The 72089-nt window shown below is 36.0% G+C and overlaps 1 protein-coding gene and 1 pseudogene across 1 annotated transcript; both read left to right on the top strand.

Annotated features, from left to right (window-relative positions):
• The first annotated feature begins 44662 nt into the window (after positions 1-44662).
• Positions 44663-48818, top strand: LOC133516629 (uncharacterized). The gene is made up of 2 exons (XM_061849644.1): positions 44663-47560; positions 48633-48818. The coding sequence occupies exons 1-2, from the start codon at positions 44663-44665 to the stop codon at positions 48816-48818; spliced, it is 3084 nt and encodes a 1027-aa protein (XP_061705628.1).
• Positions 48819-55909: 7091 nt separating this feature from the next.
• Positions 55910-71720, top strand: LOC133516059 (odorant receptor 94b-like; annotated as a pseudogene).
• The last annotated feature ends 369 nt before the right edge of the window (positions 71721-72089 follow it).

Here is a 72089-nt window from a genome sequence, read left to right as displayed (position 1 = left end):
CGAGTCTGTTAGGCATACTGTAAAAAATGAACTTTTATTAAGATTTTCTAATCGCAGTATATAGCACTTCTCGGAACTCCGTAGCTGATTACGATCGCAACGAATGCCTGACAATCGAGCACAGGTCCGTCCTCTAAGCGCGCTCCGCGCGGACTGAGAGCGGGGCGTCGCTGCTGCGTGATTTATACGTGTTTTAAAAAAATATAAATTTACGGCAATGTAGGTCCCATAGTTACGATTTTTTTTTTATAGGTTAACATAAAGTTACAGTTTGCTATAATATTATTTTTAAAGCAAAATATGCGTACAATTTGCGGAAATAAAATATAATAAAACCCTGTTTTCGCCAAAAAAATGAAGAAAACTCGGAAGGTATTTTATCAGTTTTTTCAAATGAATCTTCGATTGTTAATCATTCCAGCCCCTCGTACGAGATATGTTGAATCAAATTGTAGTCATTCATGTACCAAATGATTCTTGTTTATAGCAAAATTGAGAACCGAAACGCCACATCTCACTGCAAAATTTGGAAAAGACTCCCAAAAAACCTCATTAAAAAAGAGGTTTAAAAGAGAAAATGAAAATTTGAACTGTTGGAGCCCCTAGTTTAGGAAACGATTATTTCAGTACGTTATCAGTTTTTGAATAAATACTAATAGTTACGTCGTAATCTTGAATGAAAAAGGAAGCATTTTACAAAATACGCTCGTCTGTAGGAATAAGGACTCTTAATATGGATTTCCACAAAGTAACGCCTGATTCTATTAACTGTGTGTCGTAAATACCTAAATACCTCGTTTGCAGAATTTCACTTACCTACCCCCTTTGTTGCACAATATACTATTGAATCACAGAATGTAAATCAAAAATTCTAGCAATCATATCTCTTGACAGAAGCTTGTACCACACAGATAACTAAGGACCAACATTCGCAATACTGACAGGACATATACAGCGACGAGATAAATGTTCGGCACTTACGAGGGACCACATCACTTTTTCCAATGACGGGTTGTTGCCTAATATGTGAGCAGCAGCATAATATAATACAGGAAATTGAATATAGGACTACTTTACTGAATAGAAATGCTTCTTTCTTAACGGTTTTATCAACTAGAAGTTTGATTACATATGTCTTCATTTACTCCTTAATAAGATATTATGTGCCTAGTATTGGTTTCAAGCCAAAGCAAATATTTACAACATTTCTATCAAGCTTTACTCTATTTTTGCGTCTCATTAACCAGTCAAAAGTTCATGATTGTATACTGCTGACAAATAATATTTGAAAAATTGCACTCTAAATAATTTTCCCGGTCGAAATGCCCGCTCAGCTAGTATTTGCTCTGTTTATTTTTCTCCCAGTATGAGAGCCCTTTAGTTGAACACACAGCGTATTCTGCGTTCAAGTGAGCCCGAGCCGTCTCGTTGCGCAACTTCTCTAACCTAAGCAAAACTAATATAAAACACTACGTGATGGCAATATTATCTGCTTTTTATTCATTCGTGCTCTATTAACATATAATGGGATTTTTTTTATTGGTAACACCGCTAAGCTTTACCGCTGTAAAGCGTGCGACATTCAAAACGGAAATTGTGTGTTTGAAGCCAAACTTATACTTGTTTGGAACATATTACGAAAATCGGTATTTACTAGTCTCTGGTGAAGGAATATATCGTGAGGAATGCAATCTCATCCTATAAAACTCCTATCCTATAAAACTTGTTTTTCTGGGGGTGAAAGATACAATTGCAGTCGCATAAAAAATAGTGACTTAACTAGTTCTTAGGATTCCCTTAATGAGCCGTGGTAAATGCAAGAATAATGCTAGCAATATCTTATACCTTTAAACGAGCAATTCTTGTATATATATATTATATGTATATATATTTCTGTGATCTCGGAAACGACTCTAACGATTTCGCTGAAATTTGGTATATGGGGGTTTTTGGGGGTATACAATCTATCTAGATTAGTGTTATGTTTGGGAAAATGCGTGTTTTCGAGTTTTCATGCGTTTTTCTTTCTTCGCAGAATATGGTCGCTAATTTCGTGTTGTCAGCCACTGTCCGTCTGGTCCAGCCGGTTAAGACGCGGACTGCTAAACGAGTGTTTCGTGTTCGAATCTGGCCCGGTGACAAACTTTTTTTTTATATGTTCAAGTTTATATATAATTTTTTAATTTTTATTGTTTTAGACAAGTTTAATTTAGTAAAAAAATGTAGTTAAGATTATCACCTATACACCACCATATTACAATAAATAGTTATAACCGAGCAAAGCTCGGTCGCCCAGGTACTGAGCATTTATACTTGATGTGTTTCATAAACTATTTCCAATTTACTATAAAAATATATAAGAATAGCAAAATTCATAGGTGCACGATGTTTTTTTCCGTCATAAAAAACATCATAAAGCATAGCCGTCTCCGCCCAGAAAAAGCGGAAAGTGCCTGGATCCCTGTAATTAGAAGCGGCGAAGATTTATGTAACGAAATTTTCCAAATTCTTCGTATTTTTTGGCAGAGACACGTGCTTCTTTGATCTCGACTTATTAAAAAATATTTTCTTTTACGTGCGTTTTGGAAAAATTTAAGGGTGCTAGGTATATAGATTAAAATAGGTAGAACTTGCGCGTTGAAAAAGGGAAGGTAATAATGGTGTGAGGTTGTGTTTATTTGGGTCCGCTTTATTTCTGCCATTCTCTGGGGGCTGCTCGCTTCATGTATCACTGCAGACGTCAGCCCCGGGTTAATTGTCTACGTGCGTTTTCAGCTGGATTCGTCACGTCCTCTCGTTCACATCGCTTCCACGCTTTACTTCCGATACCCGATCGACATACATAAAATCTATAATTTTTATTGCGAATAATGCTTTTCTAGAAAAATATAAAAATAATAAGCGTTATCCAATGATTGTTAGAATTAAAAGCTGACAACTAACTTTTTTAGAGTTCTCTAAGATGAAAATCGAAACCCTATTATCTTCTAAGCTTACGTTGTCCGTCCGTTGCCGCAATAACAACAATAAATAATAGAAATAAAATAACCGTACAAGTGCGAGTCGGACTCACCCACCGAGGGTTCCCTACTTTTTAGTATTTGTTGTTATAGCGGGAACTGAAATACATCATTTGTGAAAATTTTAACTGTCTAGCTATCACGGTTCATGAGATACAGCCTGATGACAGGCGGACGGACGGACGGACGGACAGCGGAGTCTTAGTAATAGGGTCCCGTTTTACCCTTTGGGTACGGAACCCTAAAAAGGGATCAACCAGTTCCTAACAAAACTATAATTATTTATCCATGAATGCAATTACGACGACCTGTATGGTCTAGCTAGTGGGTAATAACGCAGCCTATGAAGCCGATGGTTCCGGGTTCAAATTCAAATCCTTGTAAGGGCATTTATTTGTGTGATGAGCATAGATATTTGTTCCTAGTTCATGGGTGTTTCACATAGGTATTTAAGTATTAATTTGTCTAAGTACCTACAACACAAGCTTGTGAATTTTTCTAAAAATTTCCTATGATATTTGTTTATCTATTTAATTAACAGCACTGTAACTACTTGTACTATTATTATCGTCAGTGTACGAATATTAGTTTAGTACCTATTAACATCACATTTTATAGCTCAATCCAAGGACAATGCCACTTAAATATTATTAGTTAATAAATCTTAGTGGGAAATTGTCTCAGGATGTTGGTTGCACTTATAATGTAAATACCAATATCCGCGTTGTTGTAGTATCTGGCTATGTCAGGCGAGCCACATCCCTAGTGCGCAGATTACGGGCCAGCTCCAACAGCATCCTGACCATGCTGGCGAACAGGGTTGATGGCCTATATTTAAATAACTGCTGTATGACTCATGTGCGCAGGAATAAGTGAGTACCTAGGCGGATTTCCTGAATCCGCTTATTTATTTATAAGAAGCACAAGTATAGTACTTATATAGTTTGCTATAATTCAATACATATGTATACAATATATACTAACATTAGTGTTAAGATAAAAATTGACACTAACACTAATTGATCCAAGTTGGTCGTGAATAAATAGTTTATTATTTATTATTATGTCTGTTTTTATCCCAATAAAGAAAATAAATAATGAATTACATCATCTGTACATACATTGGCGCGAGAGAGACGCACGATAACTATTTACATGACATCATTTGGATATCAGTATACGTTCGCGTTGGCCTGCTAGTACAAAAATGTTATGCGACATTGCTTCCCGTCTCATTTATATAGGTATTAATAGTTTTTTATCTATAATGACGGCTATGGACTAGGCGATAAAGTAGACCTATTACGGTATTCGAAGTATTGATCCAAGCCAATTATTACACATCGTACTGAACAAAGTGCCTGTAAGGGTATACACGGTGCTACATGAGGAAACCGAAAGATTTTGACAGTGTATTTACTGGTCACCTTTAGAGACTAAAATGGCATATACACTTTTCTGGATTTCGCCTAGTTTCAGAGTTAATGCCAATGTAAAAAAAAACATCTTATCGTAACTTAGTGCAAAACGCCTTTTTGATCGCGATGATGCCATTATGGGGCGTATTCTAAATATCCTTATTGATAAAAGTTAAAAAGTGACAAGTAACCTTTGCAAGAACTAGCTTTTACAAAAAAAAATTGTAAAAAAATATTTTCAGTGCCAGTTTTACTGTCACAATTTGAAAAAAAAAATATTTTGGCGAAATTTACTGAAACTCATATAAAAAAATTTCCTTCTTTTGGGCTCAGAAGTACGTAGTTAAAATCTTTTGGGTTCCTGATGTAGCACCGTGTATAGTGATAATCCCAAGCATGAATTTGAAATGACATTACCGAAATGGCATCACTGATAACGGAATTGGTCAAATGTAGGTATATAATATATAATAAATAAATAATAATAATTGATACAAACTTGATAGGATATTACGGCGCTTTTCTGTTACTTTAAATGTATTATTTTAATATAGAATAAATAAAAATAATAAAAAATAATATCACGAGCATAATATATATTTAGAGACAATCTTACACAGATCGACCTAGTCCCAAACTAAGCAAAGTTAGTATTATGGGTACTAGGCAACGATATACATATGTATATAGAATATTATTACTCTCCGTACCATACCGTTTATGAAATGATTATTACTCTTTCTAACGCAGCGGCTTACGTGAGCGAATAACTCGTGAATGCGACGCGGCTCAGTGGCCCAACGGCATTCGCGTTCACAACGAGATCGCCCATGTAGGACACTTCCATAGGTATCAAAGGATTAAATTCACCCGCGCCGCTTCGCGTTCGCGAGTTATTCGCTCACGTAAGCCGCTGCGTAAATTTACCTTGTATTACAAATAATAATTAAACTATATGCGATACAGTATTATATTCGGTCATTACCGTGGAGATATTATAAAAATTAAATGAAAATTATCAGGCCCATAATGCTTTAGCATCAGCCTTAAACTGACAAGGGTAAGTACAGGAATGACTCGTGAATAAATATATTACTATATCATATTTAAATGCAGATGATATTTCCGACTACTCATGTCTACGTCTGCGGAAAACCAATCTCACTGGATCCATTAACCAAATAGAAAGAGGGGCGACGGGTCAACCGTGAGGCCCTGTAAGCTACATTTTTACGAGTATCTTAACAATTTTGCCGTTTTAAGTGTGTTATTTGATATTACTATTTTTATTACCCGAAATCAATTCGAGTTTGTTAGAAAACTTGAGATTCCTCTGAGCATAAGTTTTTAAAAATGAATTATAATTTCCAAGCTTGGCTACGACATGGTTATCACATAATGATTTGTAATAAAATAATATTTTATACAATCGTGATACAATAGAGAGCTTTTCAGTCGAGTACAGTGTTAAGGCAACGAAGCTTGCTGAGTTGCCCAAGTAAGGTACGAGATTGAAAAGCTTGATTATATCACTATTGTATACAATACTTTTTCTACGAGTCATCTAAAATAATACTTTTATACTATAAAAACTAAATAATTAATGGCAAGTATCTCAGTAGACAAAACGCGCGAACCCCACTCCGCGCCCCGCGCCCGTTTAGTCTTTTCTATGGGAGCGTGACGGCACGTGATTGATCCATTTTTTTATAGTTGACTACAGCGTATCGAAATAAATGTTTTAGTTGAGTGGTGAGCCCATACATGCAAAGTTCGAAATTATAGTTTGGTATACGAAATATTAATTCAACCTTTACTTTTCGACGAGTAGAAAAAAATATAAAGAATACCGACTGAATGATTTTAATAAATCATTAGGTTTCTTCAAATCAATCAATCAATCCCCTGGCTTTTTCCCTATTCGGGGTCAGCCCTCCTAATACATTTGCGCCAGTCATGGCGATTCTGAGTCAGTTCTGACGTTAAGCCCATCGTCAGCATATCATTGTTAATAGTCCTTGTCCAGGTTGTCGGTGGGCGGCCTCTTCCCGACTTCACTTCATCTATGGCCAGGACCTTTCTGGTCATATGATCCAAGTCTCTGCGCATGACGTGGCCATACCAGCGTACACGGCTTTCCTGCATTTGACATAACAATGTCAGCTACTTTAAAAGTCCTTCGAATGTACGAGTTCCGAATTTTGTCTAACCTCGTAACTCCTCCTGCCCATCGTAGCTTTTTCATTTTCTGGTTTTCACTTTTTCTGACTCCCCAGCACTCGGACTCATATAGCATGGCCGGTCTAACCGCTTGCTTGTATACGGCGCCTTTAGTTCGAATAGGAATTTTTGGGTCACACAGGACCCCAGAGAGTGACCTCCACTTGAGCCAGCCTGTCTTGATCCTGTTGTCTAGGTCTTTTACTAGTTTTTTTTTTCTTAACATGCATAAACATTTCCGCCTCCTTGCTTCCCAGACTGACTTGTAAAACACTCAAACTATTACAATAGGTTTTTAGTGAAACGCGTTTTCCCTAGTTAAAACTAGTTTTCCGTATCGCCTCAGTGAAAACTAGTAATCCGCAAGACCTTAGTGAAAACTAGATTTAACTTGAATTTTTCAGTCAGAACTAGTTTTCACTGTCCCTTGGTGAAAACTAGTTTTCATCGTATTTAACTGGAGTGGAAATATAGGTGCGACGACGTTAGAAGCGAGAAGGAACGTGAAATAAAAAAAGAAATACATTTATTTGCAAGAATGCAGGTCATAAAAGTTACAAAAAAGGGTAAATAGAATGTTCCAATTGCATTCTGACACATAAAGGCTTCTTTTCTAGGTGCAGTTAAATATTAAACATTTATTAAATCTAGATGTGCGTAAATTACATTAAATTTAAACAAATTAAAAAAAAAACAGCATGCAATGTTATCACAATAAAAATAATAAACAAGTAAGGTAAAGGTAGGAATTTAATAAATATCAAATATCGGTCGGAATAGGTCAATGACTAGTAATAGTTTCAAAATGTTCATTAATTTCGGGCGCTTTTCCATACAAACGTAGCCCCCATTTGATTTATATTAACCATAGCTATGCACCGACATTTGACTTTTTTAGATTTTTTGATTATTGTAAAAATTAGGGGCGAATAACAGATTTCATATAAATTTTCTAATGCTGCTAACTCCTATAATAATTGAAAATTCAAAAAAATATTAACCGTAGGGGAATATCGGTGATTGATATACCTACAACAAATTGTGTTAAAAATATTTTCAATAATGTTAATATCCAGGGAGGGAAATGAGGACTACGTTGAGGACTAACAATGATATAAATAATATTCAAATCGCATGAGTAGAGCCGGAACCGCCAAAGACTTTCGGACCAGCCCTCGTATTGCATGGTTTTTGGAGTACTACGGGAATTTCAAATTTTGTGGCAGTGAAAGTGTTAACCAATTTAGTTGACAATTATTTAATACGTTGGCTAGGTTTCTCTTTACTACTGTAGGCTTTTAATTTCATTTTAGTGAAAATGGAGTTCCGTAAACGTATTACGCCTGAAATGTAGTATAATCATGAACCACACCTTACCTTTTTACGACAGCTTTAGCAGTTATTGTTTAGCTGGATTACAACGAACATTACGGGAAGAGATTGTATGCATACATGCACCGTGGGAACAATGCCCTAAGTGCCTATGTAAGCCATAAATATCAAGTACTTACTTCTGAATAAAAGCCTGTTCAGTTTCGCTAGTCGTTTAAAAAACGGATCGTATTACGATGTCACTTACAACGTTTCGCACAGGAAAATAGTATAGGTACGTTCTGTCCGCACAAGTTATTTATGTCCCGCGCGCAATAAACAGCTCAACATAGACAAATAAAATGTAGCTGTAGGTAACCTATCTCTTATTTATGTTGAACGAAAAAGTAAAACAATTTTAGATTCCATTCAGAACACCTGAATATCACCAACATTATTCTTGGGTAACATACCTAATAATACGTGCATGGTTCCTAATTAATAAAAATATGAAGTAGATATCCTCTAATGTCTTAAATATTTAATAAGTGTATAATTCAATCAGTCGAACAAATAAAAGCCTAGTGCAAGAGCCGCAGGTGAAGTTTAACCTTTTCGCCGCCATTGACTTGATATTAAAGTCAGTATAAGTATATCGGGCCTCATACGCCACGACTTCATATCAAGTGATGCAATTTTTGACGTGGCGTTGATGACACTGTATTACTTCATTGATATGCCGGCGAAAAAGTTAATTACTTAATGCGAATATTTACCTAATTGGTAGGCGCAAATCAGGGCGTTGCGCCTTCTCTAGGACAAGTAACCACTTCACACAAAATCGTTTTCCTATTACGATACTAAAAATATCAAATCTTAAATCTCTTTACTTAACATTTTGGACATGTATTTAGTTACATTGGACTGTATTTGATTTAACAGGCACACAGATAAATTTCGATTTACATAAGACCTAACGGCCCGATTAGAAGAATGAGATACGATAACGATAACTTCTGGTTTAGATAAGTTCTCATTTAGATATCGTTTGTATGTCATATAATTGACAGAAGCAGCTTAATTCGGGAAACCAATGTCACTTTGACGTTAGAAATATCGTAGATAGATCTATTGGGAACACAGCGGAATCAAAATAAACGTCAATTTTGACATGTCGCCGAGTTATTGATCTTTTAAAGATCTTTACAAGATCGTAAACGTGCCTTAACCATTCTTCAAATCGGGCCGTAAGTCATTAAACCTACAACATTACGGTCATGTTTTGAAAAGTGATTTTTTGTTTAAAAACTTGATATTTAAAAATAGTCAAAGGTGAAATATTGAAATATAATTGCATGCAGCCCGACCCCGGCGGCCGAGCGGCAACGTGTTATTATGGAAATGGTTTTCAAGCCTGGGCCCTCATTCCCATCGCTTAGAGAGTGCAATCCGTTCGACACCAACCGTTTGATAGGAAAACTAGTATAACAGTTTCCTCGCGATCCTCAACAACTATGCGTAAATTGGAGATTATAATTATGCTGGTTTGCCTCATTAAAATGTAGTCTGTGATCGACTCGCGACGGGAATAACAACAGTGAATCGCGGGTCAGCGTTCTTTGTTTCAATGCAAGTGCTGTTCAATTTTGTGTACGAACTACTTAAATGCCATTCTGCATCCATTGCTTGCGAAAGCTCACTTTTGTGGCATTTTCCTTTTAATGAAATACCGACTTGATTTTTTTATTGTTCCTTATAAATAATGATTGTAGGCTTTGATAAATACTTTTCCTAAATACTTACATAAGTATTAGGTGCACTGCACTGTCCTAATGTGTCTTTTCTATTCATAAATATCAAAGCGTATAGTTAGAAATATTCAATTTCTGGTAGGAAAACGAAGAAAGAGGCCAATAAAATTCTGTTGGAAGCAACAGCTATCGCTCAGTGAACCGGCTATCTGCATTTTATGCTTTCTACGCCATCAACGCTTGTGTACTGTGTTTCTTTACTTTGTACGTTCGTTCAGCTCATACGATCGGTGCCGTGCATTGTTTATTTAGCAGATCTGAAGTGCAATGGCAGTGCTGAATAATGTATAGTAACAAAAAAACAACCTAGTGATATCGGGAGAAAAATACAATATCCCTTAGGTAGACATGGGTAAAGGAGATCATCGATTGTTGGCCCACTTGGTACTATCTCGTTTAAAAGTTCATACTAATTTACTAATCAATACGCATTTTAATACACAAAATAGTCATAATATTGGGGGTAATTGAAACAGGAATTTAGAAATACGTAATAAAAAGACATTTTATTCTTCTTTTCCGTAATTTTATGGGTAAGTATATGTTTGAACACATTATCGTACAGATCCAAAAACAAAAGCGTCGCGATTGTCAACGTCTTTATAGCATTGACAAAAGGTTTAACTTCACCTGAACCGTGAGGTTTCTTTCACTAAGGAGTTATATTCTCTTTGGACTAAACTATATGATGGGTAGCCATTAGTCATAGCTGACATAAGTGCGTTTCGATACTATTATATTATACTATTATATTCAAAATATCAGTAGTGTCATTAATTATTTATTTATACATACCTACTTTTAAATAAAAAATCAACTATAAAAATGCCTAAAATATGTAATTAAGAAATATACTTATTTGTCTTTATATTTATGTTCAAAGTTGGGAGATTTAAACGAATTTAGAATACGAAAATATCATGCTACGTTTATTAAACGAAACGAAACATTTTTTTTCAATCTGTCGAATATTTGCATGCAACACCAACGTAAAAAAATCCTTATTTCGATGAAATAAGTGTTAAATGGTCAGTTATTAATCCGTTCAATCTCCTTCGAAGTTACAATGTTCAAAGTTCAAATATACTTTATTCATGTAGGCCTAGCAACAAGCACTTATGAATAGTAAGACATGCAGCATTACGCTTTGGAAGAAACCTTTTTTGTAGGTTGATTCCCGAGAGTTTGGTTTGACAACTGCCAAAATAATAAGAAAAGAGGAAGGAAGAATCGTGAGATCATATTTGATGACATCTTTCAAAGCGGAATAAAATTAATTTTGCTCATCGGTGCCTTTGTTATTGTTGATAACGATTGTCGCGTTATAAATTGGGAAAACCGCTCTTTGTCGCGGGTAAGTCTGTTCGATCTTTGTTTAATTGTTTTTATTTATTTCAAATGTATACTTTAGTGTGGCCTTTCTCTTCGTCCGCAGTTTTTCCTTTCGGGGAAGCATATTTTTACTATTGCGTTTAAGGACGCGGACTAAGGCGCCTACCACGAAACCCGGCTTAGTTCGTCCGGGATAGCTACCTACAGCACCGACATCAGCCTGAACGTTGGGGGTGCCTATTGTGCTGACGCGGTGCATCATAGACCTAAGCCTATTTTTTTCTACGCAGCTGTCTCTCTCAAGGGAAGTGTCCAATTATTATTTTTTTTGATTAATACAACCAGATGAACTATTTTTAGCAAACACTCATTCAACGGCTTTCTCTGTGTATTTTATACATTAAATTCTGTAATATTTTTATGGTATGTAGACTTTACTCCTGGCCGTTCCTTACTGGTACCAATAGGGAACAAGAAAGATTTAGCCAGTTTTTTTTTTCATTTCATAAGTTTTATTTCTGTGGCACGTTTCTTCTTAAAGTTAACTGGATGTATTTCTGATTTCGGTGGCAGATACTTTTTATTTATTACTTGTGTTTGATTTCCATGGCACGTGTTAGATGGATAACATTTATAGGATTTGTATAATTTAGTGTGAATTAAATGTTTATCTGTAAATTCCTGCGGTGATCCCAATTTCTTAATGTTTTTTTTTTATGTCTAAATTTAAAATAAACGTTTATTTCTCGTAGCGAGTAAACCATTCTTTCTCTTATTTCTTGCTACAGACAGTATTACATATAATTATCTTAAGCTAATTATCAGAGCAATTTATGGATGTAAATATTATTCCATAATACTATTAAATTATAATACAGATCAAATGTAATAAGTAAGAATTTCACAAACTATCATCAAACATAAAAAAAAACTATTGTATAAAAAGTACTAGGCTAGAATGTTTCTAGGATAAATTCTAAACGGCAAACAAATAAAAAAAACTGGGTAAGTGCGAGTCGGACTCGCGCACGAAGGGTTCCGAACCATTATTTATAAAAACGACAAAAAATTATGTTTGTTGTATTGGATCCCCCTTAAATATTTATTTTATTCTGTTTTTAGTATTTGTTGTTATAGCGGCAACAGAAATACATCATCTGTAAAAATTTCAACTGTCTAGCTATTACGGTTCATGAGATACAGCCTGGTGACCGACGGACGGACAGCGAAGTCTCAGTAATAGGGTCCCGTTTGACCCTTTGGGTACGGAACCCTATTCGTTATTCGTTATTCGTATTCGCGGGCTTGTTTTCCGCAAATCGACGTCGCAATTCGCGCCTATTTTGCGTGATGGTGGGTTGACGACACTACTCCTGCCAACCCAACTCTACCAAAAAGCCTAGCAGACCCTTGATGTTGCCGACGACTTCTGGGAGAGACCCCGGAAAACCGAGGTATTGTGCCCGGTATTCTGCCACCCCTGGGCATTCAAGAATGACGTGGGCGGCTGTCTCCTCTTCCTCCATGCACGCTCTGCAGAGGGGGCTATCTGTAACACGTAGGGTTAGTAGGTGTTTGTTTAGTGGGGCGTGGCCGGTTATGGCCCCAGTCAAAAGCCGGAGCTGTGGCCTCTTCAGCTGTCTCAGCCTCCTCGACAAACCGGGGTCGATTGTCGGGAGGGCCTCCTTCGCCTGCCTGCACGTGCCTAGGTTAGTCCAGTACTGCTGGTGTTTTACCTTGGTGTTGCGTCTCAGCATGTTCCGCAGCCAGGCATAAGGCAGAGGTATGATTGGCTCCGGTCCTGCCACCCTCAGTTCCGAGCCACCTCTCGCCAACATGTCGGCTGCATCGTTCCCTCGCGATTTGCTGTGTCCCTTGATCCACTGCAGAGTTACGCTGGTGGTGGTGCTTACCTCTTACAGAGCCTTGTGGCATTCGTAGATTAGCCCTGAGGTCAAAGTATAACTTTGCAGAGCTTGCAGTACTGACCGACTATCAGAGAGTATGGGGATGGGGTAGTCCACTACTTTCCTTGAGACGATTGCGTGTGCTGCCATTATGATGCCCATACATTCTGCCTGGAAGACTGTGTTGTGGGCGCTTAGTGGTGTTGATATATGTATGTTTAGGTCATCTGAGAATACTCCCGCGCCAGTGCCTGACCTTGTCTTTGATCCATCCGTGAAGATTCTCAGCTCTCTCGGGTTAAGTCCTTCACGAGAACTACGGAACCCTAAAAACAACAATGGAAGTACATACATTCGAAGACATACAATGAACTTCCGAACAAGATCAAAATATAACTTATTATTCTATGAGGATACAATTTCAGTTTCATTTACTTGTCAATTTTAGTCTATTTTCTTTTGAAATGCCATAATACTGTGAGTAGTCTTTGTCAATAGTTTTCGTCTTTGTGTATAAAAGATTTCCTTGTCATGTTCCAGTTTTCTTTGCAGGATTTCTCAAAATTCCAGTTTTTCTCCTGATTCTATTTTCATCATCATAATCTAGCGATTAAAAACGATTAATTTTCTATGTATATTACATATACACAGAAAATCGACCATCTCCTTTGTATACTTCTCGATTTAGGCGTATTGTTAATTGATACTGGAAGCTTTAAGGGTACGCAAAAGAAGACTTAGACAGAACGACATTACACCTTATATAATTACAAAAGTAGAGCTTATATAATAAAATAAAAATATAAATAACTAAAAAATACACAGGATATTATTATTTCGCTTTCAAGAGGTCTACTTTAATCACAATAGATTCATTACAATAAAACGTATGCAATCCGCACCGTTGAAACCCAAATACCTTCGTAACCTGAACGAGAAGCAATCTAACGAGAATACAACGGAATGTACATACAACGGTCTGCCAGCGTGGTCCCTATGTAATTTAAAGAACAAACAAGGCTCCACCGGGTTTACTTCGGCTGCAGCAACAAACTTGATTTGCTACGCTTTAACTCGCACAATTGTCCTCCAGCATCAAGATCGAAGCCCTACCTTAACTCGTATTTAGTCTTCCTGATTGAAAGTCTTATCGGACGCGTGTCTTGATCGATTTAAACTAGTAGGTATTCTCCGAAAGTAAGCCTTTGGTGTTTTGAAAGCGATTTCCGTACCCATCGCCCGACCGACCCGTGGCTATATGGAATTCCGAGGCTCAAAAAAGCAATAGCTCCACAGATGAAGTTCGCCTCAAGCGGAGCGTTATCAATCCCAGTTAATCCTGTCTTCTGGATTATTGAATAAATTTTCCTTTCTGACGTAATTTTGCCATTTACTTTAAGGATACCGATTCAATGTATTGGAAAAAATCGGTGCGTAACGGTGTTTAAAAGTGTATTGACTCGATTCATTTTGACGTTTTAACTTGGTTTTAACTGACGAGTAAATATGCGAAGCGTCGGTTTGAGTCGTTATGTCAACAAGCTATGTTAAAGGATTTAAGGGCCGTTTAATACAATGGTTAATCTTATTGTTGTGTGCCTAGAGAAGCCTATTATAAGGGGAGGGTTGGGTCGGCTAATGCGGTGCGATGTTATTGTTATGATCGCATAAAGCGGGGCGGTGTCTGTAGGACGCAGGTGTCGCTAACTACCACCGCTAGTGAAAACTGCCGGCGATTTCTCCACTCGATATGTTCACGTTTCTCCTGCTGTACACTGTTAATTGCTAGTCACTCCAGATTACACTGTTACGGATCTCGACTATCTCGAGCACAACATTTATTGTGTCTACGCGTATTTATGTTTTAATGCATCCACAGTTGGTTTCACGCTAGATGGAGCGAAAATGTAAGCAAATAAGTGTTCATATATAATAATCTATATTATTATGTTTAGGGTGATATGAAAGTAACGGTCCTTTAAAAAATACAACACTAAGTAATTTATGATTCCTATCAAACCTGAATAAGATTTAGCATAAATGTACTTGCAAAAAGTAATAACAAATGTAATTAGCTTATTTTATGATGACGTTGCCTTATGAACTTTTTATATTCAACATAATTATTTTTTTCACAAAAACTTGCAAACACACGCACACAAACACACAATGTGGGTTTGTGTGTCAAAAAAGGAGGTTCTAAGTTCGTCGAAATCTTTCAGAGACATGTCAAACGCTTCGCTTGACAGACAGATGAAGTGTGTGAAAGGGAAGCCATCACGTTTAAGAACAAGCCATGAGTGCGAAAGAGGCAGACTACATATGAGAAAACGTAACCATTTTTGAGTCCGAAGTCGGCCGAGTCAGCCAAGATCATATTGCCGTATTTTTTGACGTGAAAAATATAAGAGAATCAAAAAGAAAAATATATATTAAGTAGGTAATTTAGTGAAGATGGTGTCATGTTGTGTGCCGGGTTGTAGTGTTTCAGGGCCAAAAAACCCAGGAAAATTACTCATTTCACAGGTAATTATGATATTCCTAGCGAAATTTTCGTAACGATATTTTATTAAATTAACAGCATAAAAAGTGTAAAAAGCCAATTTATACCGTTTATTATAAGTTTTTCTTCAATTGTGTGTTAATATTTCATCATATTAGTCAATAATTTAGAATATTTTGTGTAAAAACCTAAACTGTTACTTTACGCTTACAAAATGTTCATATGACTGTATCGATAACTCGTCGATATATTAGTAGGTATGGAATTAGTTGTTGACAAGACATCATTAAGATATTAACCTTATATAATGCCTTTGATTGTAATAATACCTTTTTTTAAGGTGCACATGTTTAGCGATAAATTTAAACTTCACTTTCCAACACAGTACTTACATTTTAACCACTTTTCCACGGCTTTGCCGCAAATACAAGGAAACACAAGACAGCGTATACTTGTACACGGCGTATACACACCCAACCCAACTTGTCAGTAGGAAAAGGCGCGAAATTCAAATTTTCTTTGGAAAGTCAACTCTTTACGCCTACTGTTAACACTAAGCATGTGTTTGTGTTAACGACATTGCGCATGTTACACCACTCACACCCGCATACGACAGAAACCTGCTTTATCAAAGCGAGTCACCTGCTTTACCGACAGCGCCGCGTTCCTTTATGCTTGTTCGGACTAACTACGTTAGTAATTTAGTTAAGTAGCGAGTATTTTAGTTACTAAACGTCCCAGAACACCAAACCAGGTGCGAAAAATAAAAAATCGCAATAAGTGGCGATACGATTTTAAGTCGACACGAGTTGCGAATTACCTATTCGCAAATGTATCGTACTTACGTTACGTTATCGTATTACGTTTTACAATACATATGGTCCTTTAAATTTTCGACATAGTTACGTAATGTGCTAATTATCGCACTATCACTATCAGTATTGTTATTTACTATGCGTTTGCTGTAAAAGAAAATTAAAGGTACTATAGGCGCTTATAGGCTCTAATAGTAATAATAATACTCACACCTATAACATTTTTTATAAAAACAAACATTTGAAAAAGTAATCGATAAAGCAGTTGAATATCGATAGATTATTAATATGTTGTAACATGACATCACTATTTTTGTTCGCACATAGACATATTACGCACACACTTGCATTTCATTTTTGGTCACACTTTTAAAGTTTGACAGTCGTTCTATACTATCCTATTTCTACGAAATCTTTTTTTTTTTTTTAATATCGATTACTCGGAGACTATAAGACGGACTTCGATAATAATTATTTTTTATTTAAAATGCCTTCTAGTCCAGGTGGTCTCACTGTCATCAAGGATAACGTGATCCTGGAAAAAATTGAAGCTGCTTTTCAAATGTGTGAGCATTTTTTTAGTGATTTCTCTAAGCTGCATTTGCTATCGAAAAGTATCATTATGCGAAGTAGACCTGCTCATGAAGACCATCAAATGACGGTATTTTAAACTGTTTAGTGTTCGAAATAAGCGGCTAACTCACAACACTAGTACAGTAGTAGGAGAGTACTAAAGTATAAGGCTGAAGCTGACATATAAAGTAAACTTAAGAAGACATCCTGTATAGGTATAGGTACTCCAGATATATTGAAAAACAGAGTTCTTTACTTCATTGTTTGACATTAATATATCGGGGGTATTGCTTGAAGATCCAATAGTTGTCACTCTTAGGTATACATGAGTGATTACTGTCTCATTTCCCGACTATTAATATCTATTATCTGAAATTAATCAATCGAACATTATTAATAATATTCATTATGTATATTGTTACTGTAAATAAAAATTGAACATACACTTAATAAATATGTGATTAATAATTAGAGAATCAATTTTATTTTCTCGTAATTCTTTATAGTAAATCACGGTACAGAAATATAAGAACAAAAGAATATGAAATGACTAAATTGATTGCAATTGCAGTGCGATTTTACGTATTCTTTTTTAACAGAGGTCGCTCGAACCGTGGCATCTCCTTTGAGAATTCCGTTGAACGGTTCAACGATTTCGAGTGCAGTGAATCTGCGAAGTGAAAGCAAAGATAAAGAGGACCGCTATCCTTAGAATCTGTGCTCATTTATACCATTTTATCATAATTCATTTTCAAGTCTGACTTGTTACATTTGACACACTGTCGTAATTTGAACCAAAACAAATACGAGTAACGCTCCGTCAACTATACCAATAATGTGAATTAAATATTGCTGTTAATCACTTACTCGTATTTTGCTGAAATTATAACCGCTCGAAAAAAGACTTTTCTTTTCGTAAAATAAAATATTGTTTTGTAGGCATTGTAACTATTACATACACATAAATTCAACATACTTACATATATATAACTAGGTATCGTAGTTTTTATCACATGGTAAGGCTAATAGCGAGCTATGGAGTCGACATTAGCAATAAATTCAATTCATATTTATACTCATACAAATTCATCTATATAAAAAGTGATTTTAATTTTATAACCAAGAACTAGAACTTTGACGAGTTATATACTATACTTTAATTTTGTCTTTGAATACATACATATTACAAATAAGAATAAATCAAATTGTTGTATTGATTATATTACGAAATTTCATTAAAAAAAACAATATGTATATTAAAAGAGAAAAAAAAAACATATGTGTATTAGGAAAGAAAAATGGTCATTATTTTTATTAGTAATATTTATGTCCTGAAAGACAAAATTAAAGGATTGTTTTCGAACATCCTTTTCCTTGTAAAATTAAAATCAGTAATTGAATAAGTGAATGAGTATGAATATGAGTTAAATTTTATTCCTAATGTCGACTCCATAGCTCGCTATTAGTCTTACCATGCGATAAAAACTCCGATGCCTACATATAACTTAAATATTATTGGTACATACATATTCTTTTTTCCGTTGGATTGAACTTTTTTGTTTTTGTGGGTAAGAAACACCCTTACATTTAGGTATGTGTAATTCCTTAATCAATATTAGTACCAGTTTCTTGAAAAACTGTGATTTTGATTATATATAATACTATCTACTGTTGACAATTATAACTTTACTCCAACTTAGTTCCTGTTTTGTTTTATCCCAGTTAAAGAACAACAGTGCTAAGTTTTGACATTTATATTCTGCGTCTGCTTACTGAATTCAGTTAAGCCACGCTCGGCGAGGTGCCGCTTTCCAGTTACCCGCAAGCTGCTACACAGATTTGTCTCCGTATAACTATAAACGCAATGTTGACGCCAATGTGTTTGTGGTTACGCTCAAAGATAAACGTCTCGTCTTTTTCTGACATCCACACACGTATCCACATTTCACGTTGATACGCGTAAGCGTATCAACGTGAAATGCAGAAGCTCTAAAAATCCCATAATAATACAATTACTTGTAATAGTTCTTTCATTTTGTTTTACAGTGTAACATCATTATCGAGTTTCATTAAAGACCAGTGGTAAAACAAAGAAAGATCTCCTTATTTAGAAACATAACAAGCCGTTGTTTGCAAGGGAAACGGATAAGTATATTGTATTTCACTGGCTTCAAGACCAGGAAAATCCTTTAATGCAAATCGTAATTTTAATTAAATACTGTTGTTAATTCGTTAAGAGCGGTTTTTCTTTACCGTTTATACTCATTCTCATACTCGTTTATTAGTAAAATACAAGAATTTTAAATGTCAGCAATTAAAATAGGTTGTACATGAACAGTGTTACCTCAGGTGAAATTAAATATACAATAAACAATTATTTAGTTGGTCTACATTACATTAAAATAAAAGGATACAAATACAAATAAAAATGTCCAGTTAAAATTATCAAGTAATTTGGATAAAATTAAAATCATACAATCAATATTATTAAAGCTCCATTATTTAAAATTGTTACATTTAAAAGTTAAGAAAGCTTGGGCAGTTCACCATATTTTTTATTTATTGTGAAAGGTTGAGTCACACTCAATCTGCCTTAAGTCATTGGGTAGTTTATTGTAGACTTCTGGTCCTACAAGATACAAGAAATTTATTGATATAAGTCAATGATTTACAGGTCAATTTTAGGTAGGTAAATATTCAACTAATACTAGTAGGTACAGTGTACAGTCAAGTGTAAAAATATGGGTGTACACATCTTACTCAAAAATATGTCCCATAGCATCTTATTCCAGTGTAATAAGAGCGTAGTACCATATTTATGAGACGATTATTTCGATACATATTTTTGCACTTGACTGTACAGCATTTTTTGGATAAATGTCGCTTATTATAAAATAAAAACATGTTTAAAGCTGAACAAATAAATAATCAGTAGTCAATAGGGTCGCATATATCTTTCAAGTCATAATTTTATTTATAAGGTAAAAAATTAAAAATGTGTTTATATATATATTACTTAGGGTTAGTGCACGATTCAACAAATTCGTCGATGCTGTAGCATGTTAAGTCAGTTAACATTGCTTTAAGATTTTGGTCAAACTTTTTATTAGTTAGTTAATAGATCCTCCTCTTAATAGGTCCTCTAATAGATATTATTTTAGACGATTTAGCTAGTCGAAAAAACAACAGGTTGTTAATAAAATTAAAAAAAAAGCCAGGTGCGTGTCGGATTGATGATTGATGTTGTATTTGGATCACCAACTTTTAACCGCTTATATAAATCGGTCCAGTAGTTTGCAGCAAATGGCTGTGACAAACACACGAGAGATCCGCTAAAGATTCGGTTTTTTCTTTGAGGTACGGAACCCAAATATAAAAAAGTATATCCAACAACAGTCTGCAACTTACGCTAGATTAAAACGTGTCGCAGCGATCATTCGCCCGAGCTGTCTGCCTTTAAATTTGATTAGAAGTCGTAACTAAGCAGCAATAAATTTGGCGTCGCAGACAGCTTACAGTAATTTCTTTAAACCCACTTTTCCATTCGTCGTAGGTACTTACACCTGCCTCAAAGCTTCGGCGAACTCTTAACTTTAAGCGGTGTAAGTATTTAGGGAGGGATTTTAAATAAGAATAGGTTTTTTAAGCAAGTTTGTTCGTTACTCGAAGAGCGAGCAGGTGGTGCTAACAGGCGGTGCAGCGGAAATTGCCGTCGGTTTCTGGGCCGTGGTGAGACTTGGCTCGATCGACCTGCTGCTACTTGAGCCAGGCCTTGTTAATTGTTAGCCGACACAGAAACAATTAAGGACACCTGTGTGCTGCACTGAATCTATAAGTCGTTTTTATAATCACTACCTACCATATCCGTGACTAAATATCTAAAGTCAGTCAAATATAATACTTAACCGATTTTAATGTTATATAAACACGTATTTTATTTGTTTTTGCGAGTTTTCAGGAAAAAGTGAACTCAATTAGCGTGAGTTGTTAAGAAAAAGTTAATCACTGTCAGTTCTGTGACGATAATTAAGCATTAAATTTCAATAAAACTTGGTTTTGGTATTCATTTCATAAACTATAAGCGATATTACAATGTACAAAAGGCAAAAAGTTGATTCCCATAAAGTGTTCTTTTTATATGGGAGAGGAGGCAAACGAGCAGACGGATCACCTGATGGTAAGCGATTACCGCCGCCCATGGACACCTGCAACACCAGAGGGGTTGTAAGTGCGTTGCCGGCCTTTAAGATGGGAGTACGCTCTTTTCTTGAAGGTTTGAAGGTCGTATCGGTCCGGAAATACCACAGGCGACAGTTCATTCCACAGTTTAGCTGTGCGAGGCAGAAAGTTCTTGGAGAAACGCACAATTAAGGACTGCCAACCATCTAAGTGGTGAGAATGGAAATGTTGTCACGTAGGGCGATGGCGAAAAGAAGCGGCAGGGATTAATCCGAACAATTCTTCGGAGCACTCCCCGTTGTATATGCGATAGAAAATGCAGAGCGAGGCCACATCTCTACGCAGCACCAAGGAGTCAAGCCGATCCGATATTCGCTGGCAGTCGACAATTCGAGTCGCTCTTCGTTGGATGCAGTCCAGAGGGAGAAGCTGGTACTGGGGTGCCCCTGCCCAGTGTCCCCTGGCCGGTGTGAAATACTGTCTCGATCTGTTGAGCTTCATGCTTAATTGTCATCACAAAACTGACAGAAACCAATTTATATGGTTCCGTACCTCAATTATTATAATTATATTGCACACTATAGCAAGTAAAGAAACAACAAATATAATAAAACTTAAGCATGCGAGACATTGCTCAGTTAACATATTGTAAAGGGGTTTAAGTCAAACCTATGCTTGTCAAAAATAACAAAGGAGCTTTTTGGTAGAGGCGCACCCAAACTTAGAATGTTAATGATCTTAAGACGAGAAAGTGGTACGTTTGACGTTGCATTAGCGAACAAAGCACGTTGAAACTAAACCTAGGCCCGCCTTTATCTTCTGCGATTGTTACAAAATACAAAGCTTAACGAACTAAAAGCTTTCGCTGGGTGTTTACGCGGTCGGTCTTTAGGATTGTGGGTTCAAACTTGTAACTATCTATTCAACATTTACAAATAACATAGATAATTTTCTTGGTCCATGTTAATGCTCTCTTTGGGTGGGCACATACACTTTGTTTTTAAATTTATTAAATTTAACTGTATTAAGAGCAAACATTATTAAATATTTTTTCATAAATATGTTATTCATGGTTGGCAATTGTATACGGAAGATAGTTTCTGCTATATGTCTACCTCTAGCAGCAAGCATTTTTTTCTCAAATGTTTGTGTTGTTTAAAACACGTCGTTTACTCGTGATTGGCACCCAACCTCCCCAAATTTTTCAGCTCCTGACTTATTTCTGTAGGGCTATTTAAAATTACGTGTCTATGCTAACAAGCTGATGAAATTTAAACAGTTAAAACCGACCAACCGACACAAATTTACTAAGATAACGCCGAAAATGTACAAAAATATGTTGTTATTGGTGGACATTTGCCAGACATTTTGTTCCGCTTGTATTTGCCAACCCTGAATAATATATTTTTAAAATAATTCTTAATAATCTTTGAACTTAATATAGTTAAAATTAAAATATATATATATATATATATATATATACCCCTTATTTGCCCACCCAGTACTTACATAGATGCCTACTGACATTGCACAATTTAAACCGTTGAATAACCTTGATAACTGGAATTTTTATTCATAGCTCTACTAGAAAATGGTTCTTAGAAATTTAACCCCGAAGGGGATGAAAATGGGGATGAAAGATTTAACGAATTTATAATCACATTTAGTCATGAACATGGTTAATTTAGATACCTATATTATTTACTTAGTTCTATTAAGTAGAAACATTAACCTAGGTTCACCATATTGTTATAAACGTTGTTACGCTCTCATTTTAAAACGGCTATCTACATGACTCTGAAACTTTGTACTTACAATAGGATAAGGTATATAGGGCTGTAATTAGTTTATGTAGCCCTTAAAATTAAAATTTTCATACAAAACTTGTTTTTGCTCTATTTCGTTTGTTTTATAAGGTGGAGCAATATAAACTAATTTCAGCCCTAGATATACCTCATGTCATTGTATGTGCAAAGGTTCATTACAATCCAACACGTAGTTTTAACATGAAAACGAAACTCGGTTTGTATGGGAAGGTGAAATTCGGCCGAGCTCGCTGGGGACTCTTAAAAATAACCCTGCACAGTGTTAGGATTGAGATAAACCGTGTTTTAAATTACCACATTGAGTTAACATTCGTAATGCGTGCGTAGTTTAAACAACAACGTTATTACAGCCATTAAAAGCGGTTCCGCAAACCATGTATGCGTGTACACAGTAATACTCAAGATAACGCAAACCCGAGACTGCGCTCACAGCACGCTCGATGACTCGGATTCAATTAGCATGGCGCATGTAACACGCCACCGTAGAGCCGTGGAGCAGGCATAACATTGCGCTGCGGTAGTCCGCGCCCGCGCTAGGTACTTAGCAGTCCTTGGTGGAAGCGAGGAGCTGGTGAGCTCATGTGTTCTTGTAAACAACACTAGACTTTATATTTTCATTAATTAATCACCAGGAAGAGGTTGTTTGATCCACGATTTTTAAAGTTAAGTAATTATTATAATAGATTGCTCGTTTTTTCCCAGAACGTGCAAGTTGTGGAATGAGCTACCTTCTGAGGTGTTTCCCTTGCGCTATGACATGGGGTTCTTCAAGAAGCAGGTTTTTAGGGTTCTCAAAGGTTGGCAACGCATAAGTGGCTCCTCCGATGTTGCTTATGTCCATGGGCGGCGATGACTGCTTCCCATCAGGCGGCTCGTCTGCTCGTTTGCAGCCTATTACATAAAAAAAAAAAAAAAAAAGTTAACTTTATGATACGTTAAAATCGTATCTTAACACGGGACTCAATCGCGTATAATTTTTTTTTTAATTTACCTCTGACGTTTCGAGGACGGCGTTGTCCCTGTGGTTAGAAAGAAGACTGGCGAGCTTTTCGAAGTACGCACACTTGGTCTTGTTTATCAACTTGAACGTTTTGCGCCCTAGTGCGCAAAACGCGCAAATGTTACTCGGTCGACAACACTAACGATACGATATATCGATTTTTGTTTCCGCTTACTAATGTCGCTTTCATGTGACGGTATGTATGAATAGTATTGTGAATTAATATTGGTTTTGTAGGCGGTCTTGTTAAGGTTACAGAATTTAATAACTAATTAAATGTAATGTGTGATGTAAATTGACTTGTAACTTGCGTTATGAATAAATAAATTAAAAATTGAAATTGAAAATTGAATTGTGTAGGAATATAATAATGTATTGCATAATGAAGAAAAGCCCACACACGCGTCGAAAGTCAACACAATCGGCCTAAACTGTAAGTTTGCTTTTTTTTATTTTCGGACAATATTTTTTTATATCAACTTCTAGTTATAATAATAAAAGGTGTTTTTATAGTGGTACCTCAGAACTCGTTTATTTTAAATCAATTGAGAAATTCCTAAGATTTGAGGGATCTTCTCAAACCTCATAACTATTATTTTTACTTTAAATTTAATAAATCAATCATTATCATTGAAAAAGATACCACCTTACGGGTATTCATTTTTATGTTAATAATGAAACTACCATTAAAAACTAGAACCGAACATCTTAGCGATGCATTTTCACATAGCAATTTCTTTGAATTACTAGAGTTAAAGAGATAAAGACAGTTTATTATTTAAGTAGGCCTATTATAATGCGCTTATGAACGTCAAAGAAAGCTACACCGGCTCTAACCCTACACCTCTGACCCGAGATTCCGATTTGCTTTTTAAGATTTTCCATTCACAATTAGAAGCCCCTATTCTTTTACATAAAATCTGTTTTAAAGTTCCGCGAAGACGTGAGCGCTGCTGTCGTAAAAGAAACTTATTTTTTATTCCATTCAGCAGGACTGATTACGGTGGGAATGTATTTATCAAACGCGTAAACTTTTTAATGAGAATCAAAAACTTAATGACTTAGACATTTTTAACTGTTCACTAACACAACTTAAGAATGCATTTAATTATTGATTATAACTGGAATTTGTTATTTGCTTAAATTTAATGTACTACGACGTATATGTAACGAATTTTCTACAGACGTATCAAATCACTGATTTACATATTTCAAGTATTTGTTATTATAAAATACAGATTTAAGTCTTTTTGTGTTTTGTAATAGCCACGGACCTGTTTATATTTTATTTCTACATATGAAACTATAGGTCTATTTTTTGTCTATAAGTTTTGATCAAACATTGTGTATGACTGTTTGTTTCTAAATAAATAGAAAAAAAAAGATAGTTTATTATTTAAGTAGGCATATTATAATGCGCTTATGAACGTCAAATAAAGCTACACCGGCTCTAACCCTACACCTCTGACCCGAGATAATTAATAGAAAGAAGAAGATTTTGTTTTATGTATAACTAATCAGACCACAAAATGGTCTACTGAACTCAATAACATTGAAAAAATAAATATATAGGCTAATATTTAAGTATACATACTTACAGGGTGATTCATGAGACGTGAGCAGGACTAAGCATACACAATCAGTACATATTAAAGGATCCTTCACTATAATATGTGAGTTAAAAAAAATCACGCTTTTTTTCTCTTATTTAACTTTTTGGTAAGGAAAAAATTTAGTATCTATAATCACGGACACCCTACAACACGAAATTAAAAAAGATTAAACCTCTTAATTACCATTACGATGGCACTATGATATGATTATGAAGAAAATGAAACGTCACACATGAGTAACTAGACTCCGATGACATGAAATTTGTCACTTGTTATGGATAAAACAAAAAGGGGAGCCATACGTGACGTAGATAAATTAAAACTTTTTTTGAAGGGGAAAAATAAGTTAACGTTAATTTATTATATCCCGCTCAAAAAAAGTTTTAATCCCGTTCAAAATTCACTTTACTACTGGTACAAAACAGTTTGGTCGGCAACGCGTATGTAATGCCTCTGGTGTTGCAGGCGTACATAGGCTACAGTGACTGCTTACCATCAGGCGGGCCGTATGCTTGTTTGCCACCGTCGTGGTATAAAAAAAACAGTTGTTTATAACTTATTGAATGCGCAACATTGATCCTGCTCACGTCTCCTGAATATGATGTTTTATGTATTTATCTACTACCTATATATTTGATGATAGTATTCATTTGACAAGTTACTTATATTTTTGTACTAGGTTTAATTAGTAGGTAATGATCTTTTTTCTGATGGACGTTTAGGTAAACGCGCGTAAAGCACTGGTTTTAAAGCTCTTATTTGTAAATTTCGTAAAGTTTGGACTGCTAAATAATAGTTAATAAAAGGTGTACAATTTCATCGACTAAATCTATCAATAATGTATATTTGGCATTTGACTAAAATCCTCTTAAGATTGTATTATACCAAATAAATAAAACTTTTGGGATATGATTTCAATAGTGAACTTATTAGGCATAAGAATAGCTCTTATACTTCCGATTTTATTGATATCTAATAAACCCCGATTTCGTCACTCACTGATGATCATCAAAATTCTTAGGGTACTTTTAGAAGTTCTCGAAAGCTGAAATTTGTTATGTGAGCTAGTATTAGAACACAAACAACAAAATGGAACTTCTCTAAGGCTTCTCATGGGAGCCAGGGTGAAAAATTTATTCACTGATCGTTACTTTTCTGTTACTTATACAATATTCTTTTAGTAACGAAATGGCTAAGCCATATATTTTGACTAAGGTGAAGAGTTTGAAACTTGGCTCTAGATGAGATCTGATAACTTTTTGACAGTGCGAGCCATATGATCGTCTTAGCACCATTTTACATGTAAACGTTTTTAGTGGGATACGTGTTACACAAACAGTGGTAAGCACCTAAGAAAACGTTTCAACTCCCTGAAGAGTAAAATATCTCGATGCACGCCATAAGGTCTCGTAGCAGTATTCCGCAACATAGCAATACGACGTTTGAAAGACGGCTAGTAATTCCATTATCCCCCACAACACGAGATAATTGAATTCATGTTTCGGCCGGTACATACGGAACCTCAAAAATACGTGAGTAACTAGTAACTACCAAGTTCTTGACTTAGTAAGTTAGACGTGATTGACGTGATTGTGTCGTGAAATAAATAATACTCTACAGAGCTTCCCTATTTCCGACTAAAAAGTCCATTATCGACTTGCTGATATTTATATATTTATACTGTTTCGATAAGGTGATTTATTTTTCACGCGCTTAAAATGATTTATTTATAACAATCACGTTTGTGACCTTGGTGGTGGCGGTTTTAGTGGCTTATCAGACCCAATTTCAATTGTTTTAATAGGATATGACAGTTAAGTATGATACTCCGGATCTGAACTCGAAAAAACATACTATCAACTCCAATTCAATGCAGATTACGGCTTCAATATTCAATTCGAGATCTACGCTGCTGTTTTCATTTCCGGAGCGGACGAGCTAGATGACTAGATTTATCATATTTTTAAATTCAGAATATGAATAGAGAGGCAGCTATTAAATGAGCAGTCGCTTAAACTTGAAAGCGGTCTTTTTTCCCGATTTTGAAGACTTGGTTAATTTTATTTATTTCCTTTGATTTCACTAAAATTATACATTATAATAGTAGATTGTGCATTGTGCAACGAGGGGTAAGTGAGATATTGTAAACGAGGGAATTATAGGCCTGAGTTTGCAATATTCTCACCCCCGGAGAACACACAATGTTTTTCATCACACACACATATCGAGGTCTCGGCCCCCAATACCACTTTGTGGCATTTGGAGTCGAGACACTAGGGCCGTGGGGTCCAAGCGCCAAGGTACTATTCAATGAATTAAGTAAAAGGCTCATCGATGCTACGGGTGACCAGAGAGCTGGCAGCTTTCTCTTGCAACGCATAAGTATTGCCATTCAGCGAGGGAATGCTGCCAGCATCTTTAGCACAATGCCGCGGGGGCCTTATTTAGATATATTTTAATTTAGATTAGTTTTTAATTTTAATATAAGTAGCTATTTTATACGATTGTATGTACCATTAATTTTATGCCGAGTTAGGTTGGCCCGACTCCAACATCCTAATGAGAAAAAATTACTGTTTAAGTCTCTGACAGTTCCTAATATGATTGATTATAAGTACATAAAAAAAAGTATACGAAAAAGAATAGACTAATTAGAATCTCGCAATTTCGGGGTTGGTCCCATAGTAAACGTTGTTCAGTATGACCGACAATTTGAACAAAACTGTACACAGTGTGTAAATCTAATACGGGCAATAAATTAAAATAGACACGGAATTTATCCGTGTAATCATTAACCAAGAAGTTTTTAAGTTACACTTAATTGTAACCGATTATTAATTATTGAAAATTTACCGAGCAGCGATGTACTGGAAACTGTGGAAACGTTACGAGACATAACATGACACGACATTACGAAATACCAGCTTTTTATAGTTACTGCCAACATGCGTTGACAGTTATTTAAAACATGACGAATTTTTTTGCCATTTGGCTACGGAACCCTAAAAAGCTCGTATCTCGTAACTTGTGTGTGTTGCTTTACATTGCGGACCGAATTGTTTTGTATGGCTAATATTTTCATTGTATTTCTAAGTAAAATGTATCTAAATATACTACTTGCGTCCTATACTAACCACCGTTTAAATATTCGCCCGTATTGGATTTACACACTATATCAAAATTAATTTTGACCATTTTGTCAGTTATCATGTTTTGGAAATATACCGACGATTTGTTTGTTTCCGGGGCTAATCGCTCCCGTTTTTCAAAATTCCTATTATTTTTGATGCAGGGCCTTATGATGACAGTTACTGCACAATTGTGTGGACTGCAGTCAACTCCGCTTGTCACTATTGTTCCTTGGGTCAAAAATAGTCGAAATAAACGGATCTAGCAACTTGGCCAAGAGATTAACCCTTGACTACCCCCCACAAGGAAGGGGGAAAAGACGACTCTGACGGTTCAGTCTGCGCCATTTCTGAATTCGCGGCATTTCTGAATTTAATAATAATAATTTATTTGTACACGCGTATTCCGACAACTCTCCACGTTGCTTGCATTACCGTTCGATTAATGCACGAGGAAGTATGTACACGCCTAAAATGTAATGTAAATAACTAAACTGTTTGGAAAATTGCCATCACACATAAGGAAAATTCAGATTAAATGAGAAACATCCCCACGCCGGAGTCTTACGGTAATTCGCAATAACATAGCGCTAATGACCCCGCATTCATAAGGGAGGATTCGTATCTAACTGCGACATTAAGACCTCCTTATTTGGCTATTTCACTTCGTTACAGCACCTTTGTGGTGAACGTGGGAATATCCTATTAATATTGATTACCCACTTTTCTTATGAGGTAACAGATAATATTACGTAGAACTACTTTTCTAATTAAGGTATAATACGGGTTTTGGTTGATGATTTAGTGGATTTCTAGGACATACTGAACCGAACCTACACTGTTTTTGATTATTATTTTATGGTAACTTTTTATATTATGTTATTATTTTATTTATTTATTTTATTTAAAAAATTTGTATCACTTTTAACATCAGAAATATAATATTTACACCATTTCATCCACACTTTTTACGTCACCTTCACCACCAGTGTAACTGTATGTAACTGTAACGGATCTGGGTTTCGTCAGAATATCTAGTACGGTCGCCAAATCTGAAAAGCCCTCTAGAAACACGATTTAATTGACTCGGCTCGGCCTTACCTACAACCGGTATCAATGTGTTCGGACAGTTCTCCTGATCACCGTACATGCGGTAGTAAAGCGGAAAAATGGTGGAGGGGATAGTAATGACGTCACAAAGATGGCGGCCGGACCTATTCTTTTTGGCGGTGTATCTCGAAAACCACTTAACCGATTTTAATCATCGAGGTGTCAAATAATAGCTTATATTATGGAGATTATTTCCTTTTCTACAAACATTTACGTGAAACCTATAGGAAAAAAAATAATCACAAAAAACAGTTTTTTTATAAAAAATTTTTTTTTTATTTTGTAAAAATCTCCGTAAATATTAGCATTTCGCAAATTTTGTTTAATATAAAACATATTGCTTCATTATCAAGGAATATAATGAGCCTTAAAACATACAGATCGAGTAATAAACAATGAAGCTACACTCATTTATTTGCGCATCGGTAACGATAACTGGCTTTTACCGGTCGAAACTGTGGTGACTGTTACGATACGTATTGAATGGAATATATAGAGTATCGGTTTTAATTACTGAAATTATAATTAAAATTATAAAAACCAGACACAATATTGTTACCTTACTTCGACGTTTAGTCTCTTTTTTCGTCTTAATCATAGGTAGGTACATATTTCTTTTTACTTAAAAATTTTATACAGGTTGAACTTTTAACCACCAGTCATACTCTGCGCAGCGACTTTATAGGTCATACTGAACAACTTTTACTATTAGTAGTCCCCAAGCCGCTCCGAGGCCAGATTTAATTGACTCAGCTCGGCCTTACCCACAACCGGTATCAATGTGTTCGGGCGTTTCTCCTGATCACCGTACATGCGGTAGTAAAGCGGAAAAATGGTGGGAGGGGATAGTAATGACGTCACAAAGATGGCGTCCGGACCTATTCTTTTTGGCGGTGTATCTCGAAAACCACTTAACCGATTGTATTCATCGAGGTGTCAACTAATAGCTTATATTATGGAGATTATTTCCTTTTTACAAACATTTACGTAAAACCTATAGGAAAATAATAATCACAAAAAACATTTTTTTTTATACATTTGGTTGGTAGGTTTGTCTTATGTTTTAAAGCAGTAAAATCTTTCAAGTCGAAACACAGTATAAATATACATTTTGTTGTCTAATCTAAAAGTATGATGTTCATTGTTTAAGACTGATTAGTGATTACTGAATTAAATAACATGCTATTTGTTATTTTTGTTTTATTTTTTAAATCAGGTATTAATTTATTCACTATGTAAAATCAGGCATCAGGCAAAATGTATATCATAGTTGGTCTGTAAGTACTTACTACTTGTGTCGAATATAGGTATAAGATAAAATTTTAACCACCAGCCATACTCTGCGCAGTGACTTTACAGGTCATACTGAACAACTTTTATTATGGGACCAATGCCGAATCACGCAAGAAAATTTGGATCTGGAATGACACCCACTGGCTGTGCCCTACCACACAAAGCGAGATGACATTCACAATGCCCATACCTCTCTTTTGGACGTAGTTTAAGGACGTACCCGGGTCCATGACGCATGCTCGCCACACCGCTGCTTAAAATAAGCTGACGCACCGTAAATTGAACTGCGTAAAAATCGCAAAAAATATTACACGGAGATCTTATGGCAGACACCGTACCGGTGACGTAAAAGACGCAACTGTTTTGCGAACAAAAAAGATTCGCGTGAAGCACGTCACTGCGATTCCGTACCGTCACCGTTTTTTAAACAGCGGTGTGGGGAGCATGCGTCAAAAACGGTACGCATACGACGCGTCACTGCGATTCCGTATCGTGACCGTTTTTTAAGCTGCGGTCTGGTCGCACCTTGTATTGTATTGTATTGTATTCGGGCGATTTTTCCGCAACTCGACGACTTGCGCCTATTTTGCGTGATATGTTGGGGGTGGGCTAGTCCTGCCAGCCCAGCTCCTCGAGGAATCCTATCAAACCTTTGATGTTGAGTAGGACCTCGGGGAGGTCTCTCGGAGATCCGAGATGTTTAGCCCTGTATGAAGTCACTGCGCTGCATTCCAGCACCACGTGAGAGGACAGCCTCTTCTTCTGTCTCCATGCAACCTCGGCACAGGGGACTGTCTGTGACACCTGTTGTGAAAAGATGTTTGTTAAATAGTCCATGACCTGTTATGACACTGGTTACCATACTCAGTCGGACCTTCCCTAGTTGCAGGAGCGCCCTTGTGAGTTTTCCGTTGATGCCAGGCATGGCTTCTTTTGCCTGTCTGCATCCAGTCTGGTTCAGCCAGTGTTCTGTGTGTAGTTTCCCTGTACGTGCCAGCAGCATTGAGCGTACCTTGCTAAATGGTATTGGAAGAATCGGTTCCGGACCAATCGCCCCCGCATTCGATCCTTGCCTGGCAAGCTCGTCCGCAGCATCGTTACCTCGGGATCCACTGTGTCCCTTGATCCATTGTAGGGTGATCTTGTTATTATGACATACCTCCATTAGTCGTTCGTGGCATTCGTGTATAAGTTTGGATGTAACTATATGGCTATTTAGAGCCATTAAGACTGCTCTACTGTCGGAGAGTATGCGGATGGAGGATCCTACTACCTTCCTTGCAGTGATGGCAGCCGCCGCGTTTATGATGCCCATGCACTCAGCTTGGAATACCGAGTTATGGGCTCCTAGCGGAGTGGTGATCGACATGTTCAGGTCTTCTGAGAAGGTTCCAGAGCCCGATCCGCTGTCTGTTTTGGACCCATCAGTGAAGATTCTCAGCTCCCGGGGATTGAGTCCTTCATGATTGTCGTCCTCATATAACTGTATTTTGTACCTTTTATCGAAGATAGCTTGTTTGTGAATCCGGTCCGTGCCTGACCTAAGCACTGGAAATTCGTCATACACCTTTTCCAGGCATTTTGTGTGAAGAGCTCCTGTGATGTTAGACCATATCTTGAGGGTTCGCAACCTTACCGCTGAGAGACTGGCCTCTTGCTGTATGTGTAGGTGCAGCGGTGGAAGGTTTAGCATGACCTCCATGGCTGCAGTCGGGGTAGACCTCGTGCAGCCAGTGGTGGCCGCGCATGCGAGCCTTTGAAGTCTTTGTAGTTTGTCTCGTACGTTGCCTAGGTTTGTTCTTGGCCACCAATCCAGAGCACTATAACAGAGTAAGGGGCGGATTATCATCTTATAGAGCCAGAGGGTAATTTTCGGGTTGAGTCCCCACCTCTTACCAATCATCCTTCTGCACTGCCAGAAGACAACTCCCGCCTTGTCTATCCGTTTGTTGATGTGGTTGTTCCAATTGAGTTTATTGTCGAGAGTTAGTCCTAAGTACTTAACTTCATCGGACAGCTGTAGCTCAGTTTGGAAAAGTGTTGGTCTGGTAAAGTTGGTCGCACCTTTATATGGGACAGTCAAAATTTTTTTCGCGATTTTGGAATTGGTCCCATAGTAAAAGTTGTTAAGTATGACCTATAAAGTCGCTGCGCAGAGTATGACTGGTGGTTAAAAGTTCACCCTGTATAAAATTTTTAAGTAAAAAGAAATATGTACCTACCTATGATTAAGACGAAAAAAGAGACTAAACGTCGAAGTAAGGTAACATTATTGTGTCTGGTTTTTATAATTTTAATTATAATTTCAGTAATTAAAACCGATACTCTATAAATTCCATTCAATACGTATCGTAACAGTCACCACAGTTTCGACCGGTAAAAGCCAGTTATCGTTACCCATGCGCAAATAAATGAGTGTAGCTTCATTGTTTATTACTCGATCTGTATGTTTTAAGGCTCATTATATTCCTTGATAATGAAGCAATATGTTTTATATTAAACAAAATTTGCGAAATGCTAATATTTACGGAGATTTTTACAAAATAAAAAAAAAAATTTTTTATAAAAAAACTGTTTTTTGTGATTATTTTTTTTCCTATAGGTTTCACGTAAATGTTTGTAGAAAAGGAAATAATCTCCATAATATAAGCTATTATTTGACACCTCGATGATTAAAATCGGTTAAGTGGTTTTCGAGATACACCGCCAAAAAGAATAGGTCCGGCCGCCATCTTTGTGACGTCATTGCTATCCCCTCCACCATTTTTCCGCTTTACTACCGCATGTACGGTGATCAGGAGAACTGTCCGAACACATTGATACCGGTTGTGGGTAAGGCCGAGCTGAGTCAATTAAATCTGGCCTCGGAGCGGCTTGGCGACCGTACTAATCAGTGCTTTGTTTGAAAGAGTGAAGGGTATGGTTGAGTCGGCAGCCTTTTGTTTTTGCTGCAATGCACACAGTGTACTCGTACCTACTGTAAGTAATACCATTATTTGTGTTGGTATTATGTCTCAGATATTTCGTTTTTTTTGTCTGTGTATTTGCAGATCAAATAAACGTTCTATCTATATTATACTTAATAATATGAATATTTATTATTCGTCTGTAACTAGGTCCGCGCTTAAATAACTTTCAAAGCGAGTACTTACGCAGGCCTCAGAGTTTTTATAGCAAGGTAAGACTAAAGTGAGCTATGGAATCGATATTAACATTAAAATTAAATTCATCCTCATTCAGTAGGTAATTTCGTCTTAGAAAGCTTTTTCTCCAATATGCTCGGAAATATTCACCTTATTGTAGCTAAAATAGTACAAGAAGTTCTTCTTTATGTACAACTTCAAATAAAATAAAAAAACATTATTTTCGTACTTTAGCGGACGGGAAGTTCATTACTGTATTGTTTTTTACTTTTTAAAAACATGTATCCACTACGACAAACGTAAATAGCTCTACACAACCTGGTTAATTATCATTTCAAGCTACAGGATAGAGTGAGATAGTAAGCTATATGACCTTACATGTCTCGTTCTCACAAGACCGCCTTGTATGATCATACGAATACTGCGTAATAAAATCAAAGACTATATCTTTTATATTTTTAAGGGCCTCATGCGTGCACATACAGCTTATATTGCACAATTATAGTCTGTCAAACAACTTTGTCAGTAGAAAAAGGTGCAAAATCCAAATTATCTATACCCCTCCGCGCGACGATTCGCGAGACGATAGCCCTTCGCACCTATTTTTTTTTTATTTGCCGCTTTTTCTTACCGACGGAAAAGGCTTGACAGACTATAATTATATTGAATGAACGAATATTAAATGGTACTAAATAGCACAATAAGTTGTGCCATATGTTTTTGACTTTTTTGACGTAAAAATCGGTTCTATTTGAGTGACAGTTGATGCTTAAAATTTAAGCAACTATTTAATAATGATAATTTTACCTTATGTCCTCGCATGTTAGGAGAAAAGCACTATACTTATGCCTCGACAGGAAAAACTGCGTGAGGCTTTATTGAGGAATTTTTGACCCTCTTCCTCCTCTTCGTGAAATAGGTCAGAAATATTAAGGTGTTAAATCGTAGGTATTCGTATTCAACCCACGATAAAACAGTAAAAAAATAAGTGAGTATTTAGGTACGCAGTAAATGGAGTAGTTTTACAGAATTAAAATAGCTTGTTATAAAATGAATGTATAAATCGAAACACAAACACATTCGTATACCTTATAGTTATTTACAGTACATACTTATGGTGCTACTTTCCCGCACTGCGGGAATGAGCACTTTCTGTACCTAGGTAGAGGTACGTCTACCCTTCATAGTAAAAAAAATCTTTGTCGATTACGCTGTCCAACTGATGTTAAACTTCAACGCGAATATCTTATTAAGACACTTTACATAAGACAACGTAGCGGTACCTATATCACTTGACTCTGAAATCCACCGCTTTTAATCCACCGTTCAGAAGGAACCACGTTAAAAACGCATCTGGAAAACGTACTAACCGTGAAGAAATATATGATTACAAGTTGGAGATCTGTGTAAAATAGCGTGTGTAAAGTGTAGTATATCTGTGTGTAAAGTGGGTTTACTGTACTTTGCAAGTATGTGACAATAATGTAATAGGTAGGCATGCATAGTTATTTGTATTACTGAAAACCTCTTACGAATGTGTTAATAAAGCATATTTTTTATTAAAATGTCAGAGCATATTTCCAAATTTAATAAATAATACAATGTTAGAAATATGAATCTTATGCCTTTTATTAAAATCAAGACATTAGTGATAATACCACAAACAAGAAATATTTAATGTACTTGAGGTATTTTCATCCTTCGTATATTTCGTGTTATGTAGATAACAAATATGTTTATCAACCGAAGGTAGTATAGTAATACTGGCTAGGCCAAAGCAGTTGTCAATTTTAGTTCCATTGGTATACAACGAGAGCGCTAGTAGTATAAACGAACTATTGAAGGGGACATGTTTTGTTTGGAGTTATCGTTAAGTATTATATTCTATATGAAGCGTATGAACAAGGTTTTCAAATAACATGCCAATTTGAACGTACATTGATGATATCTGAATGCCATCTAAATGATGGCATTCAGATATCGTGCATTTCGCTTGTACTTGTCCGTACATGTATTGGCGCGGGCGAGACGTACGCTAGCTAAATGCCATCATTCAAATATCATTGTGTGTTCGAATTGGCCTGTGAATTGTTGCCAGTTCTACTAATATTAGTCAAAAACTTATAAAACAAAAATATTACTAACGACTAGTATGTAACAAATATATACCTACGTATCAAATTGGTAATCAATAAATGTTTTAACTAACGCAAAATTCGAAATACAATTATAAAATTTAGAAAGTTTACTAGGTGACATGGACAAGGGTCCTTAAATCCATCACGCACACCGATCTTATTTAGATAAGTAGTTGGCAGCGCCGGAAGGGCACCCTGCTTAGTTCGCTTGACTGATTGCTACTAATGAATGTCACGCTTAAATCCCCAATCCTAAAATCTTTTTAGGGTCCTTTAGTGCTAATTGATGTAACCTTGAATGCTGCTTCGATTTCGCGTTTTAAATGGGTTAATGGCAACTGTTAATCAAATCGACGGACGAGGCTTAATTTGTACCGGTTAAAGAGAAATTAAAAATGAAGGACTGATCTTTTTCGGAACGAATTCTAAATGTTACCGTAACAATTGGAATTAAATCGCTTTGGGATTTAACTAATTGGGTTTGTAAATGTGTCTCTTATCGCAGTCCATTGCCACGTCGTGCATTTTACTTACCATTTTAGGCGGGTCTAAAGGCGATGTAAAACCTTCATTTTTAATTACGTGGTATTCTGACAGCTGTCATAATTTGACGTTTCAGGGATAGTGAAATTTTTTTACTGTACATATTATTATCAATTATTTGTATATAAAGTTAATATTCCTTGCATGACCTCTCATTTGACTGAAAATTTTCAAAATGATCAGTTCCCTTGAAAGTAATTTCAAACACATTCGCACGTTCAAACTGTAGAAAGCCGAATGACATGAGTCATGACGTAAACAATTATGCAATTTGTTTGAAATGGAGGGTAGATACATAGATGTAAGGAGAACACACTCACGGCTCGGTCACGACATCGTGCGGCGGCAGCAGCGGCGAGCGGCGGCCAATGGTTGGAGTGGAACACAGCGACCCGACCTGTGTTCCCACCTATGGACGCCGCTTGCCGCTGCCTCCGTCGCACGAACGGCGGATTACGTCAAAACGCTTCATAAAACTCAATAAGTTTAAGCACGTGATATAGACACTTATTATAATTATATCGCAGTAGCCAGATATGCTAAAAAGAGGGTTCGTATGGAGGATAGCTGGATCTGCCACGAAATAAACCAATTCACTTGAACATAATTTTTTGTTTAAAACGAGACGAGATAGTACAAAGAATAAAAAATTTAATTTTAGTCCAAAGGTTTACGATATATGAAAGTCATTAGAATGATACCAGTAACAATTTTTTTTTATCCCAGAAAAATACCTGATATTTTCTCTTGTCGAAATAGTGCACTTTAAAATTAAACTACGTATCATTGATTTCACGAATAAAGTATTATGATGATTGAATTTAAAAATAATCATGTCCCAATGTATTTCCGATGTTTTATTTTGGCTTGTAATTGTCACCATAAATTTAAGGAGTATTTTTTGCCTGACATCACCAGGAGACGTCAGAATTCCACGCAATTAAAAACTGAGGTTTAAATATTAAATTTTCTTCGCTCGAAAAGAAAGGACGTGTGTATTTTTCTGTCAAGACCATGTCAAGAATGGCTCTCTCAGGAACGCGTGTGCGGGGCGTGTTAAAATCAAGTAAGTACTCAAGTCTGCAATCTCTAAGAGCTGTAAATTATTTCCATATACCACTGACGCCTACCAAAGGGCCAATTTGAACTTTAAAATACGTCAAATATTACGTTTAGATACGATATGGATCGGATGTCAGTGTCAATAGTGACGTTTCTTCAAACAAAAACGTCACTTTTGGCACTGACATATCCGATCCATATCGTATCTAGACCTAATATTTGACGTAATTTAAAATTCGAATCGGGTCGTTAGTCTACTAAAAATGACTAATAAATGAATAATACAAGTAAGGAGGATTTCGTAATTATATCATTATTACCTTTTTGCGCATAATCTGTTTAGTTTATCTTTTGTATGAATGCATTGGGACCCTCAAATGCCTGTCCATTTAAATTATGCTTTCTAAATAGTAGAATATGAAGATACGGCACAACATTAGGAAGTGCATTGTAGTGGTTTGCAGAGAAAACCCCTAATATACAGCGTGATTCATGAGACGTGAGACTTTGTCCATTTTTTGTACGGAATTATTTTAGTGTTTTATGTATATTTTAAAATATACATCATTGAATTTTAAAATATGAGTAACTACTTTACAATTGTATTAGCAAATTTCTTGAAAAATATAATAACAAATATGTTTATACGATATGAAAAAGGCCAAGTCGCCAAGATGACCGTTTGGTGCTCGCTGCAAAACCGTCATCTTGGCGGTCTACCATATTCAAATCCACCAAGTCATTTGAGGATAACCGCCTCGCGGCATTAGACGAAAAATGCCAACTACTCAAGGAAAGACCTAAGCCGTCCTACGAGTACGTGTATACGTACAACACGGCCGGTCAACTCTACTACTGTGAATGTGAAAGGGTGTTTAAGAGCAAGTTTGGCCTGGCCAGCCACATAAGAGCTCATAATAGGAAAAACCCTTGATTGCTGAGGTCGCCGTCATCGAAATCGATGTGGAGGACTATACTTATATATTATATATAAATGATTTACCCACCTATAGTCCAAAAAGTACATTGTGATAATTGACAATTGAGTTTCAAATTTCAAATTGCAAGGCTAGTTCTCACTGGGAAAAGGAATGGAAAGCTTAAGGGTTCATTCATTGAACACAGTAGTAACGGTCGCGGCGTGGCCACTAGAAAGCACTTCTTTGTGCATTTGACAGCAATACCCGAGCGCGATGTACGTAAGCAGTAAACCCGGTATTATGAAAGTTCAGTGCCTGTTTCTGATAGTGTTGTACAGTATTTATACTAGATGCTTGTTGTATTTAGTTTATGTTTATTAAAAAGTTTATTTAACAGTTATATAACGTAAATAGTTTAATGAAAAAGTACAGGCTACACTGATAGCCATAAAACACTACAATGGAATCCCAAGGGTTAAGAAAAATGTACCTATAATCTATTTTACTTTGGTTCATGTAACTATAAATTTATGTAAATCTTTATATAGGGAAATACAGAATATTTACTAACTTTAATCTAACAAATAAGGAAAAAATTACAATTAAGGCCTCCGTGAAACTGCTTTATAAATTTCTTTTTTTTTAGGTTTAGTAGTTTTAGTACCCTCACCATGAGTTTTACGCGGCCTTTAACTCTAGTGACTGCGTCTGCATCTCGCTTGCACCAATGCAGGAAGATGCATTGTGAATTAATTTACACAGTCGCTAGCAAAATATTTCAGTGTCAAACTCATGGTGATTAATTCTATTTAGTACCTGGGCGACCGAGCTTTGCTCGGTTATAACTATTTATTGTAATATGGTGGTGTATAGGTAATAATCTTAACTACATTTTTTTACTAAATATAAACCTGTCTAAAACAATAAAAATTAAAAAATTATATATAAACTTGAACATATAAAAAAAAAACAAAAGTTAGTCACCGGGCGAGATTCGAATCCGTAACACTCGTTTAGCAGTCCGCGTCTTAACCCGCTGGACCAGACGAACAGTGGCCGGCAACACGAAATTAGCGACCATATTCTGCGTCGTAAGAAAAACGCATGAAAACTCGAAAACACGCGTTTTCCCAAACATAAGACTAATCTAGATAGATTGTATACCCCCAAAAACCCCCATATACCAAATTTCAGCGAAATCGTTAGAGGCGTTTCCGAGATCACAGAAATATATATACAAGAATTGCTCGTTTAAAGGTATAAGATATTAAGCGTCCAAGCACATTCATAATTAGTACGAGTATGTACTTCATTGTTGTAAAAAAGCTGCGACAGCAGTAATGCCGATTCCTCGGTTTAATTCGTTTATTTTGATGATACTTACGTTGTTACAAAAAATGGATTTTTTAAAACGTTGTCAAATATTGTTCTCTCTTAAGGCTGATTTAGACGGCACGTGAACTCGCATGCGATTTTAGTTACATTGCGGACTATTGAGCTTACAACCAATTTGGCCGACTGATCAAATACCGCAATGTAATGAAACTCGCATGCGAGTAGTCGCATAGTTCAGACTGTGCAAGTGTTAATTTATGACGTTTACTTAACACTTGCACAGTCTGAACTATCAAAATTGCTGCCAACTTAGCTTGGTCTGACTCTATGCATTTTTGTGATACATTTTACAGAAAAATTAGGTATCCCACTGTTAGGTTCGGGCTTTAACATAGTAATTTAAATTCATGTCTAGATGTGTTATCTAAAAAAACAATAATTAAAGAATATATTAGACTGTTATTACTAAATCTGTTATAAAAATAAAGAGTTTGCAAAATAAAAAGTTAAACATCCTGTTCGTATCAATGTTAACATCCTAGATGCTGTTTGGTTAAAAATGTTAATTGTTTTTTTTTTGGCTGGTTCAGTATAAATAAATAAATAAACAGTTTAATGCCTGGTAATAGATTTTTTCGATCAAATTTATTTATATAATCGATCTGGGTGTCCAGACACGACAATTTTTTATTCAACTGTATGGTGTGGAAAATTAAATTCAAGATAATTGAGCCATACGAACTCAGAACCTGGAGCATTCCCTAGTAGGGTTTGTATGGCGATAACCGGGAATTCCCGGTTCCGGTCCTGTATTTGTATAGAAAACCAGTACCGGGAGCACTCCCTCTGTGGACGAGATTGACAATGAAATCCCAATTACATTCTGAATAAATTGCCAATTTAATTGTCTTGTCTGGATTGGCCTTTCATGGACAAGATAAAAGTTATAAGATACGGGCGTACCGGTCCGCGAACTTGGTCCGGTCAGCATATCTCTTTCTCGCTGTCATTTATAGCTGCGTCCTTAACAGACGTACGTATCTTCCACTCGATTGAACAGGTCTTGTACCGGACCAAGGTCGCGGTTAGGTACACCCGTGTTTTTTTTGAGCGAGTATAATTATAATTTTAGGCATGTAATAGAAATAATGCTGTTATATTGAAGCATTATGAGATGCAACATGATTTTTAAATAAATATTAGCTAAGTACCTATTTATAACAGAAGCATAGAAAACTGCAATCTAAACGCGAATAGGTAATACAGCATATGGAACGGTTACATCACGGAACAATGGTATTTCGGACATCTGGGAGGCGTGCGCGGGGCCGAAGCCAACACTTAGAGTCCTATTGAGAGTATTGAGACTTCGATGCCATATGGGATACACCCAGAGACAGCTCCCGCTAGGGTGTAAATCTGAAATGTACTAGGCTATTGGGTGAAAACTACAGACTAAATACTGAGCTATGAGATACCTATACCGGATACCTGCCTAATAAATTGGTATACTATTTTATTTTAGGCAAGCGGTGACTCGCCGCCTCAAGATGGGCCCCCCACAAAAAGTGAGTTGAGACTGAGTTATTTTCAGTCCCTTATCCAGAGAACTTCGTTTCATAATATAAAACAATACAAGGACCGTCTTCAGGGCTTAAACTTTTTACCTTCATGCCAAAATTTACCTAGATCGACTCAGATGTTTAGCCGTGAAAAGGTAACAAAGAGACAGACAGAATTAATTCCAGTTTCCAATTTCCAATTACGACAGTTGTAATACTTGTAATGTAATTTGTCACTAGCCAGTACAAAATCAGTCGCCGAGGCCGAAACAGGCTAGGACGGGATGATGATGATGAATGTGATTTATAGACATAAAGCTGATTATTTTTCACCGGTATTTTTACTATTTGTCTTGGCACCGACTTCAAACATATCAGTTGGTAACGCATATACTTAAAAAGGATAATATTTTATTTTATACTTTTTGAAGTCGGTTTACAAGTTTTTACCATTTTTAGTTTTAAGGTTATGAGTGACGCGTGACGCATGAATGAAAATCACAATCATGTTTTACACTTACTTCGTTAATTTTCATAAATAATCAGGATTTTCCTCGGGAATTCATTCCTGCTACTACTCTAAATCGATCCTCCGCCCCGCCACTGATCACTGAAACCCTTGACCCTGAACCACCGAACATTCAACCAACATTCCCCGACCCCTCAACCCCTGACCATTTAACTCCTAATCCTAACCCCCAATTCCTCAACTTCTAACTCCCGGCCACTCATCTCCTACCCCCCGATTTCTCAATTCCCAACCCCTCAGTCCCCGACCCATCAACTCACCGCCCCCTTAACCCCCTAACCTCTCAAACCCTGACTCAAGCCCCAACCCCACAACCCCCAACCTTAGACCCTCGTCTACCTTTACTACCACCGTCTACCTCACAAATCTCTCACATCTACCCCTCACATCAACACTACCTACATCAGAAATCATAATATACCCAATTATAAGAGGGAAGTTCCACATATTGCCCGTGGTCTTAATAATCAGTAATTACTAATTAGTCTTACCACGAGTTTGACACTGACATATTCGCTAGTGTAACTTACTTTCTATACATGTCGCTCATACTGGCATCCTATTAGTGCGAGCGAGATGTATCGGAAAGTAAGTTACGACCACGTCAGCTCGTAGTAAGGCTACAGTTGCACTACATCAAATTGGTAGTTTTCGAGAGGAAATGCTTGAGTTGCTTAAGAATACAGTCGAATCACCATACCTGTGCCAGTTCCCTCTATTTCTCGTGGATTCCATCAGCAGATCAGAACCAAAAATATTATGGGACCACCTTGAAGGTAACTCACTTCAAACAAAAAAGAATTCTCAAATCGGACCACGGGTGTCGGAGTAATCGGTGAACGTACATACAAAAAAATCTTCATCATTGTCATAAAAAAAAAAATCATAATCATCAGATCCATTTCATCAAATTGATGGTTTTTGAGAGGAAATGCTCGATTTGCTTAAGAAAACATCAAACTTACCATACATGTGCCTTTAAAAAATGAGGAGTTCCCTCAATTCCTCAAATCATCAAATCAGAATCAAATTAAAATGGGACCAACTTGGAAGTAACTCCTTTCAAACAAAACAAGAATTACTGAAATCGGACCACGGGTGTCGGAGTAGTCGGTGAACGTACATAAAAAAAAAATAGCCACAACCGAATACAGAACCTCCTCCTTCTATGAAATTGAAGTCGTTTAAAAATGTGGGAAGCAAGAAAAAATCGTATGAAGAATTTAATGATCCGATAAAAACAATCTCTGAAAATGATTTGTCATATGAATTATTTACAGAAACCTGTATTCCATACATTAAAAGATATATAGTGACTGTTTCTAATTTGCTACGAACGAGAAGGTAAGTACGTACAACTTCTTTATTGTTGTTAGTATTTGGAAGCGCGCATTTCCCAAAATTAGATTAAATCTTAAACTTACTGTCTATCGCTCAAACGGGAGACGAGTATTTTAAGGTAACATTCAGAAATGAACATTGTTTGCGCCGCATAAATATAACCTTTTTTATTATCTATTCTGACCTCCTTGTCGGGTTTTCAAATAAACGGCAAGGCGGAAAAAGAAGTATATGTACATGACACATTTCAATGTCTGAAGAGAAAAAATCCACAAATTACGATATTGCATGCACTACAAATAAATATATAAAGGAAAGTGAGATCCATATAATTCAAGCACATCAATATACAAGTGCCGCCGCTCGGTGGACGCTCAACAAGGAGTAACTCAGAACCAGTATAATTATTTTCGGTAAGTTATTCCGCATCTCCATTTTTTGGTCCTTCGAACCGGATTCCAAATGTACCTTTAAAATTCTATAATTCATCCTTGTTGCTCACTGAATCGCGGTTTCTTAATTCTTTATCAAGATGTTCCCGTAGGTAATTAATTTATCCAAAGGTACAGTCAGTATACTAAGTTATTGTTATTGTCTGTTATTTTTACGCGTAGTGTGTGGAAATGTGTGGAATTATTCATCGCGCTACCTTATTCATAAATAGATGTGTTACAAATAATATTTCGTAATTTGTAACTGTCATATTGTGTTTTAATTTTCACGGGACATTTTTGCATGCAATGTTCGTTATATAATTTTTATGTATTTTAAGTTACAAAATACATTAAAATAAACGGAAAACTACGGGTAAATTATTCCTGAAGGCCTCAGTTTTTCTTTAACTGTAATTAACCTATTGCGAAAGTTACACTTGTATTAAGGTATCATACAAGCGGAACGTTCGTATTTACTTCATTTTCCTTCGACTTGTATTAATATATTATTCAAGTTGAATATAATTTACAATTACTAGTGTATTTTAGGCAATTATTCATATTTTTCGTGCTGTCATAGTAACAACTAGGTAACCATGGCAACGAGACTTAAGCTCGCCGAAGCAAAGCGTGCTCAAGGTTTCATACGTTTACAAAACATTTACGATATGATTCCAAAGCTAAGCAGTGACAAGAAGGCTCTATCGCAGTTCATCGCGCAAGCTCGATTGGTCGATCAACTGAGGAAAGAATTTATAGAGTTGATGGATGACGTCAATCTTCTGAACTTGGAGTTGGACCCGGAGTATAACGTGAACTACAGCGCAATGAACGCGTTTGAAGATCTCTACTGCGTAATCAAATGTCAAATTACAAAAATTGATGCACCTGCTCCGAGCCTCTCGACATCCAGGGATTCGAGCCATACCTGTAAGGACGACTCCATTAAAATCCCACGGATTGATCTTCCTTCTTTCGATGGAGATATCCAAAATTTCCCATACTTCTATGAAACATTTAAGCGTATCATACATGAGAATAAAAAACTTACAGATTCTGAGCGTGTTCATTACTTATTTAGTCATCTGACAGGAAAAGCAAAGTCGATCTGTGTGGGAGTTATACCTGCCGCAGAAAATTACAACACAGTTTGGGAAGCATTGATCGCAAAATATGATGATAAACGCGCATTGGCAACGTCATATTTAAACCAGCTGTTTTCGATGAAACCTGTCAACGTCAACGGTCCTTCGGCATCTATTTTAGAAAAAACAATTGATACGTTTGCTGCTACTATTTCAGCAATAAAACAACTCAAGCTCGAAAACTTAAGTGACTTTATTTTCATTCATCTGGGTCTTAAGTTATTAGATTCAGATACCACAAAGAATTTTGAGATGTCTATTCGGAATTCTTCTAAAATGCCTACATATGACGAATTCATTTGTTTCGTTAGTGAACAAGTGAAGATTTTATATCGGACATTGCAACGAACGCCAACTAAGGCTGAAAGCGGCTCCGCTGCCAGCACTAGCAGCGTGCGAGCTCCTCTCCCTCGCACACCCCAAGCGTATGTTAGCACGCAAGGGCATGACAACGGAAATCCATGTGCTATGTGTAAGAGTAATGATCACTCGCAACTTTATAATTGTAATTCCTTCATGAAACTCCCACCTAACGAAAAATTTAATTTCGTTAAGGAAACTCACGCGTGCACTAATTGTCTGAACACGCATCATACTGCATCGAAATGTTCCTCAAAGAAAACTTGTCGTAAATGTCAAGGCAAACATCATACAACGTTACACTTTGAAAACTCAAAACCTGTAATGAAGAGAAACGAGTCCAAGTCCTCACCTAAGGATGATAGTGAAGCTAGCACAAGTTCATCTGTGACGGACAACGGTGCCTCCGTATGTACTCATTCGGCATTGAGACAGACTAAATCACCCTTGACGGAAATTCTCGCCACTGCTAAGGTGCTAGCTAGTGGGCGTAACGGCAAGGACAAGGTTTTGAGATGTCTGCTGGATCCAGGATCACAGAAACATTACGTTACATTGAAGTGCTGCAAGAATTTAGGTCTTCCTGTACACAGCAGCCCCGTGACTTCAATAAATGGATTAGGGGGAACAACGATAACACAACCCATTCGAGGAACTGTCAACTTAACATTTAGGTCAAGATATGATCCTAAATGTCAATATACTATCGAAGCGCTTGTATTAGATGAGATCACGCCTGATTTACCGACCTGTCATATTGATCAATCTTCATCTGATCTGTTTGATAATTTACATCTAGCAGATGATTCCTGGGCGATCCCAGAAGAAATTGACGTACTTCTTGGTGTTAAGTTATTCACCAAATTGTTAATGTCGGATAAAATTGAGAACAAACCTGGTTTGCCTGACGCTTTAGAAACTACACTGGGGTACATCATATTAGGTGATGCTCCCGCAGTAAATGCTTCCTACTCAGCAGCTGGGTATTTTACTTCGGTTGAAGTGGGAAATTTGATGCAAAAATTTTGGGAAATTGAAGATTTAGATGGAGTCATTCATAGTCCTGCCGACAAACAAGCTGAAGACATATTCAAAAATACAGTGAATCGTTTGGAAGACGGGCGGTACGAAGTTGCACTTCCATTTAAATTGGAACCAAACAATTTAGGCAATTCTTACAAGACTGCTGAACGCAGATTTTTAGCACTTGAAAGAAAATTCCTCAAACAACCTGAGTTAAAGCCAGCTTATGATGAAGTTATCCGTGAACATATTGATAAAAAATACTTATCTGAGGTTCCGAATGATAAGTCAAATGATGCTTATCACATACCCCATCACGCAATTGTCAAAAGTGACAGAACAACCACAAAGGTGAGAATTGTGCTGGACGCTAGTGCACAGACCACAAGCGGCTTATCATTAAATGACATACTTCACGCAGGACCAAGTCTACAGGCTGACTTGTTCTGCATTCTCCTAAACTTGCGATTATTTGCTATTACCATCACGTCTGATGTACGTCAAATGTATCTGTGTATTGACGTACGGGGGGAGGATCGTCCTTATCAGCGTATCCTTTATAGGTTTAGTCCTGAAGAAACTATAAGGGTGTTTCAATATAACAGGGTAGCTTTCGGTCTACGTAGCAGTCCTTTTCTGGCACTGCGAACTGTCAAACAGTTGGTAGCTGATGAAGGTGATAAATACCCACTCGCAAAAGAAATCGCATCTCGTGATATTTATATGGATGATGTAGCCAGTTCAGTTATTGATGAAGACCAGGCTGTACAAGCGACTAAACAACTGCTGGATTTGTTCTTGAAAGGCGGATTCCAATTAGCAAAATGGTCGTCTAATTCTGCAGCTGTTCTGAAAGAAATACCAAAGGAACTACATCTGTCCCAAAGTGTCACCTTCGACGATGATACAACGTTGAAGATTTTAGGTCTTCGTTGGTATCCTGGTGAAGATGTATTCAAGTTCCAGGTTAGTCCCGATGATCGACCGTGTAGTAAAAGAAACATTCTTTCATCAGTAGCTCGATTATTCGATGTTCTGGGCCTAGTTGCCCCTGTAATCGTGTTCGCTAAGCTTCTAATAAAGGAGTTATGGCTTTTGAAAATCGATTGGGATGAATTGCCGCCTGATCAAATTGTACGCCAATGGCAACAGTTCCAAAGTGAACTACCGCTACTATCTAACATTAGCATTTCCAGACATATAGGTGTTATTGAAAACTGTTCATTAACTATAGTTGGTTTTTCGGATGCTAGTGAAAGGGCTTATGGTGGAGTAGTTTATGCCTACGCCACCTTTCCTAATAATGACCGGGGTGTCATTAATTTAATTTGCGCTAAATCTAAGATAGCGCCCGTGAAGGTTGTTAGCCTAGCAAGACTGGAATTATGCGCAGCATTGCTATTGTCACAACTAATGAAAAGGGTGGTTGATACCTACTCAACCAGATACCCAATTGACTCTATGTTGGCCTTTTCCGATTCAACAGTGACACTCTGTTGGATTCATTCGTCGCCCCATCGATGGCAAACCTTTGTGGCCAATCGAGTTACTAAGATCCAAGAGAACTTGTCAGGCGATCATTTTTATCATATCAAGGGAACAGAGAATCCAAGTGACTGCCTGTCTAGAGGCTTAACTCCAGCACAACTGGTGAACCATCCTCTATGGCTATCAGGCCCTCCATGGATGAAACTCCCAAAAAACGAATGGCCGATTCAGGCGTTTATTCCAGACGAAGTTAACGTTCCTGAAGAAAAAACGGTTTCTTTAATGACTTGTGACAATTCGAACGACAGCATAATTTATGATTTGTCTAAACGGTTCTCGTCATGGATGAGATATGTTCGCACAGTTGCCTATATCTTAAAATTCATAAAACGATTACCTAAAGGTCTTATTAGTGCTGATGACTTAACAACAGCCGAACTGGAAATTGTACGAGCTCTACAAAGAGTGTATTTCAGTCAACATATTTTAGACATGACCTTGAAAAAAGGGCTTACAAAGGCTTTAGCAAGCCTAAAGCCATTTATTGAAGATGGAATTCTTCGCGTCGGAGGACGTCTCAGTAATTCTAATGAAGATTACGATTATAAACATCCTTTGTTATTGCCACGTCGTGATCACATCATTAATCTACTGGTCGATTACTACCATCGACACCATTTACATGCAGGACCTGAAACTCTTATATCTATTCTGCGACATCGATTCTGGATTATAGCAGCTCGATGTATTATTCGTCATCGGATTCATTTATGCAATTACTGCTTCCGGACCAAGCCAAAGGCTAACTGCCCAATGATGGCAGATTTACCAGCATGTAGGGTAAATCAAGTTGAGAAAGCCTTTATACATACTGGTTGCGATTACGCTGGTCCTTTGTATTGTACACCTGTTCGACGAAGGGGTGTGAAGAGTCAAAAGGTTTATTTGTGCTTATTCACATGTCTCACAACGCGAGCAATTCATTTAGAACTTGCAACTGACTTAAGTACAGCAAGTTTTATGTCAGCATTTAAGCGGTTTTTATCCAGACGCGGTCCTGTTAAATACATATACAGCGATAACGGAACAAACTTCCAGGGAGCCAATACATATTTGCAAGAAATTCATAATTTCCTTGCGAATGAGTATATAGAGGCTTGGGAAAATGAACTATCAGCCAATAAGATAATTTGGCGATTTATTCCCCCCAGTGCTCCACATTTTGGAGGATGTTGGGAAAGTAATGTTAAATGCGTCAAATTACACTTGTATCGTACTATAGGTAAACAAATTTTGTCATTTCAGGAATTAATGACAGTTCTATGTGAAATTGAGGCTTTATTAAATTCTAGGCCACTATCCGTGTTAAGCTCTGATCCCGCTGAGCCTTCCGCATTGACACCAGCTCATTTTCTTAATGTTACTCCATTGAAATATCTTCCAGCTACGTCTGTTGCGGAGGTAACATCTGATCATCTTTTGCAAAGATATCAATTATTAGATCGTTTAACACAATCATTTTGGAAGAGGTGGCGCGATGAGTATTTGCACACGTTGCAAACCAGACAAAAATGGAATACTCCTTCTCAGCCTGTTAAGGAAGGAACAGTTGTAGTTATTCTTCAAGAGAATGTTATGCCTTTACATTGGCCGTTAGGTCTTATAACTAAACTTATGCCGGGCAAGGATGGTATTGCCAGAGTTGCTTTGGTTAAAACCAAATCAGGCATACTTAAAAGACCTTTAGTCAAATTATGTCCTTTGCCTTCTCAATAATATATGTATTTCTATTAGTAATTCGTTATTTCTATTAAGTTATGTAGGCCTAATTTGTTTATGTTCATTTAGTTTTCTCTGAGCAATAAGGATGCTATTATGTAGTAAATGATTTATTTAAATAACTTTTGAAAACTATTCCTTTCAAGGCCGGGGGAATGTTTGCGCCGCATAAATATAACCTTTTTTATTATCTATTCTGACCTCCTTGTCGGGTTTTCAAATAAACGGCAAGGCGGAAAAAGAAGTATATGTACATGACACATTTCAATGTCTGAAGAGAAAAAATCCACAAATTACGATATTGCATGCACTACAAATAAATATATAAAGGAAAGTGAGATCCATATAATTCAAGCACATCAATATACAAGTGCCGCCGCTCGGTGGACGCTCAACAAGGAGTAACTCAGAACCAGTATAATTATTTTCGGTAAGTTATTCCGCATCTCCAATTTTAGGTTAGTTATGCCAATATAATGTGAATATCATCTGTATGTCGCGTTCGCACACATGTAGCTACAATATAGTCTGAGTGAGCACACATGCAACCAGTAAGATTCAGATACGTTGTCATTCATAAAATGCACATTTCAAGAATGACGCCCATGAAACTTTATTCTAGTGTCCGACCGAAACCGAGTTTTTTGTAGAAACCGAAACCGAAAGTTTTATAGGCGTGTTAAAATCGTTGAAAATAATGTTGAAGGCCTGTTTTTTTTAGACTGATGAACAATGAAAAGCGCGTGTCAGACGATGCCTATTCTAATTAAGGAAGACTAATTAATATTTACTTATCATTATAGAAAACTAGCAGAAAGCGATCCAAAAGCACAACGTTGTAAGTTTCAGAGCGGCTCAGCAGTATTTTGACCGAAACGGGTTTTTTGCCGTACCAAAACAGAAACTGAAAATTTGGTCGGACACTACCTTTATTCAATACCTATTGTAGTATCTAGGCCGCCGTTCATAGGGGGTTTCAGAAAAAAATATACCCGTTTTGGGTTAAGTCAGTTTTGTAATTAAAATTGGGACACGTTTTTATTGCTTAAATCGATAGTGCTCGTGATTCTGAGTAGAAATAACCCAAAATTTGTTAGGTTTAAACAAAAAGTACAGGGTACAATACAATACAAAATTTATTTCACACCTCAATACAGAAAGAATACAAATAATACAGCACATTAAGAATAGGTAAACAACAGGCGGTCTTATCGCTAAAAAGCGATCTCTTCCAGACAACCTTTAGGTAGGGTACACTTTTTTCTGAAAATGCCCTCATATAAGAATAAGTTACAGGAAAATTGATATAAGGATATCCGGGCACTAAGTTTTGAGTCACAAAACTTAGTGCCCGGAACAAAATTGAAGGTTTAAGAATGCAACTCGAACAGAGTTACAAGTTACAAATAGTCCAATTGAAAATTAGGTTGATCTCATTGGAGTTATAAGAAATGCAGGTAGGAGTAAATAAATAAATGAATATTAATATGACATTATTACACACATTGACCAAGTCCCACAGTAAGCTAAGTAAGGCTTGTGTACGTCCTCAGACAACGATATATTCTGAATAAATTTCTTCTATTCTATTCTATTCTATTCTATTCTATTCTATTCTATATATAATATATAAATACTTAAATACATAGAAAACACCATTGACTCAGGGACAAACATCCGTGCTTATCACATAAATGAATGCCCTTACCAGGATTTGAACCCATCAGCTTCATACGGTATCTACCGACTAGGTCAGATAGGTCGTAGGCCTTAGAGAGTAAAGGCAAAGGAGTAAGGCCTTAGAGAATATTCAATAACAAAGAAGTTAGCACATTAATCCTAACCAAGATACGTCGTTGTAAAGCTATCACGGACTATTGCAAATACATCTGACACGAGTCGTTGCTACGACAGAGAACGGGTGGTAACAGGGATTCATTAGAAGTTTCACCAAGACTTCAGGCTAGTTGACAATGTAAATAGTTCGAAAGTTAAACTCCTAGAGCGTAAAGCTTTCCGGCATCTAATCGACACGTTGCTGAACATTCAGTCAGATATCATTATTAAAATCCGTTACAAGTTATAAAAATAAACGCACGAGGCATGAAAATAAAATCTGGAAACGAAATGACATTATGAAGTTTAAATAATATTGTACCCATAAAATGTTAATACGAGCGTCACAAGGTAAGACTTGAAAAGATTTTGTCATGTGAAAATTTTAATATCAACCTATTTCTTCGTGTTTATTAAATATCTTCGCAGCTTTATGCAGGTTTCCTCGCTAAGTTTTCTTTCAACGGAGAGCAACTGACCAATATTATAAAATAATTAGTAACGCAAGATACTCATTTGTATTTGAGCAGGGGTTCGAACCCACGACGTTTGATTTGGAAGCCGCACGCCTTATCGCTCGTCCACCAGTACTCGTAAATATAATTTAATAATACGAAATAGAAGATACTACAAGTGTGATAATGACAAGGCTTGAACGCCTACGTAAACAGTGGGTGAAACCGTCAATACAAACGTACGCTATATTATTAATACGTACGCTACATCACTAACATAAAGTAATGGATGTGATGAAATGAAAATGCTTAATGAAATAAGTTTTTGTATACAGTGCTACTATTAAAATTAAATATGTTCTACTCGTATCAAGAAACGTAAGAATTTATGAAAATACACATTATTTGATAAGAAAGATACCAATACTAAGTGCCTAAAAATGAATTCTAGTCGTAAGTATGCAAAGGTAAGATACTAATCGAAGGAAAAAGTACGCACACTAAATAGTAATTTATTTCCATCCAAAGTGCAATGATTTGTCGACTTACAATTATTTCTATACTTAAATATACCTACTGTTTATGACCCAATGAGAGATAGGTAGGTTAATATGTACCTATAGGTAGGTAAAGATTTTAAAAAATTGTTACTCTCAATACTTTCTTACTCGGGAAAAACTCAACAAAACCGTAATGACATTACTGGGTGGTGAGGCTTACAAATCGTCTGGAATGAACGCTAATTTGCGGATGCACGGAATAACCACTAGGCGCACCAGCTGTGTTGAATTCGCTAAAATATATGCCTCGACAATATGTTCTAACCCAATGACCGATTAGAACTTTCGAATTGATGTCAATTTGGTGTTATTTTTACATCACTCGGCCGTGTATCTCACTCGAACGTATAAATGTGATTATTAGTGTTTCTGCTTTGAATTTAGTGAGATTCGTTATCAGACTCTGACTCTAATAATGGCGTTGTGCGATTTTACAAAGTTACCACTTTATATTTAAATTACACGTGTTATAACTTTATATAAATATTTGACATAATGTTATGTCCAATATTTATAGAAAGTCACCTACCTATTCTTACCTTAAATTCTGTCACTCCGTTAACTACTGTACACATCAACTATGAATGAATGAGTTATTTAACTGAATTTTACATATTCAATTTAAAAAAAACTTTTTAGGTAGAAATAAAATAATGTGTAATAATTATTCCATATTGTCAACTCTTGCATACATGCTTTTTAATTAACGAGCGACGCGCCCTTTAACAAACTAATGCTTATATGAGGTGAACAACAGGCATTGTTCTAAGATACATTAGTATTTTATACAATCGTGATATAACAGAGAGCTTTTCAGTCTAGTACCGTGTTTAGGCAACGAAGCTTACTGAGTTGCCTAAGTAAGGTACGAGATTGAAATGCTTGATTATCTCACTATTATATACAATACTTTTTCTACAAGTCATCTAAAATAATACTCAAATAATGACTATAAAACCTAAATAATTAATGAAACTTGGTAAGTATCTTAGTAGACAAAAAAGTGGTACAAAAGACATAAACGCGCGACTATATAGTCCCGCACCGCGCCCGTTTAGTCTTTTCTATGGGAGCGCGGCGACATGTGATTAGTCAAGTTGACTACAGCGTATCAAAATGAATATTATAGTTCAGTCGGGAGCCCATATATGAAATGTACGCAATTATAGTTTGGTATACGAAATCTTAATTCAACCATTACAGTCGACGAGTAGAATAAATATTTTTATCACACCAGCTCGTAAAGGCTCTCTTTATTCTTCGAAACCTGACGAGTAAGTTGCATTTTATCCATAAGAGTGGTAAAGTAATTTCATGCATATTTTGGGTTGTTGACTTGTATGAGTGTTGGTTTTGAATGATACATATTTAATAGGGTTCATTTATATTTAATTTGTAATGTGTTACAGTTAGTATTTTCCTCACGTTGCTGTGGTGAAAAAAAATGTAACACTCAGTAGCAAAGTTTGTCTCGCCTTACGTGGTTCCTCCTTTCGCTTGCTCGGATTCCAATATTAGCAAGAGGCGTTAAACGACAACTTTCCTTAGGTACTTGTATAACAAATAACTATTATAACTTTTGTTGGGGCTGGCCTGGTCAATTAAAAGGCATTGAAGCGAGGGATGCCAATATCATTAACGTTTATCATGTCATTACGTTATTATATAATGCATTTGTACGTAGTCTTCTGGAAACTAACTGTATTGAATGAAACCGCACGAAATAAACCACATTCTTCTTCTTGAAAAAATTCAAAAGTCATTTATCAGATATCTCTACTGGAAACACATGGGTACTATCCCTATATACATATATCCCACGCCGTTTGTATTAGAAATGGTCTCATATCAAAGCCTTGAAGTACGTAGGCAGTTCACAACGGTAAAATACTTTTTTTGGTTAATACGTGGATTAATATTTAATCCATTGCTACTGCAATATGTACATTTTAAGGTACCATCACCATTTGTTAGAGCTACTCTCCGGCCACGAATTACACTTATGTTCGTAATTCCCAATACCAGCACAATAACATTAGTCACTAGTCCTCTATATGTTGCACGCAACCATATTAATAATATTGTTTTCCATATTCCCACTCTTGACTTATTCTCACAAACAGAACCGAAATTCCTAGCCAAAGCAGCCCGCTACTTAAAGTCAATATCTACACTCACAATTTCTTCGTCTTCAACAACCTAGCGTTTTCCCGGCCTAGCGCCATTGATGCCAGGGTCCGCTTTCCTACTTAATCTTCTCCACTTTGCCTGGTCTTCGGCATCCTCAGGTGTGAGATTGTTCTCTCCCATGTCCGCAACTATTAATATTAAGTAAATCTAGTGATAAGCTTAGTTTTAAGTATGTATGTAACCCATAACTTGCATGTATGGTTTAACTGTTAATGTATGTTGTTGAATAAATAATAAAATAAAAATAAAAAATATCGAATAATCATTGGATGTATTTCATTTATTATTAATCCCTTTATTAAATATATAAAACTTAATTAAATAACTTTAAAATGGTAGTCTCTGGGGACAATTAACTTTGTTACAAAACTTATGACTAGGCTATATATGCATTTGACTCCTAACTTTCTTATATTATTGTCATTGACAACCAAACATGAACTTCTTCATACACACATTAACAAATAACTTTTTCACGTCAGCAGTTGGAACAAGGGTAATTTGCTGCTTAAAAACAGTGAGCTAAAACCGCATTTTGCTCACCGAGTGAGACAAAATAACATTCAAGTGACCTTTAGATTCGAATGTAATTTCAACGTGCGGGGCCTAATACAAGTTCGAAATATTTGGATTCTATTGTCTTTATCCCTTTCACGTCCTTAGCAAAAAGAAAGAGACAAAAAGTGCATACGTAATTCAACGGTATATTGACGGTTTATAATAGACCCCCGAAATAAGTCAGACCGCATCGTTCCAAAACACCCTACGAGTCTTCATTCGTAATAATTAATTAATGAAATAAAAGTTTATAATTTAATAAAAACACCACATTTTACGTATTTTATTATACAATCAAAACAATGAAATTATACAAATTTACGCAATTGTTACGCAGTAAATAATTCTACTTAACTACTTTTAACGATCTTTACTATAGTTGACAAATAGTAGTTCAAAGTTTTTTTTTACAAAAAAAAGTTGTCGATTGAACTGTCAATTGATGTTCGTTAATTCATCATTTTCGTATTAATTTATTGAAATTTCTTTCGTTTTGTTTTATTGCGGTAATTAAAGTTAATTGTTAGAATACCTTCAGAAAACATGAGTGAAATAGTGATCCGTCCGTCTGGATTTCATTTTTTCAGGTTGTATTTTTTGATGACTAACTGATGTGAACATTTTTGTGTACTACACGAGATCAAAGTTATTTACATCTCGTGCGCTTTTGAAGAAATATCATACTTTGCTCTCTTGTTGTACAAATAACTATTCGGTAACAGATAGAAATGATAAAAGCTTTTAGCATTTGGAATTAAACAATGCATTACAAGAAACATGTAAACTTATTATTTTAACAGTCACTAGTAATGGTCACATCTAGATAATAGCCTATAAAATATTTTATTACACGTTATTACCCCAATACGTCGTTATCTGATACCGTGTTGACGTGTCGAGACTATATAATGAAAGTGCTTCTAGTTAACCTACACCAGCAATTCGTAACTTGGATTTCCAACCATATGCACGTTTAGTATTTTAGTGACCATTTACAACAGTAAAACGCAAGTGTTCTTAGAAATGGCCGAATACGATGGGGAATTACTATCATATTTGAGTTTAACTCCACATTTGAAAGTACTAAGAAATTGTGGAATTTTCCCTTTGGATTCCACTTCCCCGAACATAAAAAAAGATTACACGGCGTCTACATATGCATCAGTTTTTGCCTTATAATGCTGTACACGTTGCTGCAGATAATTCACGTCTTTCAAGTAATTAAACGATACGGGTGAAATCAGGGCCCTGTCTCATGTATCGGCTAGGCTGGTCAGGAGACTGGCTACGTGGTAACGTGGTAACCGTTACATGCACGTCCGCAAACATCAGCCAGCAACTGCAACAGCATCTTGAACGTCAGACTTGCAAGCTATCAGCTGACCCTGTTGGCTAATGCCATCGACTCGGACATTATTGACTTTTCCCATCTTTTTTAGACCCATGATTCAAAAATTAGTTATTTTTTTCGTTTGGACCGATTATTCCCGAAACTATTCACTTTTTCATAAAATGTTTGTAGATTTGAAACACCTTTCCAACGATACCTCACACCATTGGGTAAAAGCAAAAAAAATAAAACAAAAACATTTTGTATGGGAGGTACCCTATTTATTTATTTTTACCGTTCAGTCGCAATTCTTGATTTAGGTTAGGATCTAACAATCACGGAGCAAAGCCTTGGACAGATAGACAGACGGATATGGCGAAACTATAAGGATTCCTAATTGACTACGGAACCCTTAAATGCAATTTATTATACTATTTTTTTTAAAGGCATGTCACGGGTGCTTAAAACTGATACTGATGAATTTATTACACCTACTATAATGCATTTATTGGATAGGAAGGAACATGATGATTCCATATAAAGAATGTAGAATGATTAACTTCTTTTTTAGGTGCGTACTGATATCGAAAAAGTAATGGATGCAATGTTTTTACTACTAACATTTCTTGATTGCATCTTTAAACAAGTTATGTTTATGAAGAAACCTCATAAGATACTGGAAATACTTAATATTATGAAGGGTAAGTCTAATTTTTCAAATGACTACGTCAAAGCTTATTTACTTAATAAACTTTTTTTTGCACAAAAAAATGAGCACATAAATCGTCAGGGCTAGTGCAATAACGCGTAACTAATAAATGCAGTAAAGTTCAATTTCCTTGTACATTGTTTGAATTTCGAACATTTTCGACTTTGTTAGTTGCACGGTATTTTATTATCCCCGACGAAATGGAGGACTTAATGCCTTAAATCATTCTCTAATAAGAGGCAATCAAAACAATACTGATATGCCTTGTATTAAGCTAATTCATAATATAAAATAATTAATCATAACCTAACAATTTACTTCATTTCAGTCGACCTACCTAGTTATAAAATATTAAGTATTAGGGAGCCCGCTAGGTGGCGCGGTTGTACAGAGCGGGTGAATGAAAAATAGTATGAGCAATGCAAAGTGACGCGGACGCGAGCGACGGATTTTGCCTAAAATGGCACCCGCTTTTCATACTACCGTAGTCAAATGTATTAAAATCATGAGCGCTGGTGGCCTAGCGGTAAGAGCGTGCGACTTGCAATCCGGAGGTCGTGGGTTTAAACCCCGGCTCGTACCAATGAGTTTTTCGGAACTAAATGTATCCCAACAAGGCCTAGTTTACCCTCTGGGTTGGAAGGTCAGATGGCCAATACGTCAAATTTTGGGATTAGTTGTCAAGCGGACCCCAGGCTCCCGTGAGCCGTGGCAAAATGCCGGGACAACGCGAGGAAGAAGAAGAAGTCAAATGTATTAAAATTATTTTATACAGGGACACACATATCTTACATGGATCAATCAAAAACCGCAAATTACGACTAGCATGAAAAGAAACTGTTTTGTTACAACAATTGTATTATTTGTGAAAATATTAACTTTGCTTAATTTTTACAACAAAATCAAGTGTATAATTAATAATAAATAATAATAATAATTATTATTATTTAATAATTACATTCCAATTTCGAACATCTCTAAAAAACAAAGCAATTTAATTTGACCTCTATTCTAATATCAGCCGGGTTGACATTTTAATGGATTTTTTTTGGAAATTACTTAACTGTTAATTGCAAACAATTTCAAAATCGAACGATATAGTATGTCTGTGAAACAAAAAAATACGGTTGCGTGTCATAGATTTGATTTAACGATTTACAGCCAATTGACGTTCATTTATCTTGTAATTAGTATGTGTAAAATTAGTTTGTTTTGCGGTTTATAAACTAACTAGCTGTTGCCCGCGACTTCGTACGCGTGTATTTGTATGTTGGTGGTTATATACATGGACATAGAACATTATGCAGCAAAAGGTAGCAGTAGGGAAGGTTAATCACTTGTTAATAATTATACAACGCAAGAGATTTGTCTGGCACAATCTACGAAGTGAATAAAAGTGAAAAAAAATGTTCTCGATCCCTTAAGAAGATTTTCAAGTCCACTATTCCAATCGAATGCAAACTTTAAACCCTTTTTTCACCAATTTGGGGGACTAATACGTTCAATGAACGCTATTTTAAAAGCCTAGCTTAAAAGAAAACCCGTACCACATATAAACTTCTATCCCCTTTTTAACCCCCTTAGGGGTTGAATTTCCAAGAACGTAAAAATAACTTTTTTAATCTTAAATTATGAATGCATTTGTAATGGGTTCAAACTTTCAACCCCTATTTAACCATTTTAGAAGAAGAATTTTTAAAAACCCTGAAATCATTTTTGTTTTTTTTCTAATAATATGCCCGTAAACTTGTAGTCCCGCACCCAAAAAAATGTTTGACCTCCATATAAACATTCAACCTCTTTTTCACTACCTTGGGGAATGAATTATTAAAAACGCTTAAAATTGTTTTCTTCTCTTTCAATGAAGTACCAATTCACGAAGTTTCAAGTTCCTAGCTTAAGTTAAAATTTAAACCTCTTACAAATTATCAACCCCTTTTTAACCCATTTCGCTTAATTAGTAGTAGCTAAAAAAATTACTTTAAGGGATTGCATTCTCAAAAGTCTGGATCACGTGTGGCTGTAAATCTTCGGCTACTATATTTTAATTTTCATGCCATTTTTGTAATTAGCGTCTCAAAATACTATGAAAACGATACCCATATTGATATTTTTTGATATCAACCCTATTGGGGACTTTTTCCCCTCTTTGGGGTTGAATTTTGAAAAAACCTGAAACACGTGTTTACTCATTTATCTTTAGGAATAGTCCTGTGAAATTTCGAATATAATAGGCAAACTAATCTTGTTTCCCCAAACAAATTTTGGACCCCAATTTCACCCCTTTAGGAGATGAATTTTGAAAAATCCTTTCTTAGTGGACCCCTAGACCTTAAAAGGAACCCACTTGCCAAATTTGGACTTTCTAGTACCAGCGGTTTGGGCTGTGCGTTGATTTAAGTCAGTTAGTCAGGTCTTTCACGTTTATATGTATATATAGACTACTACGAGTATAAAGACATTTTCGTGTAAAAATTATTTTATTTATTAAATATTTATTAAAATGAGCGTTTAAGATATTTTGGAAACGGATGGATATGACATCCGCTAGCTCTGAGACAGAAAAACGCTGCTCTGCAATGCCGGTCGTAACAAGAAATCGTAATCGTATGGTCGTATGTGTAGATATAACAGTATTTGTAGAAAATTCTAATGTCCTTGTTTATTTTCATGCTTTTTCTTTGCATGAGCTTTTATTTCAATAAACAATTTAAAATCAACATAAGTGTGGGCACTCAGCTATCGCTACCGCCCGCGTTTTTTGGCTCAGAACTATGGATACAGATACGCTTGCAAAATAATCTAGGCGCTTTATGAAAACAGGGGAAAATTATTTAGTCCTGAATGAAATCTAGGATTATTTAAGGGTTATTTATGCAAATTTATTCGATTATGGGACACAGAAAACCTATTCGACTGTTATAAATGTCAAATCGTATATTCGTATTCGTATAATCGTATATCGTATATTTGCTCCGCTACACAGCAAAACATATATTGCTTGTTTAAAATTACTTTAAACTATTTAACTGTTAGAATTATCCACTTTCCTACTGTACTATACATATGTATATTCTCAATCAGGGCCGAGTTTCAACCAAGGACTAGCTGAGCATCGGCCACTTCTCGTGAGGACAATTAATCATGCTCGATTTCTGCTGCGACTGTTTAACAAACTTTGCATACTGACTTGTTTTCTTTGGATCACGTTGCCCATTTATTTGCATTTAAACAATGAAATAGTCGAATTTACCATATGGGTGCCTTTTGACACCAATGAAAATTCAAAGTAAGTACCTAATCATATTATGTAAAATAAAATTGCTTATCATTGCCTACCATGCGCAACTTTTCATGGCTTATTTATTTATGGTCGCTATGACTATTTTAGATATTAGCAATTACAAATAGCCCGTTGTTTGGTAAAAAAAATAATCGGACAGACAGACGGACATGACGAATCTATAAGGGTTCCTTTTTTTGCCATTTGGCTACGGAACCCTAAAACACTTCTTTTCAAGCCAGGCAAAGATGCGCATGATAACGACATTGCTGCTTTTGGGAATTGTTAAATGAATCTCCCACTCGCTTATGGTAAAGCACTATTACCTTTATTTATCTAATGAATCAATCAATATAAAAGTAATAATACCTTTTTGTTCATAATTTTTTTATTGAAGGAAAAATTAAAAAAATCGCTGCATTTATATCACTTGGGGACGTTCTTGGTTGAAATAATTAAGTTTTGTTTATTTTGTCCAGGTTTTATATTGTCATCAGTTATGTATGGATGCAAACTACGTGGCTAGGTCTAAACAATTCAACAATGGACATTTTTATTGTGTACTTGTTTGCACAAATCAAGACTCAAATTTGCATTTTGAGGTAAGAGTGTAGCGAAATTGCATGTTTCAAGTAAATGATACCTACGCAAAAGCACAAAAAAGCGAAGTTATTTTTCGTTACAGGTTAAATTTAGAAAACCTTGTTAGTAGATGTCAAGAAGAAGCAAGAAAGACATCTCATTCTTTTACGCAACTTCTCGAATTGCGATTTAGAGGAATTATTTACCACTATAATCAAATCATCAAGTAAGAATGCCAAGTAAATACCTTCAAATTATAGTTACAAATATTTTTGACTGATTTTCCTTGCATTAAATGTTGTATGATAAATTTACATTACCTATACACAAAGACCCTACAAAGTAATAGGCCAAGCAATAAGAAGGTATAGAGGGAAATGCGTAAAAACAATTTTGACTTAGTTACTTTGTTCGGACTAGTTATGAGGTAAACATATCAAAAGTCTCCGGCCGTAGCCCTTGAACCGGGGGAGAGGTGTGTTTGAAGGCCCCATTTTTCGTTTTTTCGATTATATCTCGGAAACTATGCGTTTTAGCGATATGATTGTGGAGATAAAATGAAAGCTGATTAAATTTGCTACAAGTTTAATTGAGTCAAGTTATTCGATGTCTCGGATAGTTTTCGAGATATTCTCTCTTGAAAGTTTATTTGGGGCTCTCAATTTTTATCTCGATATCTACATCAGTGAAGCTGCTATAAGGGTGCTGAATTCATTTATGGTATCCCATCGACACATTCAGAAATAAAAAGGTATAAACTTTAAACAATTTTTTTAGTCCTCTTTACGCTTAAAATGTTAAACCGATTTTGTTGAAATTTAGTAAATATATATTTTGAGTCTTGAGAAAGGTAGTTTTTATCTCAAAAATCGTCCGTTAAAGGTATGAAATAGGGTATGGGGGAATTCAGTTTCTTTGCTGTAGCTGAATTCCTAAGATTAATACTGTCTAATTTTAGGTTTCAAGTCATGTTTCGTATCATTTCCAACTAAATCGAAGATGTAGATCATCCCAAATTTTATCTAAATAGGTTCAGCGGTTATTGATTCCCCATACAAACTTCCACCCCACTTTTCACATCCTCGAAAGATATTTTGGTTTTAAAAACTATCCTTTGTCCTGTCCCAGGAGTCAAAATATCTTAATACCAAATTTCAGAGAAATCGGTTCAGCGGTTTAAACGTGAAGGGGAAAAAAGTATTTTATGAAAGTTTTTTTTCCTTCGGAATTGTGATACATTGTACCATAAATGAATTCATCACCCCCAATTTATACGAAAACGATTTCAAACACGGCCTAGCAGCTTCACTGTTGTAGGTATCAAGATACAAATTGAGAGACCCAAATTCTAAATTAATAATTTATTCTGCAAGTAGGCCTCATGGGTTCTTTTACAAGTCAATACAACATTTATAGTAACATCATATAGTGACATGAAAAATACATTAAACCATTTATAAATACAACAGCCAATACTTGGGTAAACATTACATTATCATAATCTTAAAATAAATAATTACTACAATACAACAGAGATGTATAGTCTGTATGGTTAAAAATACATTAAATCTGGGGATGTAAAAGATCCCCAAAGTCGGAATACTAATACCAATAAAATTTGGAGGTGTAAAGTCTCACCAAGTGTCAAAATGAAATTTATATTTAAAAAAACCATTCGCGTCTAGACTGTTAAGCTAGCAGTCTCATAAACTAATGCTACAGAATACATAACTAGTATGTATCCAATGTCAAGTATATGATACAATATTACAGAGACGTATAGCCTCCTTGGGTAATACATTAAGTAAGGAGATATATAAGGTCCCCACGGTCTAAGAAAGATAATAATACCCATTAATAAGATTTGGAGGTGCAAAGGCTCTCCAAGTGTCAAAGAATACAAAATAAATAAAAAAGTGTATGAAATACATGTTTCACGTCAAGAGACTGCTAAGCTAACAATTTTAAAACTAGTTCTAGTTCTACATAATATATAACTACTATGTATAATATACTTTTAAGAGAGGAATATCTCGAAATAAACCTTCAAGAGAGAAACCTCTCTGGAAATAAACTTTCAAGAGAAGATATTTCGAAAACTATTCATGATATCGCAAAAATTGACTGAACTTGTAGCAAATTTAATAAGCTCTCTTTTTTTATGAGTAGTCATGTCACTAAGACACATACTTTCCGAGATATAATCGAAAAACCGAAAAATAGGATCTTCAAACCCCCTCTCCCCCGGCTCAAGGGCTAGGGCTGGGGACTTTGATATGTTCATCTCCTAGCTACTCCAAACAAAGTTATGAAGTCGAAAATTGTGATCCAAGCATTTCCTTCTATACCCTTTTTTGAGCATTCGTTGCCTGACCTAAAAACAATCAATCAATATTTTTTGTTATAAAAAACTTTTAGAGAAACATCTATGGTATTACCTACTAATGAAAGTTTTTAATTATGCATTAAAAAACACTAATTAGAATGTAATACGTTAATGACCCAAATTTTGCAACAGTTTGCTAGAATCCCAGAACGTGTTACTCGCAACATTAAAACTAGTTTTAATAATAGACGTGGATGCGATCTCTTTTCTAAAAATACAGTGAATACTTTTATACGTTGATACCAAAGAGAATATAATCACTACAATAACACAGGACTCCTATACTAGCGACTGGAATCAGTTTGCATCACAAAACATTACCAACATGTACGACAAAGAACTGTCAAAGAACAATAGTACTAATCAAAGTTAATTTGAGGTGTATTTTAAAAGAAAACTTTATTGCCACGTAAATTTACTGCCATCTTTCGACACATGATCAGGGGGGGCGTTTGGGGGTGGCGAACTGGGCAACCGACCGGGGCCTCGCGCTTGCGGGGACCTCGCGCAACAGGCTGAGTAGTTTTTTACGTGAAACATGAGTAGAGTCAAAGTCGATGCAGAAGTTATCTAAGACGGACTCTTAAATTTAAGACCTAAGAGGCGTTAATTGCAAAAAAACAGTTCCAATAAAAGTGTCTTGGCACGATCGCTTATTGTATTTTTGCAATATTTTTTTTGCAATCATTTTTAATGAAGTTGAAATTTTGTTTTGCCATGCCGCCGTATGCAATTGGTGTATCTGATATAAAACTGGCATGCCAAAATCGGACAGCGAGGGGAAGAATCCAGCCCTCGAGAACCCACTAACCAAGGTGCTGTTCTGTGCGTTCAAATCTCCCGTAGCCCTGCCTGAGGCCCTAGGCAGGGCTACAGATTTGAATTCGGAAATGACAAAGGTTAATTGTTTAATAATAAATCGAAATACCAAGGGCGATATGCAGGACAGCAGAGCTTGGACACAAACAATAGATAATGTGTTTGGCGGATCGCAATAATGAGCTTTAAGGCCCTAGGTGGCCGAAGAGCGCGCTCCACGTCTGGCCTAAAGCCCGAAATGTGCAGCCTGAGGCCAAATGCCGATTTACTGCACAACTGTGATCGTATGACTCAAATATGAAATAAAAAAAACCTGCATACGGCCGAAGGCCCAAAACATCCAAGCATCGCGCTTTCAAGCGATGCTAAAGGTTGAGTAGGAAGACAATCGAGATCATATTGATTAAGGCTATGCTCTCCTGTTAGCCTTGCATGAAAACTCTCCTCGATCGGACGGTTGGGCCTTCGGCCGTTTGTCCGATTCTAAGCTCTGATCTCTCATAGCTCAACCTTTGGCCTCATACGGAAGCCCTTCGGTTCTTCGCGGAGCTCGGCCTTAAGCATTACGTTTTAAAACACTTGACCATTGGTTTTTGTCTGTAACTCGGCCTTTCTTCTTCTTCGTCGTCGTTCCCTCATGCCTGAGGATCGTGACCAACAACTATGTCATTCCACTTAACGCGATCAAGGGCTATGTGGGCTGCCCTTTGCATGGAACCACATGGTTGTCTAATAGTCGCTTCATAACACATAGGTAGTTAGTTCACGACCGAGCTCCTTCTCTTTAAACTCGGCCTTAGGACTGTCTACAAGGCGTTTCCCTGATTGTTTTATTTAGCACTAAAGACAGAGGCCTTAAGGCCGCCCCTGCACATGATTATAACTTTTAGAACGCCATTTTAACTTTGATCCTTATTCTTTCACTGATATGTGTTAAATTTGTTAAATATCAAAAAGTGTTAAATTTGTTAAATCTCAAAAAGTGCCACCTTACCGGGCACAACCTAAAGGTTATGGCGCCATCGCTCGAAACGATGCTGTCATACCTTTGGCCTTTGATCTATTAGATGGCGACATTTTTGAAAAACAAATTTAACACATATCAGTAAAAGAATAAGGATCAAAGTCAATTGGCGTTCTAAAAGTTATAATCATGTGTCGAAAGATGGCTGCATGTAAATTTACTGTGGCTACAAAATGTACTTTGACAATCAATCTCTACTTCAAATTATCTTTGGTAACAACATGTAGGGTAACAATGTGTAGGGAAATAACATAAACTTCCTTTTTTTGCGATTTTTGCGAGTGGTTCGATTGCCACTAATTTCACACTTAATGTACTTAATATACCGTGTTCTCGGTAGCATTTTAATAAAATCTATTAACGCACTCTTTATTCTAACCAAGTTTCACTTTTTCAACACACTTCAAAAAGGAATGAAAACGAAATTACAAGAAATATGCGAAAAAACATGTGAGCCACCATGACAAGCAAAGTAATGTGGCTGACAGTTGACTTGACGTAAACTTGACAGATAAATAGCACTGACGTCTTGTTTAGTTGGCAATGGTTTACGAAGCAAACACCATACAAAAGTTTTTTTCCTAGTTGCGTTGGCTGGTTATTAAATCAATATCATATTTTTTTATTATTAAACCTGAATACGCCTCCAGACCTACCGCCACGAGCCAAATTATCGCCGTAACGTCGTCGTAGCGACTGTCGCTTTAGTTAGGACAACGCCTTTCTCGAGTCTGAAGCGGTTATTGTAATGTATGTTGTGCATAAATATAATTTATTCGAGGCTATTTTTTGCCCCGCGCTTTACAACCGTAAGCGACATTTTAAAACTCCAAGTTCTAACAGATTTTCTAATTTCATTACTGCTTTTATTCGAGGAGCACTGTTTACTTTGTTATCGTACAGCCCGCACATATAATACTTGTTTCAGATTTTCGAATATAAATGAGGAGATATTTAGCAATGCTATTCTTTTCCAATTTTTGGTTAGTGGCTGGATTATTTGCACCACCGCCTACAGAACAATTAACGTAAGTTCATGTGCATTAGAAAAACACGTTATTACTCATTACATATAAACAGTTAGCCCCATAAGCATATGGGGCTAACTAATTAACTTTATGCATGCTTCATGTAAGATGTAAGTATAAAATTTAAGTCAATATTTGGCTAAAAGGCTCCTTAGCCTTTACAAAGGTGCTTTGTGGTAACTTAGAAAATGGGGTTAAGTCGAATATCGCCAATTTTTACTACACTTAAAGCAATCCATACCCTCGTAACACTTGCTGAGACGGCATGTTTATCTGCCTTCCCGCTTCAGTTCGCTCCGGGTCACTAGTCGTGGAAGCACAAGCACAAACCGAACTGCGAATATTTGTCTCTCAAGGACTTTTCAAATCACTTGACATGCATGTGTAACTCATTTTTCAGGTATTATTGAGTAATGAGGCACTACAGTCAAACCGTAGTTTTAAAAGTGCATTCGTATTTACCCCACGCGAAAAAAATCGATTTTATGTACTTAATTTCAAAATAATAACCCCGAATAATTATATAGTTTTTTTTTCCCGTGACTTTTTTCATGGGGACATAATATTTAAAAAAAAAACATGTTTTTATTTTAATCCATCAGATCTTTTTTAAGAAATAAAGGAATACAAGAAAAATTCAAAACGAAGGTAATTAGAGTCAGACCAAGCTAAGTCAGCAACGATATTGATAGCCCAGCCTATGCAAGTGTTAAGTAAACGACATAATTTCATAGAAGTTTGACATTTAAATTAACTTTTGCACCGTGTGGGCTGTCAACTTGTCTTAATCTGACTCTAATCATTTTCTTTAATGATGTTATCAATGCAATCTAAAATGAGAATGTATTTTCAGATGAATCCTCTTTCTGGAGAATTCCTATCCATGATATTGTACATGATTTGCATTCTTTCGGAACTTTTCTTATTTTGCTTTTACGGTAACGAAGTGGCTCACGAGGTAAGTGATTTTTTTGATTTTTGTTTTAAAAATAAACTAGGTCACGGCATATACGGTCAAGAATTAACACTAAAATTTACTAAAAATTATGTGTCATCGTTTACTTGGACATATTATTATAAGCATCGAAGATAATTTTACCTAGAACACTCCAACTCTTCTAGTTATGATGCTATATTACTAAGGTTAATGTGGGAAAGACCGGCATATAAAACTTATTGCAGAGAAGACTGCCATAGGGCAAGAATTCTCGTATTTGCATACATACGTCGCTCAGACACAGTCGGAAAGGAAAGCTTCACTCCTTCTACTCTACCAACCTAAGTGGAGTATGTGTACAAACGCAATAGTTAAAAGCGACAAAAAATCTTGTCAGTCTTTCCTTACATATGGTCTTCACCACCTTGACCTTACCTATGCTAATAGCTTTTATGATTTCGGAGCACATGTAAGTTAAGTTTCATTTTCTATATAAAAGCATGAATAAGTGCCTATATTTTGTTACTACTTATACCATAAATGGTGCTGCGCAATGTAAAACCATTATATTTACTTATCAGAGCCAAAGATTGATGGAATCTGCGTACTGCATGCAATGGGAGGAGTTGCCAGTAAAATACCGTCGGTACTTAATAATTTTTATGGAGAGAATCAAGTGCTCTATATTACCAAAAGCTGGCAAGATTGTACCCCTGTCGATCAACACTTTTGCTCAGGTACCTTTAATCCATATATAAGTCCATATTTGGCTCCTAAATTATGACCTACAATCGCAATCATGAATGCGATGCGATTTATAAATTTGGCCTTCATACAGTTTCTAAATTTGGTTCTTAGAGCATGTGCAATCATTTACTATTGATTCATAAATCCTTCGTTACATTAATAAAGAAATGGCGGGTGATTCGTACTACATTACTATGCAGAATCATTGCAGTTACTATGAAATTTAAGATCAAATCGTAATATTGAAATATACTATTTAAAATAAACTAGTACCTACTAAATAATAATGACTTCCATCTACCAGAAATCGTGTTCGCGTTCTAGCCCTACAGTTAGCAGTTAGATCTCGACCCACTTTCATCATTGAATACTCGTTACATACAGCTTTTCAAATTGAACTGCACCGTAGACCTGAAACAGTTTTTTCTGTAAAAAGCGCAACGAATCTTGCATATATTTTTCATTTCTCATGCTCTGAAAGTGGGGCGTTGTTGTTCTAAAAAGTACGCAGAAAGTAATATGTTTCTGCTCTAGAGCTCTGTACAAGTACTTTTTTTTCTCTTTTTTTATGATAAGCAATTAAAATGTTGATTTTAAATGGATTTATGCAACGATATTTTTACCTAAATTGTTAAAGTACACTCAAGATATACTACTGAAGTTTATACTCAGCCGTCTTTTTTCAAATGTACTGTACCTATTTTACTTTCCTCGTACTTGAAATGCAAAGTAGAGTGTTTAACTCGGGTGAAAGGTACCATTTCAGTCTTGAAATATTAGCGCCCTAAAAACGACCTCTGCAGAAATGGGTCCATTTCATCCCTTGGTTAACAATCTACTATTAATTTACTTCTTATACATTTTCGTCTATAGGCTTTATTTAAACTGCAGGAAATCTTTTTCTTACAGATTGTCAAGACTTCGTATACATTTTATACTTTCTTGAGTAAATCAAATGCAAACTAACCGAACGAGCAATGTTAGGTGCAACGTTAATGAAGCCTACGTAAATACTTTTGTCATGTAACACTTTTTTGTACTTTAACAGTTTGCAGCAATCACTTATAAGCCTGATTTGAATCTTTGTTTTTTTTTAGAATTTTAAAGCTTCGCGCACAGTTGTTTAAATATTTCACATGTAGAAGAAATAATACCTACACATAGAGATGGGTCGTGAGTAAATACTCGCGTATAAATACCGAGTAAATACTCAATATTTACTCGTTTATACCTTAATTGGTAGGTATAAACTATATAGAGTATTGATAATATTTTGTAAGCCGCTGGATTATGTACTCAAAATTGTAAGAAATATTTTTTTAATTCTAAGAACTATTTTTTTTAAGAAAAAAATTTTTGAAACCAACCGTGTTGCACATCGTTAAATGGGTCTTTAAAAATAACTTGAATATTTCTTATAACTTTTTTTGATAAATTGAATACTAATGGGAAAAACCTGTTTCTAAAGGCCGAAACAATGTTTAGCCCAGTTTAACTTTCGAACCAAAGTTTAAAAAAAATATCGGGAGATTAGCCGCAGGATAGAGTACTAAAAAAATACTGTGAGCATGTTCGGTTGAGTAATTTTTGAGTTTTCTTAAAAAAAAGCTTTAATAAAAGGTTGTAAGTGCAGCGTCAACACGCATTTTAGTAAATACCTACGTCACATATTTTTTAAGTAAATACCTTTTTATTTAAATCATAATTGTTAACTACGCATTATTAGAAAGTACCTCTCACTGATGAATACCTTTTTTTTCAAGCGTCCTATATGCTTTTTACGAGTATTATGTAAATATTGTTCATAAAATTATTTTAACACTCTTCAAAAAATACAATTTAGTTCTTAAATCTCACTTTTTATACATTTTATTAGCAATCGTTTTTACCTAAACCTTTTACCCACCTAAGTGAGTAATTACAGCTATTTATCGGATACTTTGAGTAAATACTGAGTAAATAAATACTCAGTGTTTACTCACCCCTACCCATCTCTACTTAATACACATACTCGTATTTAGCACTGACGATAGCTATTAATATAGACGCGAGTACCTGCTAATTAAAATTATTTGCAATATAAATTCCCTGTACTCGGTAAAATGTCGGTAATTCAAATAACTTTAGATTAGATACTTCTTAACGATTAATCTGAAATTATCTGTATTTTCATTTCATTATTTAGACCACTTGTAATGTACACATGTTTTTAATTTCCGTTAAGTTAAAATAACATAGAAATATAAATAAACTACTATTCGTAGAACTGTACGATTGGTATTATTTTTAGCTCCCGTATCACCGTTCGCAAAATTTCAGTAAAAAGCACAAAAAAATTATGGGATAACTTTGCAAGCGAACTAGTGTGGAGGGAATTTTGTTGCCTCCGAGCTCCAGTAGGTGTACTCGTATTGCCGTCTGTTTATTTAGTTGTATGGGCTGTTATTTACAGTACGTTGCACAATCGCTACGGCTTTTCTGTATGCACGAAACATATTACTAATGTGCTCCAGAATATGACCGTTTTAAGACATAGATAAGATATCACACCTTAGCTATCATTTGATCAATGGGCTTGGTATACTTTAATACTCTTTATGGTACGCCATAACGATTTGGATATACGAATATTGTGAAGAAACTGCATGTTTGTTGTTATGACAAGTCGCCATTATTAGGTATAAATCATAAAGTTCCTAATTTCAATTCTAAAGAGAGTAATACATACAAGTGAGTAGTACTGACTTTATACATATTTGATTTTATTGATTTATTTAATAATAATAAAAATACATACTAACCCCGTGGATTAAGGTGCGGGAGGAACTTTTTGCTAGTACAATTATTTGTATAACCTTGTTTTTTAAATATGAAGGTACCAAAACTGCCTTGATAGATATTTATTTATAAAGTTTTACCTATTTTCTGTCTGTGTAACTTTAGCGCACCGAATTACAAGAGTTACAAGAAACGTTAAACCTTTAAAAATATTGCATAACTTAATGAAACGAAAACTTGCCCGTATCCAAATTTAATGAGAACCCTTCGTTAAATCTCGCGAAAGTCCTTATGTTTATATTAACGTTAAACTTGACTCTGCGAAATTACACGCTTATTTGTCAGGGCTTAATATTTGGTTCGTAACATTAAAATTTATAGTTGTAGCCTCAAACTGCTAGAACTCTTTGTGTGCCGAGTTGCGGAGCAAGTTTCTGCGGTCGCCCTTAAGGAGTATTGCATTTAGTTATTGTTTAAGCAAGTTTAAAGAGACGAACAAGAACTTGCGCGTTCGAATGAAAAATATTAACCAGTAAACATTTATTGTCATAAAGATATATATAACTCCGAATAAGATAAATGAAGTCTAAGAAAAAACGTGCCTCGAATAATCAAGAAAAACATAAATAGACCGACGCCAGGAACAGATTTCCATGACCAATCGCCTCCCGGGCGATAACTCTTATAGTGGTTAATGGCTATGTATGATGAACCCTCGTGGACGTCAGCTGCCGCTCAGTTGGTGATTTGAGGAATAGCTGCTACCAAAACACGTAAAAAAAAGTAATCGCCTCCCGTTTGATACTTAGTCAGATGATATTTTAATTAGATGCTATTGTTAATTTATGAAAATTATTATTTGTGAAAAGAACATCAGCTGGTCGCATGAACATGTAAAAATAAACGCTTTACCTTTTTATAATAGTAATAACAAAATCATTAAACTTTGCATGTAGCATTCCATCAGTCGTTTCAAATAAACGGATCGGAACGGATCATGCACTAC

Source organism: Cydia pomonella, chromosome 3, assembly GCF_033807575.1.
Source record: "Cydia pomonella isolate Wapato2018A chromosome 3, ilCydPomo1, whole genome shotgun sequence".
NCBI classification, from domain to species: domain Eukaryota; kingdom Metazoa; phylum Arthropoda; class Insecta; order Lepidoptera; family Tortricidae; genus Cydia; species Cydia pomonella.
Note: the sequence above shows the minus strand (reverse complement) of the source record. Positions and strands in the feature narration are given on the sequence as shown.

Bases quoted from the DNA above. Each gene is read 5' to 3' on its own strand.
- LOC133516629 (XM_061849644.1), top strand. From the start codon at position 44,663: ATGGCAACGAGACTTAAGCTCGCCGAAGCAAAGCGTGCTCAAGGTTTC. The intron at 47,561-48,632 runs GTTAGTCCCGAT...CATTTATTGAAG, and splicing joins AAGATGTATTCAAGTTCCAG to ATGGAATTCTTCGCGTCGGA.